The following is a 72,089-nucleotide window of genomic DNA, read 5'->3' as shown; positions in this document are numbered from 1 at the left end:
TCTATAAAATTTCAATGAACTCTAGGAGAAGATCTCATTCTGCTGCTAACATAGTCCAAATTTGCTGAGGCAAGTGCAAAAACACTTCTCAGATGAATAAAAACATTTTAGATCAATATTTAGTGACCTTTAGGGTTCAGACCCTTCCACTGCTGGTTCTCCACTTTCTTTCTGGGCCTGGTCTACGCTTCTGGGTTTATTGGGAAGGTGAGGAATTGTATGTCAGCTGTCCTCTGTCAACTGAGAGCAGCTAGTGAACCCTCCTTAGCAAGCTTGGAAGTTTCCTAGACTAAGTTGGAATCCTGGCCTAATCTGGTTAATGCAATAGAATCAAGCCCCAGAAGAAATATTTATCCATAATGACATCTATTATGGTCACTGAGGAACAGGACACCATGTAACTTCAGGAATAAAGTTCCTAGGGGCCCCTGAGTAGAGCAGTCATTAAGCATTTGCCTTCAGCTCAGGTCATGATCCCAGGTTGCTGGGATCAAGTCCCACATCAGACTCCTTGCTCAGCAGGGAGTCTGCTTCTCCCTCTCCTTCTGCCCCTCCCCTTGCCCATGATTGCTCTCTCATTCTCTCTCTCTCTCTCTTGCTCTCTCTCTGTCAAATAAATAAAAGAAATCTTAAAAAAGAAAAGAAAGAAAATGAATAGAGTTTCTAGGAATTAAATAAAAAAGCCAACTTGAAGAGAACCTGTGACAAATTTGCCATAAAGAATCACAATTAGCTAATGAAAACAACTTCCTACATGATGGTAATTCTGCCAAAATATTATAAGGAATAAACTGTGTTTTTTTATTACTTACTTCTACTCAACACAAGTTAGTGAAAAGTATCAATGAATAAACAATCTAATTTTGGATAAGATATAAATGGCTCATCATCTTAAAAAATTTTTATCCTCTAGGGATGCCTGCGCGGCTCAATCAAATGTCCCACTGGTGATTTCAGCTCAGGTCCTGATCCAGGGACATGAAGTGGAGCCCCGCATTGAGTTCTGTGCTCAGTGGGGAGTCTACTGGGGATCCTCTCCCTTCCTCTCCCTCTTCTTCTCCATCCTCTCCTAAATAATAGATACATAAATCGTTTTTAAAAAATTAATGCTCTAGATCACTGAGAAGTACTACTTAAAGAATTTTGATTTCCAGTATAGCTGCTCATTAATAAAAAATGTTAAATTGTGGAAGATGGGGGAAGAATAGAAGAAAAATATACTAAAAATATAGAAACTAAACAAACAAACAAACAAAAAACCCAAATCTAAATTAAAATGAAGCAAGAACAGGAAAAAAATCACAAAAACAGAAAATTGAGTGAAAATAATGTTAAATAAGACTATGGAAGGCATTGAAATTTCTATGAAATTGGCACATATGCCAGATATGTCTTTGCCTTTCCTGACAAGTGAACCTCAGCTAGCTCTACTGTCCCAGTATTTACAGCCTGCTCAATCTACCAAAATCAGATCTAACAAGGATCAAGGGGTCTCCCTACAGCAGTCAAGATGCAGCAATGGCACATAACTATGGGACCCACTTGTGCAATTACACATTACTCCTCCCAAGCACTACTTGCCAATAGATATAATACTTGAGCTCAGAAACCAAGGATTGGGAGTAAGAATAACCCTATTTATTACGGTCATTCTCAGTGACCCACTTAAAGAATTTGTGGTTCCCATTTCCCCAAATCTGGGTCTATAGGATTATAGGGTATTGAGTACCTAGAGGGAGGAAGCTTCCACCTGGGAACACAGCAGGAGTCCTAGTCACTTTTAAAGTATGCTGTCTTGTAGTGCTCTTTTCCATTCTGTATATTACATGGACAAATATAGCAGTCGCATCCTGGGGACAGAATGGTGGCTGAAACTCAGGTATTTCACAGATGAAAGTCTGTTTAACACAACCTCGTAGGTTTGCTATTAAATTCATCAGGTGTGCGAGCCAAGAGTGAACTGAATCTAGAATGGGTAGTAGAATAGTCCTCCGTTATACATAGTTTTCCTTTCCACGGTTTCAGTGACCTGCAATCAACAGTGTTCTAGAAGATTCTTTCTCTGATGTAGCATCAGAAGGTCAGTGGTAGCCTAACACTATGTCACAGTGCCTACATCATTCACTTCACTTCATTTCATCATATAGGCATTGTATTATTTCAAATCATTTCAGGAAGAGGGATGAGAACAGTACAATGAGATGTTTTGAGGAACAGAGACCACATTCGGAGTTTCTATTACAGTATGTCATTATAATTTTTTATTTTATTATTATTTTTGTTGTTAATCTCTTACTGTGACTAATTTGTAAATTAAACTTTATTATTAGTATGAATGTATAAGAATAAATATAATATCAATAGGGTTTTATCACCCATGTTTCAGACATCAACTTGGGGTCTTGGAATATATTCCCCTTGGATAAAGAGAGGACTACTATAGTGGAGAATATGAATTTCAGTCTCAATTATGAGTTACAGACCAGGTGCAACAGCAGGATCTGTATTTTATTCCACTACCTTTTTATAAGTTTCTTGAGAAGAAAGAATTATCAAGAACATGCTCCCACAGATCTGTGTGTGGGAACATGTTCCTGGTAATTCTTTCTTCTCAATTCAAATTCTAAATTTTAATGTAGCTGCATTTAATATGTACTATTTTTAGAGAGTATGTGAAATTATAAAGAGGTATCCAAGAACAATTAAGTGGTACAAATACATTCCAAAGATAAGTCTTTTGAGAAATGTTTCTATACTACGACGAAAGGGGAAAAAACAGTTCTTGGGAAGTAGTAAGGAGAGATGCGCTTTCAACGATTTTGATAGATGGAAAGTCGAAATTGGATCAATTGTAACTTCTTCAATTGTAGCTTCTTCTAAGAAACAGCAGGTTTCAAATGTATTAGGATTATTGTGTTCTTACAGAAATCCCCAAAGAGTCAATTCACCCATGAATTGTTACAAAAATCCCCTAAAAGTCAATTCATCCAAAAATTGTGATTTAAAGTGTGGTGAATCAAGTTAATTCTAGGATTTTTAAATCTTCCAAATTGGGGTTTATTTAAGCTGATGGTTTTCATTAGTCTAAGAAGATTTATTAGATGTCAAAACTTCTAAAGTCAATTTAATCTAGACCAGAAACTCTACCAATGTTGGGATTTTTTTTTTCCTTGTCCTCTGAGACAGCTTGAAGTTAATGTACTAAATGAGGGAAAAATATATTTAATTTGAGCTCCATATTTGGGATACTTACTACACATTTTTCCATTTCTATCCTTGTAAATTTTCATGGCAAATAGAAAATGGCCAAGACCCTTCTAAAACTTTCCTCTTGGCTTTATTAACCTAAGTGTCATCAGGTAATAGCTGGCTTCTGAAGTTACTAAATTAGTGCAGACGTTGGAGAAGCCATATGCTTCATGAAGCCAAATTGAGGAAGAGATCTTACCTCTTCCTAATTAAGTTTTAATTTTGAATATATTCTCTCATTCTTAGAAACTGTTTGAAGGAGGTGCGTGGGTGGCTCAGTGGGATAAAGCTTCTGCCTTTGGCTCAGGTCATGATCTCAGGGTCCTGAGATCAAGTCCCACATCGGGCTCTCTGCTCAACAGGGAGCCTGCTTCCTTTCCTCTCTCTCTCTGCCTGCCTCTCTGCCTGCTTGTGATCTCTGTCAAATAAATAAAAATCTTTTAAAAAAATACCTTGAAGGACCTAGAAATGGCTCAAAAAATAGTAAGTGTATAACAGGATATAATTATAATAAATTAAGAAAGTCACTAAATATGGAGAATCATAAACTAGAGTAGTCCCAAATATAATCACAAAACCTACACCAATTGAGGTCACATTAAGTAATCTAAAACTAATGTCTCAGAGTTGCAAGATGATTGTCTGCTCACTTTGTCCTTCTGGGGAAGGTGGGGTGAAAGTGAAGATGGACAGGTGGCTAATCTGAATGGAAAGATATAGAAAGGAGAAGATATTTTTTGAAGTGTCCTCACAACTTTAACCTTTAAAGACCTTTTAAATTTAACTTTGCATCCCGAAACTATTCTTTATGAATATGCTTATAGTTAAAGGAAAAAAATATATAAATCAGATATGATGAAATATACTTTAATTTTTATACAAAACATTAGTTTTTCTTTTTTTTTTTTAAAGATTTTATTTATTTATTTGACAGACACAGATTACAAGTAGGCAGAGAGTCGGGCAGAGAGACAGGAGGAAGCCGACTCCCTGCTGAGCAGAGAGCCAGATGCAGGGCTTGATCCCAGGACTCTGGGATCATGACCTGAGCCCGAAGGCAGAGGCTTTAACCCACTGAGCCACCCAGGCACCCCAAAACATTAGCTTTTCAAACACAAATGATATTTATCCTTTGGTTCCTACTTCCTGGTAAGATACCAGGAAAAAAACTATTAGTTTTTTAGTTAAAAAACTATTTCCTCTGAGAGAAGGCCATTTGTTTAAAATGACTAAACTTTAGATTCTTTCAGAGAAACACAATTTACTAAAATAAAATCAACTATGCATTTACTTCAAATTTGTACTTATTTATAAGATTTAAATCATTTTATAAAAGTTAGAACCATTTTTTTCCTTTTTGCTAACTTTATAAGTTTATGTTTCTATTTATGTATTATGTCTATTTTTTATATTTTAGGGTCTTTTGTCATATTGCCTATTTTCTATCTGATTAAACAATAAGAGAAGAAGCAAATTTCTAAGCACTTATCAGAAAATATGGGCTTTCTGGAATTTTCTTCCAGTTACTCAAATGGATGTTATTATAGTTGTTGTTTTTGGTTTTGGTTTTTTGATAAGGTAAATACTAATCAAAACATTTCAGATTGAATCATTAATTCTTCCATTTTCTTCTTCTTTCTCTAAAGGAGTCACGAAGTCTAAAAGGAAAAGAACTTGAAAGATGTAAGATTTGAAATGAAATAAAAATTAAAAAGGAAGTCAAAACCTCATTCGAATACATACTCATTTAAAACTTTTGTCTGTTTAAAAATATCCAATTTAGGGGTGCCTGAGTGGCTTAAGTGGGTTAAGCCTCTGCCTTCAGCTCAGGTCATTTTCTTAGGGTCCTGGGATCAAGCCCAGCATCACTCAGCAGGTAGCCTGCTTCCCCCCTCTCTCTCTGCCTGCCTCTCTGCCTACTTGTGATCTCTCTTTGTCAAATAAATGAATAAAATCTTTAAAAAATAATAAATAAATAAATAAATAAATAAATCAAATTTAAAATGGAAAGACACTAGAAAAACACTTGATGATATGGTAAAAAGTTAGTATTTTCCTAACAAAATATTCATACAAAATGGAAATGAAATACAAACTGCCTTTTTAAAAGTAATCAAACAATATGAATAGACAATTCATACATAGAAAAGCTAAAATGGCTAATAAATACAGTAAAAATATTCCACCATATACTTATGAAAGATCAGAGGGACTTAAATTGAAATAATAGAAACTCATCTTTTGAAGAATCTAAGTTTTAGTTCTGTTTTTTCTTTCTTTTTTTTTTTAAGATTTTATTTATTTATATGAAAGAGAGAGAGAGATCACAAGTAGGCAGAGAGAGAGAGAGAGGAGGGGAAGCAGGCTCCCCACTGAGCAGAGAACCTGATGCGGGGCTTGATTCTAGGACCCTGGGATCATGACCTGAGTCGAAGGCAGAGGCTTTAACCTACTGAGCCACCCAGGTGCCCCTTGGTTTTGTTTTTTGTTTATTCTCCATTCACTCCTTGCAAGCAATATGATATATCAATCTATATCAAAATTATTTTAAAAATTCATAATTTGAATCAATATTCTACCCTAGAAAACTATTCTCAGATGCACAAAATAATCTGACAAACAAAAATGTTTATTGCACAAATGTTGTATAGATTTTTTTAACATTTTTTCATTTTTATTTATTTATTATTTTCTTGTTATGTTCAGTTAGCCACTCTATGGTACATAATTAGTTTTTGATGTAGTGTTCAGTGATTCATTTGTTAAGTATAACACTCAGTGTTCATCATCTTTCATTTTTTTAAAACATTTTATTCATTTAAGAGAGAGAGAGATCATGAGCAGGAGTAAGGGGTAGACAGAGAAACTGACTCCTCGATGAGCAGGGAGCACAAGAGGGACTTGATCCCTTTACCCTGGCATCACGAACTGAACCACAGGCAGGTGCTTAATGAACTGAGCCACCCAAGTGCCCTGGTTTTATTTTTTAATAGTGAAAAACAAGGTATACCATTGTAAGCTCTTTCAATAAATTATGCCATCTTGGGGCGCCTGGGTGGCTCAGTGGGTTAAAGCCTCTGCCTTTGGCTCGGGTCATGATCCCAGGGTTCTGGGTTAGAGCCCTGCATTGGGCTCTCTGATCAGTGGGAAGCCTGCTTCCTCCCTCTCTCTCTGCCTGCCTCTCTGCCTATTTGTGATCTCTGTCAGATAAATAAATAAAATCTTTAAAAATAAATAAATAAATAAATAAATGAATAAATAAATTATGCCATCCAATTAATGTATATTAGGTAGCCATTACTATTCTTTTTAAAAGAACTAGTAACAAAGAAAACCCCTTCTAATGTGAGGTGGAAAATGAAATAGAAAATTGCAAATATAATTGTATTACTTTGTCCAAAGTATCCTATGTGTAGGAAACAAAAGGGCTGAAATTGACTCCCTCCTCCCTATAAATGTTAACAGGAGCTTTATTTTTAGAGAAAGCCATTGATAATATTTTCTCTTTTTCCTGTTTTTCTTAATTTGTTGTATTTTTATTCATGAATTTAAGTTGCTTTTAATTGAATATCTTTTTTTCCCTAAAATATCAGAAAAGATAAAGTTGTGTCTGACATTTGGTATTCCTTGATGTTTGTTTTCTATCAATATAGGGTTAAAAACAAACTAAATTTTCTTCTGACATCTGAATTTCATTTTTTCCTATCACCATTAAAATGGTAGTCTTCCACACTTTAATCTGAAATTCTAAACACTTAATATAGTAGTTGATTTTGCCTATCCACTTGGGTTTGTTTTGTTTGTTTGTTTTGTTTTTGTTTTAAGATTTACTTACTTTAAAGAAAGGCGGAAGGGCAGAGAGAGAAGGAGAGAGAGAATCTTTTTTTTTTTTTTGGATTAATTATATGAAGAATTTTTTTCCCTCTCATTATCTTTATTTATCCCCCCCACACACACTTTGGGGTAGGAGTTTATTGATTTTTTAAATTATTTTTAATTTTTTAATTTTAAACTCAATTAATATATAATGTACTATTAGTTTCAGTGGTAGAGGCCAGTGATTCATCAGTCTTATATAATACACAGGGCACATTATGTCACATGCCCTCCTTAATGTCCATCACACAGTTACCCCATTTCCCCACACCCATCCCTTCCAAAAACCCTCAGTTTGTTTCCTATGATTAAGAGTCTCTAATGGTTTGTCTTCCTCTCTGACTGCCTTTGCTGCATCCCAAAGGTTTCAGACAGTAGTGCTTTCATTTTTCACTTGTTTCCATGATTTTTTAAAATTCTTCTTTAATTTTTTGTCTCACTCATTTACTTTTTAGTAGGATGCTCTTTAGCCTCCATGTATTTGAGCTCTTTCCAAATTTCCTCTAGTGACTGAGTTTGAGTTGCAAAGCATTGTGGTCTGGAAGCACACATGGAATGATCTGAATCATTTGATACCAATTGAGACCTCATTTGTGACCCAGCATGTTCCATGTGCGCTTGAGAAGAATGTGAATGTGTATTTCAGTGAAATGTTCTGAATATATCTGTGATGTCCCCTGGTCCAGTGTGTGATTCAAAATTCAATGAAAGGATAGAATATAACTGTAAAAATGAAAATTAAAAATGGTCTTAAAAAAAAGAGTTGATAAAATAAGAAATTGGCTAGAAAAGGAAAGAAAAAAAATAAAGTTGAAAGGCTAAAGAATTGTGGGAAATGAACCATGAATTCTATATACTATTTTCCCCTAGCACTGGAGTTCTGCAGTTTTCATTGATTGGTAAACTTGGCCTTGGCTAGATGTTCTTGCTGATCTGGGGGAAGGGCTTTTTGCATTGATTCTCAAGTGTCTTTGCTCTAAGTGGAGTCACATTACCCTTGCCAGGGGGCACGCTAAGTAAGCTGTTCCCAATTGCTCTCTAGGTTTCGTTCCCTGAAGGATTTTCTGCACAGCTTTAGAAGATGAGAATGAAAATGGTGGTCTCCCAATCTTCAGCCCCAGAGCCAAAAGCTCAGGACCCTTCTCTTCAATGTGCCCTCAGTGAAAAAGCAGTCAATCACTCCTATCTTCTTGGTCTCTGTCCCCACTCCAGGGTTCACCCAGACTGTAACCAACCATTTCTATCTCAGGTACATGACCTTGTTTCAAGTCTGTAAACCCACCAGACCCCGGCAGTATATACCCATGCTATTCCTCCCAGGGAAGGAAGAGGGGTCTCAAGGAGGATCAGCCACTTGGTGGGTCCTTGCTTGGAAAGCAATCACCCAACTGAGCCACAGTTCATGGTTTATAGCAACCCCAAGCTGAGAGCCCACTCCTGGGCTCACTGATGGCAGTCAGCTTCCCAGCTCAGATGCCTGGAAGCTCTGCTATGCTCAGGCACCCCTGTTCTTCCTGTGATGGTGGGGATCCTGAGACCACACCATCCCAGCTAGGATTCTACCCCAGTTAGCCACCTGAGTGCCTTCCAGGAAGGGATATCCCTCACCTAAGCAGACTTCTAAAAGTTCTGATTTTGCCTTCCACCACTGTATCACTTTCTGGTAGACCACTTCCATGGAGGCTCCCCCCTCTTATGGAGGCTCCCTCCCCTTATGGTTTATCTTCCAATATATCACCTTGGATTCCTTTCTCCATACCTCTTAACTTCTAGAAAGTGGTCACTTTCCTATTTTGTGAGTTGCAGTTATTGTTTTCTTAGATCTTCTGTTGAGTTCACATGTGTTCAGAATGATTTAATAGCTATAGCTGAATTCCTGGGACCAGACAAAACTGAGGTCTCCTACTCCTCTGCCATCTTGGACTAGCTCCTGGAGAAAGAGAATCTTAAGTAGATTCCCTGCTGTGCTTTTGTTTTTGCTTTGTTTTGTTTCGTTTTTTGAGAGAAAGCATAAGTAGGCAGAGTGGCAAGCAGAGCAGCAGGATGAGGGAGAGGGAGAAATAGGCTCCCCACTGAGCAGGAAGTCCAATCCCAGGACTCCAGGATCATGGCCTGAGCCAAAGGCAGATGCTTAACTGACTGAGCCACCGAGGCTCCCCAGTAGCTAGTGAAACTTCAAAGATGTCTAATGAAAACCCAGAAACTTGTCAAGGAACTTTCAAATGTTAATCAGAAAGGAAAAATCACAGTATTATGGAAAGAATAAAAAATATGTAACATTTGATTATACCATGACTCCAGTTTTCACATTACCTTTTACCAGTTTATAGTTTTCATTGTTAAAATTATAATAGATGTTAAATGCATTTTATAAATTAGTATTTTCTCTTTTCTCAACACTTAGCCATTTTCTGCAATTTTATGAAATGTTTATAATTACTTGTAATGTTTTTAATAATATTCTATTGTGTCAATGTAGCTGCCTTTATCCCCCTTAATATGAGACCTCTGGGTTCCCCCCTGATGTTTTCTTATATTTGATTATAAATAAAGATAGACTGGATATCTCCATGAGTACAGTTTTTTGCTTTCTCTAAATAATTTTATTGGGATAAATTCCTCGTAGTTTTATTGTTGTGTGAACTTATGTAAACAGTCATGAAACTAGCTGGAGAAATTCAAGAGTAAAAGAATAAACCATTTAAGTGGACTCTCTTATTTTTTTTTAATTTCTTTTCAGTGTAACAGTATTCATTGTTTTTGCACCACACCCAGTGCTCCATGCAATCTGTGCCCTCTCTAATACCCACCACTTGGTTCCCCCAACCTCCCCACCCCTGCCCCTTCAAAACCCTCAGATTGTTTTTCAGAGTCCATAGTCTCTCATGGTTCACCTCCCCTTCCAATTTCCCTCAACTCCCTTCTCCTCTCCATCTCCCCTTGTCCTCCATGCTATTTGTTATGCTCCACAAATAAGTGAAATCTTATGATAATTGACTCTCCCTGCTTGACTTATTTCACTCAGCATAATCTCTTCCAGTCCCGTCTATGTTACTACAAAAGTTGGGTATTCATCCTTTCTGATGAAGGCATAATACTCCATAGTGTATATGGACCATATCTTCCTTTTCCATTCTTCCGTTGAAGGGTATCTTGGTTCTTTCCACAGTTTGGCGACCATGGCCATTGCTGCTATAAACATTGGGGTACAGATGGCCCTTCTTTTCACTACATCTGTATCTCTGGGGTAAATACCCAGTAGTGCAATTGCAGGGTCATAGGGAATCTCTATTTTTAATTTCTTGAGGAATCTCCACACTGTTCTCCAAAGTGGCTGCACCAACTTGCATTCCCACCAACAGTGTAAGAGGATTCCCCTTTCTCCACATCCCCTCCAACACATGTTGTTTCCTGTCTTGCTAATTCTGGCCATTCTAACTGGTGTAAGGTGATATCTCAATGTGGTTTTAATTTGAATCTCCCTGATGGCTAGTGATGATGACCATTTTTTTCATGTGTCTGATAGCCATTTGTATGTCTTCATTGGAGAAGTGTCTGTTCATTTCTTCTGCCCATTTTTTGATATGATTGTCTGTTTTGTGTGTGTTGAGTTTGAGGAGTTCTTTTTTTTTTTAAGATTTTATTTATTTACTTGACAGACAGAGAGTGATCACAGTAGGCAGAGAGGCAGGCAGAGAGAGAGAGGAGGATGCAGACTCCCCGCTGAGCAGAGAGCCCGATTCGGGGCTTGATCCCATGACCCCGGGATCATGACCTGAGCCAAAGACAGAGGCTTAACCCACTGAGCCACCCAGGTGCCCCTGAGGAGTTCTTTATAGATCTTGGATATCAACCTTTTATCTGTACTGTCATTTGCAAATATCTTCTCCTGTTCTGTGGGTTGCCTCTTTGTTTTGTTGCTTCTTCTGCTGTGCAGAAGCTTTTGATCTTGATGAAGTCCCAAAAGTTCATCTTAGCTTTTGTTTCCTTTGCCTTTGGAGACATATCTTGAAAGAAGTTGTTGTGGCTGATATCGAAGAGGCTACTGCCTATGTTCTCCTCTAGGATTCTGATGGATTCCTGTCTCATGTTGAGGTCTTTTATCCATTTTGAGTTTATCTTTGTGTACGGTGTAAGAGAATAGTCGAGTTTCATTCTTCTACATATAGCTATGGGCTCTCTTATTTATGTACAAATGAAGCAATACTTCCTATAGATAGTGGCTAACTGAAAGAAGACATCCAGCTGTTACATTACCTGTTCTAGGCTTCTCTTAATTGTGAACCCTTAAACAAAATCTTCACTGTACAAATGGTCTTGACAGAGCAGTTAATTATCTCCAACAGAAAATAATAGCAATTTTTTTTTATGTTTACTTCCTCCTTAATGACTTATTTTGAGTAAAATAGGTGCATCATTCCTTGATTAAATCCATTTACAGACAGTGGAAGGCAACATTCTGTGATTATCAAGTAATATGATCATATTATTCACATGGAGGGAGCCTAGTTGAGTGACTAAGGCATACGTTCTGGGGTATACTGCCTTGGTTTGAATGCAAGCTCCACCATTTTCATACATTGTCAATTTACATACATACATATATAAACAGTTAATAGATTTTTCTTAATCTATAATATATAGGTATGAAATCTTACTTCATATGTAAATACATACACACACAAATACACACACACAACAGGTATAATAAATTTTATGCTTTCCATCTACCTAAGGCCCTAAGAAACCTTTGGTCTGACTCCTATTGCCACAAGGAAAGCTTTTAACTCATTTATAGCTAACAACCATATTCAGCAAGGTATCTTATCCAGTTACAGAGGAGTACACTTTGCAAGCAATTTATATTAGCATGTTGTTCCAGGAAATTGCTTTGCTTAAAGCCAGACAACCTTTGGATGATTTATTCAACTTCTCTTTTCTAATGTTCATGATAAGCTTTTGGCTACACCTGCTTTTAAAATGTCCATGTTAAACTTTTTAACATACTACGTGAAGTTACCTTTTAAAATTTTATTTGAAACATTCCCCAAATTATTTTCCATAAAAATTTTTATCTTACGTAAAGAATATACCCTGGGCTCATCTCTCAGCATATATGAAGTAGGTTTCTCACCAATTAGTTCTAAATCAGTACCTCAACTTTAATGAGAGGAAGTCAGGCCTCCCATGGTGAGCTGACCCAGGGCATACATTTTCTTTCTTTAGTGGACAGACAGAATGTTTTCATGCTGTGAAATGGGTAGAGAACATAACCCCAAAACTCATAATCATATATATTTTCAGAAAGCTCATTAAGAAAAAGATATTCATAATGGATGAGCAGTCTCTTCACTTCTATGAGTCAGGAGTTCTCAATTTTTTCTGAAGCAAATAGCCTTCTGATAAAAAATACAAATCCTGTCCTCAGAAAAATGCATCCATGTTCACAAATGTCTGTTAATCTATACAATTTGCAACATTCCTGGAACTCCTCTTTCAAAGTTTATCTGTCAAACCCCTTTGAGTTATTGAAACTGGTTAACAAGGTCTGTTCAAAATTCATCAAAAATCTACACCCAGGCCTATGGAAGTGCTGTTTACCTTGAAGATACTGTGGCATTTGCCCCAGTGTGTTTATTTCCATTAATTTTCTTTTGTCATGATGACAACTGCCTGAATTAAAACACATCCTCATAAAACCCCTTGCTTTAGCTAACCTAAGGCAATTACTTCAAGTTTTGTTCATTACATAATATAGGATCCTCTTCGGGATAAACTTCAAATGAATGGTTATTAGGAGTTAAAACCAGAAATTGCTTTGCTTCGCCTGGATGACTGATTTGCCTTTATCTTAGGAGCACTCTGAATAATACATCCATACATGTTCCTTTTTAAAAATTTACAGTTTGAAAACTGAGAGTCAGCTCTGTGGCCCTTAGCTCTTTTGTGTTTGGACTGTAAGACTGTGTTTTTGAGCATTAATGTAAATACTTGATTCACTTTATTTCTTCTTAGTTTTATCATCTATTTCTTATTTTCATTTTCTTGTTTAGAAGTCCTTTAATAAGTACTAGTAACAATGCAAAGAGGGAAAACATAAAAGATAGGAAAAAGAAGAGAAAAAAAGCTTTTTAACTGTTATATTTCTGTATATTCAAGTTCTTCCAAAGCAAGCAATTAATTCACTCTGATTTATAGTTTAAAGTTGTATAAGACTTTGGAAAATTTAGAATAAAACAGAAGCAAGTAAAAATACTTTTGTTAATCCACGTGTTCCACTGGTGGTTGCTAAATCTGAATGACCAAAACTTTATTTACTTTTTTTAGCTCCAAAACATTTTCAACATCTTTGTTATTAAAGCTTCCAAACAGGGGCACTTGGGGTGGCTCAGTTGGTTAAACATTCAACATTTGGTTTCAGTTCAGGTCATGATCTCTTGGTTGTGGGATCGAGTCCGGCACCAGGCTCTGTACTGATCACAGAATCTCTCAGATTCTCCTTCCCTCTTCCTTATGCTCGCTCTCTCTCTCTCTCTCTCTCTCTCTGTCTCTCAAATAAATAAATTAATTAAATATTTTTAAAAAGAAAAAAACAAAAGCAAAAAAAAAAAAAAAAACCCAAAACTTGCAAACATACAGAGGTTGAGAAAATAGCATCATGAACATTCATATGCTTATCACCTAGATTTTAAAGTTGTTAATATTGTGCTGTATTTGCTTCTTTAAATTTTTTTCTGCTAAAGTATTTTAGAGTAAATAGCAATTAACAATATCTCACCTCTATAGATTTTAACATGTGTCTCTGAAAAGTAAGGACCTATTTCTACATAATCACATAGCATTTTCACATCTAACAGAAGTAATAATCTTCCAAAATCACCTAATACTTTGTCTAGATTCAAATTCCCCAGTTATCCTCTTCCCAAAAACACTTTTTATAACTGCCAAAACTTCTTACCCTCAGAAGGTGTGATGGAAACATACTCAAAGCTCCTCTTTCATCTGTGTTTAGCCACTTCCTTTACCTCTAAACACCAACAAGCAAATGGCAAATAAAAATGAAGTGATGGGATTGATCCCACTGGGATTCCTTTCAGTGTCAAAGATTAACTCTACTTTATTTAGGTCATTAATAAAAATTACTTTCTGGGAAAATTTCAACTTTTGATCTTACTATAAATTAAGATACCACTTAACATAAAGTATTCAAAAATTCTATTAATTAAAATCAATAGACATTGATTTTTTTCTTTTTTTTTTTTAAAGATTTTATTTATTTATTTGACAGACAGAGATCACAGGTAGGCAGAGAGGCAGACAGAGAGAGAGGAGGAAGCAGGCTCCCTGCCAAGCAGAGAGTCAGATGCTGGGCTCGATCCCAGGACCCTGGGATCACGACCCGAGCCGAAGGCAGAGGCTTCAACCCACTGAGCCACCCAGGTGCCCCCTTTTTCTTTTTTTTTAAAGATTTTATTTATTTATTTGATAGACAGAGATCACAAGTAGGCAGAGAGGCAGGCAGAGAGAGAGAAAGGAGGAAGCAGGCTCCCCGCTGAGCAGAGAGCCCAATGTGGGGCTCGATCCCAGGATTCTGGGACCATGACCTAAGCCGAAGGCAGAGGCTTTAACCCACTGAGCCACCCAGGTGCCCCTAGACATCGATTTTTAATATAGGCTCACTCTATCACAAAGCTTACTTATTTATAATATTTATAATTTTGGGGGAAAAAAATTTTCTTCCAGTTCTTTTCAGCCATACTAGACATTGTCACTCTTTTAACATTTGATTATGCTCTTGGTCTCCCTTAAAAAACAAATAAACAACAACAACAACAAAAACAAAAACAAATACCACACTGGATCCTATCCTAATAATTTACACTATTCCTTGTATATTCCACTATTGAAGGTAGTGTAATCCTGTTATGTGCTTTAGAAATAATTGATGTAAATTTCTTTTTCAAACTTTTCTTTTGGGAGTATTACCTCATCATAAACATTGCCTAATTTTATGAAGCAACTGTAGATCAGGGATCTGGCATATGTTGTTATATTTTTAAAAACAAATTTCCAGTAAATGTAGTTTTCAGTTTACACTTATGAAGTCAAAATGTCAAGATGACTCAAAACAATACATTAAATTACAAGTGAACTTTACAGATTTGATTTGGTAAAGATAGCACAAGATTTAATGAGACCGTGTGTCTCTGATATGCCTGAGTGAGCAATCAGAGATCATTCAGGAAGATAACGTCAAAGGCCAGACCCACACCACTTATGTAAATACCTTAGGGTGAAATTAATCTAATAGGATGAAACATTTTCCTCCAAAGAAAAAAATGTCAAAGCATGTGGGAAATGTTACTGAAGTGTCTCCTCTAATGAAAATTTTAGTGAGGAACAAACTGTGGAAATGAATGCACTTCAGGGTAAGGCAGAGGCAAGTCAATCAGTACCTACAGGTCCCATTGTTTATTTCTACTGCGTTTCTTCCTGGCCAGGTGAATAGAAGTGTCTAAACACAAAGACTGAAATTACCTCAAGCAATATATTTGACCTTAATATTTACCACACATGAACATCTCCTCATTCTAAGACCTTTCTAGACGGGATTGAATCAATAAATACTAAACTATCCAGAAGGCATCGATTTAATAAAGGTGGAGATTTATTCTGGAGAATTCTGGAGGACAGAAAGCCTTGGAATGTGTGGTGCAGATTTTGAAATTGAGATATGATGTGGCAGTCTTTTGGCCATCAGTAGGCATCCCACATTTTGTTCCCCTTTTCAAGAGATTCATGGTTGAAGGAAGGTATGCCATTAAAATCTATCAACTCCTTACAAAGGCTGGTTTTCATTCCCACCTGCTATTTCATTTCATAAGAAAAGCAGATCCTGGAGAAACCACTACAGTACTCTGGTGAAGGACTGGTGGCATCTGTTTCTCATTGTTAGGACCTAAGCACTTGATGCCAGTAGACTTTTATAAGAAGATGGTCTAAATACCAAGACGTTGATGAGCAGATGCCCTTCTGGAGTGCTAAGGGCCTCTGAAAATGTCCTCCTTTATAAAAACAGTAATAAATCAGACAAAAAGGATAAATACATAAAAATTTTTCAGTCCTCTGGAAATTAAGCAAAGACTTGCGACAACTCAAGGAACACTTATTCAAGATAAGCTGAATCTTGGTAAGAACCTGGGGTTCTTACCCCAGGTGGGCTGTGTGGCATTTTAACTTGCTTCTTCCCAGCTTGTTCTTTCCAGCTCCATGGCAGTCTTGGGAATCAGCAGGCTTGCAACCACAGTTTCTGTGAAAACCCAAAGCCTAACACTGAAGAAGTCAAAACAAGTTTTGTCAAAGAAAAAATAGAGTGGGACAGCAGAGTGGTAAATCCACATACTGGGCAACAGGCAGCCCGTGAGTTTGGTTTGTGAAAGAAGAAGAACAAATGGGGGAGTCCCATAATCAAATTTGGGGGGAGGACACATTCCAGAGCAGAAGGAGGGATCCCAAGCAGAGTATACTCTTGGTAGGGAGTTAAAGAGAGTTCAGAGTTCAGAGTTCGGGGTGGGGGCTGATGTAACTACCCATTGTTATAGTTATAACACAGCAGGAACCAACCAGTTTCAAACATTTCTGACTCTGAGGTGAATTAAAATCAGTAAACATTACATGTTGATAAAACCAATTTCATAAAAATTAAGAACTTGTGTTCTTCAAAATACACGCTAAGAAGTGAAAAGGCAAGCCAAATTTGGGAGAGAGCATTTTCCAATATATGCATCTGACGAATGACTTTTGTCTAGATTACATAAAGAACTCCTAAATACTTATAATAGGAAGACAACCCAACTTTTTTTAAAGTGGCAAAATATTTGAGAAGATACATCACAAAAAAAAGTAATGTGACTGGCTAATAAGCACAATGAAAATTGCTCAGAGTCTTTAACCTCAGAAAAATGTAAATTAAAACGATAATGAGATGCACTGTGTACCTACTAGAATGAACAAAATGTTAAAAATCATAGAAAATAACAAATATTGGTGAAGATATAGAATAAGAGAAAGTCTCATCCATTGATAATGGAATTTTTTTTTTTTTACATTATAAAAAGAAAAAGAGATGCATAACATGTAGAACAAAGCAAACATAAGAGAGAAAGGGAAACAGATTTGGCATGATGCAGTTCATTTCATTTGCTTGTAAAGCCTGGCTTTTTCCTGTTAGAGTTTCCTTGAGACAGTCCTGTAATCAACTCCTACAATCATATTGGAGAGCTGGCTCAAATGGATTACTGTTGAGAACTAATATAGGGAACACTCTATCCAAATCAGCTATGTGCCCAGTTACCCTGTGGTAGGATCTCATGTGTCCCTTACTCCTCTACGTGGGGCCCCTTGGCCTTTGCTGAGCACCCGAGACAGAGAAGGAAGGGGCCAGTTTGAATATTCAGTATGCCAAGTGAATAAAGCAGCAGGAGTCTGCAGTCTTGAGTTTTGACTCTTCCGTTTCTCCCTTAATTTGTGAAATTTCCATCAACAGGGACCACTTCTATCATATTGGAAGAGTCGCCTGGATTCTGAAGTAGACATACCTTGGATTTCAACTTAGTTCACTGCCTAATGCTTAGCCAGATACTTAGTGACAAGACACTCCTATTACAGGAAGATCCCTTAATTTCTGGAACTTTTGATATGTGCGCATGTGTGTATGTGTATGCTTGCATTTTTGCTGTGTTTGTTCCCCTCCTCCCAACAAAAAAAGCGATTCTACAAAATCAAGCACTACGGATAATACTGCTTATAAATTAGATAAGATTGGAGACAAATCACTCAAAAGCCTCAAAGACCTGTGGAACTTTGCACCTAGAGCACTAGCGAAAGCAATAATAATCCTTATAAAATTATTATGGCAGTTTAATCTCTAAACAGTATTTGCACCCAGGATTAAAGTCAGCCCATTATAGCCCTAAGCCTAAAGTTCATGCTTCTTCATTCAAGAGATAGTCTTGGAGGGCATTTAATTCTCTATTAAGAGACTATTTCCGTATAAACTTAAAATCTGATCCAGGTAATAGCTGTCTCCCTTAACCACTGTTTTAGTATGGAGAACTATCTTTGCTTCTCCACCTAGAATCACAGAGCTGCCAGATCCTTAACGTGGAAAACCCAGTGCTTTGTGATGCCGGTAAGTCAGCCACTACCTGCACTATGTCTAGTGTACTTGTGTCGATTTTCAGTGTCTTTCTTGTGGTTTTCAGGTGTTGCTAGAGCTCGTTTCCAAAAATTGAGAGTTTATTACTATTACGTCAAAACATGAGCATGTTGGGGAAATCCCAAATGATCTTGTAGAACTTTCTACCAATATCATTCCACCTACCGATCATGTATGAGGTAATCATGTCAAAGTAGTAGAACAAATTTTATATATATTTCTCTGAGGTTACAAAGAGTTTGTCTTTAGACTTCGAGAGTCCCTGATGGAAAGCCTGCTTAGAAAAAAAACAAAACTACAACCAAAACCAAAGCAAGTACCCTGCTGGGTAGAGTCATTACCTTGAGCTCTTTCCAATCACTCGATTGGCAGCTGTTTGGAGCAAGGTGTGGTTAATCTTGGCAGCTGTTTGGAGCAAGGTGTGGTTAATTTTTTAAAACCCCACATTCACATCTCCAGTCATTGTCTGTGTAGACTCGGAGTCACATTTCCTGTTAGAATTCTCTCCATTTAGCTGATTCTCTATAATATCACATTGTGTCCCCAAGCTGGGAAGTGTGTCTAGTTCTTGGTATTCCTTGTCAATCTCAACTGACGTTTATTGTATCTTGTTGCTATTCTTTGCAGATTCTTTTTTTTTTCTTAAGATTTTATTTATTTATTTGACAGATAGAGATCACAAATAGACAGAGAGGGAGGCACAGAAAGAGGAGGAAGCAGGCTCCCTGCGGAGCAGAGAGCCCGATATGGGGCTCGATCCCATGATCCCTGGGATCATGACGTGAGCTGAAGGCAAAGGTTTTCACCCACTGAGCCACCCAGGCGCCCCATTCTTTGCAGATTCTTAATAGGAGTTTTTAGTTTCCCTTACTAGGGATAGAGTTTTGTTTTGTTTCATTTTTAAGATTTTATTTATTCATTTTGTCAGAGGGAGAAAGAGAGAACAAGCAGGGGGAGCCGCAGGTAGAGCAGCAGAAGGAGAAGCAGGATCCCCACTGAGCAGGAAGCCCACAACAGGAATTTATCAGAGGAGCCAGGGATTTTGACCTGAGCTGAAGGCAAATATTTAACCCAATGAGCCACCCGGGTGCCTCTGGAGTTTTGTTTTCTATTCAGAATTTTTTATTTTCATTTTCATCCGTGAATGAATTTTAATTTTATCTCTCGTAAAGAGTTTTCCCATTGATCATATGGTGCTTTAAGTAAAGAGCATTAACTCATTGTTATGCATTTTGTCAATATTGTCTCTCAATTCGCTCTCTATTTTTGAACAAACATGTACCCTGGACACCTTTACTCTGGGATTCCCATCACCATTTGGTTTTTTGGCTTCTGCTGCTTACTAGCTGCCAGCCCTAGTTCCTCCTATTCTAATTGTAGCCAATAACACAATTTAAGTTTCACCCTTTCCACTGCCTGCCTTTAGCTAAGCCAGGGCATACGTATAAGCTTGACTTTTTATTAGTAAAAACCCTCTTTAATCATAGAGTCTTCGGCATTCTGAAGTTCCCACAGTTCGTAAACAGATCTATCTCTGCAGCTAGTTTTTAGTAGTCTCAAACTGAAGGCTGCGGGCAGCAGGGACTTTTGGCTTCCGTGATTCAGAGTCCTCCCTGGACTCCTCTCTCCTCCTGGTCAATCACTTTGGAATGAGGATCTATGTTTTTCCACAACATAGCTTGCAAGGGCCACCATGTATGTTAGTGAACTTAACTGGCTCCTTTCTATTTTACCTAGACCATAAGACAGTCAGAGATCCGTTTTTCCTGTCTGACTTTACCCCTTGGAATCACTCTAAAGTTACAAGACTCAAAGCCCTTTAGTAACTATAATGTCTGAACCACAAGAGTCAGAAATGGTAGCCCACGTATCACCTGAAAGCTTGAACTGTTTACTTTCCAAATCAGATTAGGCAAATGTCTTACGTCACCCTACATCATCTCAGCACAGGGATACATCTAGGGTATATGAGGCTCTGGTTAATATTTTTCGTGGGGTCCTACCCTATTTAAAAAATTGATTTGAAATGTTGGCAGGAGCTCCCCTCTACTTGCTAGATAGAATCCCACCCCATTCATGAATTGCTTAATAAATCCAATTAGAAAAATATAAAAAGTGAAATGTTTTACAAAATTCATGGCCACATGTGAGGTATAGTGATCTTCCTATAAATATTTTAAATGTGTGTAGAAATAGCACTTAAATATTAGTTTATTATCCCATCGGTGCACATAGAAATTTTTCATTCTGAGTGAGTTACCCCAAATTAGCATATTAGTACCATTCAGGTTATCCAATTTGAGATTCTACAAAAGAAACATGCCCCATTCAGCAGAAGTGATCTGGTTGCCAGGCTGCCTCCTGGAACTGGTACCCCACCGTAGGGACCCCTGAAGCCCCATAAATAAAAGCTGAGGAGCAGGGAGCATGTTTCTTTTATGTACTTATGTATTTTTATATAAATCGGTGAGGGGCTCCTGGGACATCTGGTCAACCCTACAATAAGCCAGAGAATCAAAGAACACTCCCAAAAAGAAGAAACGAGGACCAAGATCCACATGGGTTCTAATGGAGGCCCAGGGCATCTTATCCAGGATAACATTGCCAGTAGGGGCCAGTCCTAGGTGTGACTTAGAAAATTTCAAGAAGAGCAAGCCAAAGTGCGGAGTCTTATAAGACACATGGTCCAGAGTGATCTACCTGCCTGGGCCAAGGCAGAATAATCCCGGTAAAGACACGTTAAGGGTCTATTTCTCCTTGAACTGGTTTAGAGGTTAATATCTTTCAAGTTTGGGAATCATAAAAAACATATAAGTAACTTTAAGTAACAGGAGTTTATCAAAGGATGCTGCTGTGTTTTTGCCCCAGGTTTTTGCTATTCTAGTATCTCCTTCCCTTTTGAGGTGTTGCTGTTAGCAATTCTCCCACGCTCTCTCTTTATCCCAACCTTCTCAGCCCAAAGTGGGAAAGATCTAATTTGTTCAGTTACTCACCATCTGCTACAAGATGTTCTGGTTGAGACACACGTGTCCAGAATGGCAAGACTGATCTCCCGACAAGACCACTGCCATCTTTCTCAAAGGAAACTGTGTACCTAGCAGACACTATGAGACTTCATAACCTGTCCAGTGCAAGGTTTTAGATACATTTTACCAGACTGTCTTTTAAAAGAGCGTTCCCAATCTTCCTTGCCATCAGAAATGTGTGAGATCGCTTATTTCTTAGATTATCTGTCAATAGCGAGGAGATCCACTTTTATAAATGATTAGCTAAGTTGGTAGACAAAAGGCTAGAATACCATTTAAATATACAAAAGCCATTTCTTAGTAGTAATATTGGCTATTTCACCATATACTTGTTAATCAACTGTATTTTCTTGATGAATAATCTCTTTGTTCCTTAACTCCTTTATCAATTTAGAACCGAATGTTTTCCATATCCATTTGTATGAGCTAATCATAACTTAAAGATATTGACCATTTGTTTGCTATATGTAAGATGAGTCTATCTTTCTCCTCTTCTCTTTCTTATCCTTCTTCTCTTCCTCCTCCTCCTCCTCCTCTTCCTCCTTCTTGCTTTTAAATTTTGGATAAATTTATCTTTTGATGGACATAATTACAGAATTTCTCAGATAATCAAAGCTATTAATATTTTTTTTTGTAATTCATTCCATCCCTTTTGCACACAAAAGCGTTCCTTTTCTGTTTCGTGGATTTGCTTAACATTTTAAATTCCTCTTATTTTAATATTCTCTGTATTTTAAATGTTTATTTAAACTCATAGATACAGAGAGCATATTAGTGATTGCCAGAAGTGAGGGGATGGTGAAATGGGTGGTGGTCAAAAGATACAAACTTCCTGTTATAAAACAGTGAGTTCTAGGGGTGTAGTGTACTGCATGGTGACTATGGTTGATAATTTGTTAATAATTTGAAAATATACAATCTAAATTAATGTTTTCAACAAAAGCATACTCATCATCTATCTGCATTATTAATTAAAACATCTTATTCTATTTATTTATGGTGTTACTTGTTTTTAGTTACACATTTTTATATAAAATAAAATTTGTGTCTCAAGAGTAGATAAAGAATGATCTAGATTAGGTTAAAATACCAAAGTAAATATAAGATATTCAGATATTCACAGGTCACTCACATAAACTGTGAATCAATACTGACATCAGTTTAATTTTATTTCATAATCAACTAAACATTTCAAATTAAACAGATGCAAGTTAAAAATTCCCTAGTTTTTATTTTAATGACACATTTCATAAATTGCACAATATTTATAAAATATTCATTTTGACTGTTCCATAACTTGGGGAGAGGGGTGGCAACAATTCTGCCAGATGGTTAAATTCAGCAGAAGATACTCCCATTTTCCTAATTTGAGAGATAGAAAGCAACTTTTATTCCCAATATAAATTCTAGACAAAAACCATACATTTGGCTTACTTCTCATATTAAACATTAAGGATGATGATATGCAAGCAAAAGATAGCCTTGTTACTAAGTTAATGCTCTCCTGAAATCTTACATGGCTATATGACAATTGCTGAATTTGTTAAAAACCAACTTACAACAAATTGGTTATCTTGTAAACCATTCGTTCTTTCTTTCTTTCTTTCTGTTACATTAGAGAGCATCATTCTATAGGCATCATTAAGAATACTTGTCCTTAAGGAACAATGGAAAATATATGCTAAATACAAATATTAAAGAAAAGGCTATACACAATCTCTCACTACATAGAAATTATTACATTCTTGAGCCATATATAGACACAATATCTGTGAGCACTGCATTACAGAAACCAAAGTGAGAGTACATTTTTCTTCACTAGAAATCACAATATTCAGAGAAATAAACGAACAGCAAAATAAGCTCGCTAGTCACTATATCAGCTATGAACCACAGGCCTTTTGAATAATACCGCAGTGAATGTGTGTCCATAAGTGAAAAGGGGTAGCCACAGGCATTTGCCACTGAAGCCCTCCAGCACCCATATTTGGGAATGTACCTTTCTTTTTAAGGGTGGCTTTCTGAGGAAGCAGACTCGTTAAGTAACTGTCTGCACCAAGGACCATATGACATGGTCTAATCATTGTACAAAGACTGTTCATAGGATCTGAGGTTGAAATTCATGAGAAAGCACACAAGGGATGATGCCTGATGAGTCAATCCAGGAAGGAGAATTCTTCAAGGCTATAACCTGTATTTCATGACAGACTCTCTCCCTACGGACCATTATTTGTTTGCTTGTAAAGTTCTAGGAGAAAGTCCCTAGATAAAGTGCTTTCCCAATTGCTAGATTTAGATCTAAGAAATACAATTTATCCCTTAGGAAAAATGTAAGCTCAGTATTGAAGTTTGTTTTTAGGTCAATGAATTGGATTTGCTGTTGTTTTCTAACAACATAACTGCAACAGTGAAGAAAAGTTAACACCTTTCAGTAAAGCCATGGGTTTTGCCTCAGTGATATAGGTAACAATTCTTGGGAAAGGCACAAAGAGGCGGGGGGTGGGGGGGTAAGTGTCAAAACTAAAGTGTTCTGGGGGCCTGAGTGGCTCAGCCGGTTAAGCCTCTGCCTTCAGCTCAGGGCAGGATCTCAGGGTCCTGGGATCGAGTCCCCCACCAGGCTCTCTGCTCAGCAGGGAGCCTGCTTCTCCCCCTCTCTGCCTGCCTCTCTGCCTACTTGTGATCTCTCTCTCTCTCTCTGTCAAATTAAAAAACAAACAAACAAACAAACTGAAGTGTTCTGTAACAGCCACAGAGATTCCCTTTCTTCGCTTGGTCCCCACACCTCTCAAAAATGAGTCCCATGAAAGAAACTTAAAATCTCTGTTTTGTCACTTTTATGCTCATATAATCCATTAAAAATCCAGGTTTGTCAGATGATTCATGTCATTCTAAAGACAGTAAAATTAGAATTCCTTAGGATAGGTTTATTTTTAAAAAGTGACATAGTGACTTTTTTCCCTTTATAGTCACATCGGACAGTGGATGAGGATTGTAAACCACAAATATCTGAAGTTTTAATTATTTTAGTCTAATATATATATATGTGTGTATACACACACATATATTCTGTATCACAGCTGAGTCTTAGGTAAGAATCACTGTCTTGAATAACCTTCACGTTGAGCTCAAAATACATAAATAGATAACTATTTGGAAAATACCACTATTTTGTGAGTCACGAGGAAGGAAAACACGTATTCAAAGAAACTATGATTTACATTGTAATGTCCAACTTAGGAAGCGTGAACTCAGCTCGGCAACTCGTGAGCTGTTTGGGCCACGCGCTCCTAATTCCGTTTAGCCTGGTTGCAATCTTGTGTCAGTAAAAGACAAGTAAAGGAAGAAACAAACCAAAGCACGGTCCTCAGGAATCTGGGAACGCCTTTATAATCGACTCATAGGCAGGGGGCGGCGGTGTGGAAAAGCCCATGCGGAGGCTGTGACTGGACCAGTGGAAATCAGGGCGGCCCAGACTGTGCGAAGCGCTGGCGGCGGGAACCGTGCTGCGGGCCGGCAGCGTCATCAGCTGACTGTCCGTTTCCACGGGGAGTGGGGGACTCTGCAGAAAGGGGTGGAAAGTGGAAGCCCGGAAGCTTGATTTTCTTGGAAAGGAATTTGCTTGCTCCAGGGAAGCTTGTCGCTGGAAGGTGAGGCTGGCCAGGCTGAGGTTACTCCGCCGTTCGCAGCCACTGTGGCGGTAAAACCCAGTTCTGTTGAGGCCGTGGTGGTAGGAAGACCTCGATCGCCGGCTGGAGCTCCACTGCGAGATGGGGGCGCTGGCTCTTCTTCGGGACAAGCAAACAAACATAGCCCAGATAAATCCTGCGATGATGAGCACAATTGCAATGGACACTGTGAAGGACGTTAGGACATCCTCTGAAACAAACAAGCAAAAAAAAAAAAAAAAAAAAAAAATCAAATAGGTAATTTAATTTGTAAATAGGCATTCCATGAAAAACACAAGGCAAAGCACAAATAGCAACTTTGGAACGTGTGCTCTGTTGAAACATTCTGAATTAGGGAACTAAAAGACAGTGCTAGACGCATATGAATATCAGCTGATATGTTTGCATTCTTTAAAGCAAAATGATAGAAAATGACATGTTTAGCAGTAGCATTCCCGTTGCTTATGCTATTTTCTCACCTAAAGAAATAAATAATAAAAATAGTCTTTTCTTTAAAGGCTGTTCTTTAGTTCATACATTTTTATAAGGCTGCAAATACAGTCCAAATTTCCTTTTGAGTTATAGCGGTAACAAGGCGCCAGAAATTGATAAAGGATTTTGTAGTCAAATTGGACTTTGCTTTTTCCTGTCTGCTTTCATCGACCCCAGTGATGTCTTCCACCTGCGGGCTTCATGATGTCTCACTTCCTATCCTGCTTCTGAGAAGGAAGTGATGAGCTAGAACCATCTGGTTGGCTGACTGATTTATGTTTGATTTCCTGAGCTCCGGGACTGTACCCTGTATCTCTGACTCACTGACGGCATGACCTATGCAGACTCCTGTGCTCTTTCTTGGACCACCAGTTCCAGGTCATGCTGCTGTCATGCCCTCATTGTGCTAACGAAATTTTTATCTCCTGAATCCACAGAATCTCTGCTATACATCAGTATCCTTCAATTCACAGAACTTGTACTTGTCCGGATTTCCTGTTCAGGGGCAGGGGAGTTGTTTTCCCAAAATGGAAATTCTAACTTACTGTTTCTTGTGAACTGAAAGCATATTTTTGAGAAAAGCTTCATAGCAGAGCCACTGTGCTGAATGTAAAGAAACTCTGGATGTTAGAAAACCCATTCAGCCTTATAATTCACATTTCCCTACCCTCCACTCCGTGATCTAACCCACTCTCCCAAAGCCTGCCTTTTTCTCTGAAACTCTGTTCCTTTCCATCTATTTTTCTTTCTGCCTAGACACGAGTTTTAAATTTCTTTCTGAAAAACCTATTTTTCAAGATTCATTTCAAGTACTGCTTTTTGGATAAAGACTCAAGTTTCTGTCTTCTGTCTTCTACTTAATGTTAAGAGGGAAGCTGTCTTATCTAATTGCTCATCTAGGGATTCTGCATGGAGATGACCCTGGACTGGAAATTAGCTAAGCCGGGTTTTGAGAGTGGGAAAGCAAGAGAAGGGATACACGTGCTTTGAAGTTCCTCCCATCAGGAGGTAGAGTCTATTTTCTACCCCTCAAAGCTGGGCCAGCTTCACCCCTTGCTTTGGCCAGTAAGAGGGGATGGACATGAAACAGCAAAATGAAGACTAAGCTTCAAGAGGTCTTTCAGCTTCTGCCCTTGATGCTCTTGGAAGCCCTGTAACTGCCAGGCATCTGAACAAGCCCAGCCTACTGAGGACGAGAGACACATTGGACCAGTTACCACTATTGCCCTGGCCAACAGCCTGCTACCTCCAAACACATGAAGGGGTCATCCTAGATAATTCAGTTGTTAACCACACAACTGACTGTGGCCCATGAGGGAAAACCAGTAGAAAACCTATGAAGCTGATCCCAGTCCAAACTCCTGACCCACAGAATTGTGAACTAAATAAATGATATTTTTAAGCTACTATGTTTTGGGGTACTTGGTTCCACAGAAAAAGCTAACCAATTCAGAGTTCTCAAGTCAGCTTTATCACTAACATATAGTGTGATATTTAGGAAATTTGTTTGGACTCCTTAGCTTTTAAATGAGAAAGTTAGATTTTATGAATACCAAGGGTTTTTTTTTTTTTTTTCAGTTTTCTGTTGTAATCTAGGGTAATATATAGAAAATCTGTAATACAGAAATAGCAAAACCAACCAATGTTAATAAATACAGGGAGGGAAAGTGAGCCATAATTTTCCTTCATATAATTACAGTACAATGCAATTTATGAGACCAAACAATCATACATAAGAAAAATCATTGCTCCTTTATATTAGTATATATTTGGTGTTCCTACACTTTATATTGTCACATTTATCTTCTGTGTCCAGACTACGTATGTTTTGTTCTACTTTCACAAATACTTATATCAAATTCTTCTGAAACAGTTGATTATATCAAATCTAAACAATAAATTTTTTACAATAGGGAGATGACTTCCTAATTACAAGATGACTTAGAACAGCTCTGCTAAACCAATTACTGTCCTTCCAAAATGTATCTCATAAAAATAATATTGACTCGGCCTTCAAATGCAACCTCTTGCAACAGGCTTTATCTGGAAAAAGCAAATAAAGAATAAATACAGTCAGAAACTAAAATCAGACTTACTGGTTATATAGTAACATTCAAATTTAACTTGTAACTATCAGTGCTCCAAATATTTGGAAACTGAAAAGGAAGTTGTAGGAATTTTGGATTGCCAAGACAATGTCAGCCATGTGAATCAGGATTTCCCAATATTTCTTCTGAAAACAAGATGCATGAATAGAACTATACAAAACCCAGGCCTTCAGCATAATTAGACGACAAAGACCATCCAAATTTCAAGTTACCTAGAAAGTAAACTGATAAAACAGGTACCAGTACATTCTCCTCCATGCTTCTACCTCAAGTCTTCACTGAGAGGAGTGACAACTTCAGAAAAAGTGTGAATATAACAAAAACATACTCTGTTCTCTGAAGGAAACAACTATAGTAAAGTGACTAATAGATGTACGCAGGAACATGAGGAAGCAGGCTTGGAAAGTAATCCTTCCCGAGGAAGAAGAGGATAAAGTGTGCAGTCAAAAGATTACATCATGTAGGATTCCATTTACAGGAAATGTCCAGAATGAGGAAAACTAGGGCAAAAGCAGATTAGTGATTGCCTAGGGCAGGTGCGTGGGGTGGAAAGGAATGGGAGGGGTTGCTAACAGCCAGAGGTTTCTTTTTGAAGGATAGAATGTTCTCAAATTAGATGGGTGTGATGGTCACATAACTCTGTGACTATAAAAAAACATTTAATCATATCCTTTAAATGGGTGAATTATATAAGATGCGAATTATGTCTCAATAAAGGTGAATTATGTCTCAATAAAAAAATTATGTTTTTCTGTTAAAAACTGAAAAAGAAAAGGAGAGGTGCTTTTTGGAAACCACACAATGAAGAAGAGAAGAGGGGAAAATTTAGGATCTTTCAAGATAAAAAAAAAAAAAAAATTAGGAAAAAAGGACACATAATTCCTCCCCACCTCCATCCTTTAAAAATAAAAGTCCACCAATAAAAACATACCCTGCTGCACGGAGGAAAGAAGGAACCTGAATGATTCCTGGGACTTTGACATGGGCAGGTGAGCGTGGATACGAATATCATTCATCCAAACCGGGGAGAAATGTCAGGTTATGGAACAAGGAGAAGTTGGTATTGGAAGATGCTAAACTTGAATGCCCTTGAGATACTCATTTGGAATTAGGGTTACATAAATATGGAGCTTAAAGAGAAGCAGAACTGGGACTCCCCGTGCTCCAGGAGACTTGCTGCCATCCATGGAAAGCACTTTGACTAAAAGTAAGAGTGCATTTATAGAAGTGAGTTGAGAATAGACCTCCAGGAAAATCACAGTTTAACAGGTGGCAGAAGTAAAAAAGGCAACAAAGAAGGACAAATTTGGGAGGTTTGAGGACACAAAACAATATGCTAGCGCTGAATCCAAGAAGAGAATTTTAGGTCTAAGTAAGTCCTGGCTACATGCCCCAAAGACATTTATCTATTAATTTGTTTAACATATAAAGCACCCACTAGATACCAAGTAATGCTAAGTTTATAGGCAAGTCTTAGCTTTGGTGGAGTTTTCTACATTCCGTGAGACTTTCTTCAAGTCTTATGCAGACTTATATAGATTAATCTATAAGAAAAATGTCCTTGAAACCTGAAGTGAGAGTGCTGTGGGCCTCAATGCCCAGAGCAGATTGAAGTCAGATGATGGAAAGTCATGAGTGCCTCTCCAGAAACTTCAGTCTCTCTGCTCAGGCAAGACAAGCAAAACAGAGGGTTAAGCAAAGCGACCCATTAGGAAGGACAGAATATAGAGCTAGTAGCAATAAGTGAGATAGACCCAGGCCCAGAGCAGGGTGGATAGTAAAACAAGTCTGGACATGCCTGCCATGCTTCAGATATGCAATAGTAATAATGACTTAGTCTGGGAAGTGACAGTAAAAATAGGAAGGGAAAAAGTTGGTCATGAGAGACCCAAAGTCAAAAGAATCTAAAAATTATTCCAAAGTATTATACTTTCTAATGCACTAGAAATAAGACATGGTCGGGGGCAGTGGGGTTGAAAACTGAGGTACAGAGAATTCTGCTCCTAAGATCTCAACTATGATGTTATATTCTAGCAGAAACTTGATAATCAGATTAAACCATAATGTTTTAGGAAGTGTTAAGTATCTGCTCACTTTATGATACTTATATGCCTTTACTACTTTATGTAAGTTTATGACAGAATAGATTTGCTCATTTTTATTTGTTATTGTGATCATTAACATTAAATTTCCATTAAGATTTGGTCACTTGTAATGGCTACATAAATTCTATACTTCACTGAAAAATGTTTTTTTTTTTTTTTTTTAAAGATTTTATTTATTTATTTATTTGACAGAGAGAAATCACAGTAGATGGAGAGGCAGACAGAGAGAGACAGAGGGAAGCAGGCTCCCCGCTGAGCAGAGAGCCCGATGCGGGACTCGATCCCAGCACCCCGAGATCATGACCCGAGCCGAAGGCAGCGGCTTAAACCACTGAGCCACCCAGGCGCCCCACTGAAAAATGTTTTAATTGCTCTAGAAAATAAATAAAAATCATGAACTACTCAAATATTTCATAGAACTAAGTCCTTCGTCTTCTTTTCAAATGAGTCCAGGCAATTTACAAAATTTGGCACTTTGGTTTAAGAAAAGAAACTAATTTTACCTGACTTCGGTGAGTTTTTGGCAATCTTTGTTTCTGTAAGATATATTGCATATAATTTGAATAATTCCTCATTGTGTGTATGGTTTTTTGTTAAATATTTTATTTATTTATTTGACAGAGAGAGAGAGAGAGAGAGATCACAAGTAGGCAGAGAGACAGGGAGAGAGAGAGGGGGGAAGCAGGCTCCCTGCTGAGCAGTGAGCCCGATGTGGGGCTCGATCCCAGGACTCTGAGATCATGATCTGAGCCGAAGGCAGAGGCTTTAACCCACCCAGCCACCCAGGTGCCCCCTTCATTGTGTGTTTTTAAGTGATCAGTCATCCTTGGAAAAGTTTATTTATAATTTATACCCCAGAGAAACCATGAGTTAATTATGATGAGAAACACTTGAATCAAAGAGTCTGAACAAAATCACTCAGAAATATTATCTTCCTATTTAGAATAATGAGTGAATAATAAACTCCAGTTCATCCAAATATTTTACTTTTGAATAGGAAAATAACGCATTAGGTACAGACCTAGTAGGTAAACTATAAGTTCCTTCTAAATTTGGACCAAATTTAAAACCCCAGAAAGTTTGAATCAAAGCTTTAGGAAATTTTTGATATTTGGAAGAATATAATTTATATAAAAAATGAAACCCTGTTTTTATTTCATTATTTTGTAAAACACTATAGAATGTTTGGGGAACCTGGGTGGCTCAGTAGGTTAAAGCCTCTGCCTTCTGCTCAGGTCATGGTCTCGGGGTCCTGGGATGGAGCCCTGCACTGGGCTCTCTGCTCAGCAGGGAGCCTGCTTCCTCCTCTCTCTCTGCCTGCCTCTCTACCTACTTGTGATCTCTCTCTGTCAAATAAGGAAATAAATAATCTTAATAAAAAATTTAAAAACTACTATAGTATGTTTCTAATTTAATTAATTTATAGGTCGCAAGCACTACTTTTCATGCATTATATCACATAATTCCCACACAACCCCATAATGGAAATACTTTATTTCTTAAGTTCATTGTCAGAAAAAGTAATCTAAAATGAAAGTGAAGAATTTAAAATGCATAAAAAGATATCAATTTATACCAGGTTTTTTTTTAAAGATTTTATTTATTTGAGGGGAGAGAGCATGAGCAGGGGGAGGGACAGAGGGACAAGCAGGTCCCTGCTGAGAGGGGACCCCAACACAGGGCTTAATCCCAGGATCCTGAGATCGTGACCTGAGCCAGAAGTCTGATGCTTAACTGACAGAGCCACCCAGGCACCCCAATTCAATACTAGATTTGGCAACCTGTTACAAACAGAAATATATGGGGAAATTGTGCTAAAGCAGTATTATGCATTCTATACATATATTCTCCAGGATCAACAGCCTCTACTGGAGAATTTTAAATATAAACTTCAGATACAGAATTACAGATAAAGGTTTGCAGCAAAAACTAACTCTTAGAAATGTCTTTGCTCTGAATCCCAACTTTATTGATATTGAAATAGTGTCTAAAGTTTATGTGATAGAACTAAGTTAGTGTATTTTAATAACTGAATACTGACAACTAGCACTGATCAGGGGACTATTGCTTTTACTTATGTATGACGTAAAATGCGAAGACAAATACTCGTTTGCAAAGTATATGCCCCTGCTTTTATGTATAAAGCAATGTAAACACTGGAGTCTGATTGAGAATTCTAAATATTTCAGGATACAAGCAGATATAACATATGATATTAAAGAGATACATTCACTTCATTTCAACTAAATGGAGATAAAACTAGAATCTTGAAAGAGAAAATAGATTCAGTTATCCAGTAAAGAAGCATTTAAGGGTTCCAGGAGTTTCTATGCAAGGCTTCAGTGTTTATACCCTTTGAGGTTCTCTATCACTGTCTCTCCTAACAAATAAACTGTTCCTAATGGTTTCTCTTTACTGAAAAATAGCATAAGATTCTATTTCAAGAAAAAAAAATTAGAAACTTTTAAAATGTAGATTCAAAGTAAAATAATGTCTTCTCTATTAAATTGAGAAAATTAGCAAAGGCAACCAAAAGACATGGAGTAAGAAATAGATTTCCGTGCCAGGTCACTGTTTGATTTCCAAAATACATTATTCTGACATAAGAAAACAAGAGTAACATTTAAACTCCAGTAGACCAGTGGTTAAAGAGTATGTTCAACCATCAAAATCTTCTTAAGTGAAAAATTTCAGTTTTGTGGGTAAAAGGATTATTTTGGTGACACTAGAACTAGAACAGTATTTCTAGGAGAGCAATCTGACAAGAAATCTATTTTAAATGATGATTATGGCTACATAATATTTATATATAGTATTATAATATTTATGATATTATAATGCTAAATATAATATTTAAGATGGTAGAGCTATCATCTGTGCCATCATATAAAGTACCACTAAATATATTTAATAAAATATTAAATATAGTATTTAACATGGTAGAGCTATATTATCTATAACATTTAAGATACTATAATATTAAATATAAGAAAACAATCTAGGGACACCTGGGTGGCTCAGTTGGTTAAGCAGCTGCCTTCAGCTCAGATCATGATCCCAGCGTCCTGGGATCGAGTCCCACATCGGGCTCCTTGCTTGGCAGGGAGCCTGCTTCTCCCTCTGCCTCTGCCTGCCATTCTGTCTGCCTCTGCTCGCTCTCTCCTCTCTCTCTCTGATAAATAAATAAAAATCTTTTAAAAAAATCAATCAATCAATCAATAAAAAATTTTTAAAAAATTAAAAAAAAAGAAAACAATCTAAATTTGGAGAAATGGTAGGCAGGATAGGTAATAATGACTCAAAATACCATATTACTATTGTAAGTAGACTATCTAGGGTTATATAGATACCTGAAAAAGATTAAATAATAAACTTTAAATATACATGACAATCATGAGAACACTATATATACATTAATAATAAATGAGTTACATTTTCAATGAATATAAAATAAGATGGAGCTTACAAAACTTATAAAAATAACATTTAAAAACCATACTCCTTTTGATATGGATTTGCTTAATTTTCATTGTTCAGTTGGTGCATGTACCATGAAAATGGCTTCCTAAACCATAAAGTCAGTCAGATCTCTGTTTAGAAATTATCGTACTAATTCTTATGCCATTGCTCTATGTGCAGAATTTTTTAATAGTTACAAATGTTAGTAATGACATGAGTCTCTAAAACTTGCTGAACTACTGGTAAAAAGCTTGTCTTGTTAAGCTCCTTTAAATAACAAAACTGCAAAAACAAGTGGGAAAAGCAATCAGAAAGAAATGCCAAGTCATGTGTTTTTTAAATTTTTTATTAACTTTAATTAACATACAGTGTTATGTTAGTTTCAGGTGTACAGTGTAATGATTGAACAATTCTATACATTTCTCAGTCTTCATCAAGGTAAATGTCTTCTTAATACCCTTTATCTGTTCGAACCATAATTTTTAGTATAGCCTGTTTCAGAATGGTCTTTCATAGGGATTTTTTAAAAATTTAACTGGAGTTAATAATTTTTCTGAATCGAACTAGAATCAAGAAAATATATAATGAAAACAGAATCTATTGGCTTTACAGCTTTAAATTTTTCATATATATAATTCCATTCTGGCAGATTTTGGTAATAAATTTTGGAAACCTTTTTTTCTTTTTTTTTTTTTAAGATTTTATTTATTTATCTGACAGACAGAGATCACAAGCAGGCAGAAAGGCAGGCAGAGAGAGAAAGGGAAGCAGGCTCCCTGCTGAGCAGAAAGCCCAATGTGGGGCTCGATCCCAGGACCCTGAGATCATGATCTGAGCCGAAGGCAGAGGCTTTAACCCACTGAGTCACCCAGGTGCCCCCGGAAGCCTTTTTTCTAAAGGTACTATTAAAAAAATGTACCTGAAAAATACAATGGCTCAGATATTTTTCTTAAAGCACATTTTGCCTTCTTATTTATCAATAATCTTAGGGGAGGAAAAGTTAGCCATAATTTTATGGTTGGTTTTCCTTTTCATATAATTATAATATAATGCAATTTATGAGACCAAAACAATTATGCTTAAAAATTCAGGCCTAAAAATTCAGGTCTTCCTTTGAAAACAAAAGGAGCAAATTTTAACATCAGTAAGGTAAATCATATAAATTAGATATCCTTATCCTGATTTGTAACGTGTGTCTATACAAATAACAAAGGGCTGGTACCTAAATCCTCAATGAATAATAACTCTTTCTACTAATAGTTGTATAACGTACTCAAGTCATTTGACCCTTCCTGACCTAATAATAATGGCCACTATAGTGTCTTTCAATTCCAAGATTCTAATATTGCATCTGGCTTTCAGGACATCAAATCAATGCTTCAGAGGCTGTTCATAGCATTAAAATTTAGTAGAGGTCACCATCTAGTGGTCTTTTATTGAACTGAAAGTGATTTTATCAGCGTCAACAGAATGGAACACTGATCAATTCAGGAAACCTTTTGCAATTGTAAGAATTAGAAGCTCTGTTAATATTAAAGCAAGTTCTCCTGTTCTTGGTACTGTAGAGTAATAGGAGGATGGTTCATGCAATAATAAGAATTTTACAAAAATATTCTTAAAATAACAATTTGACAATAATATTTTAGAGAATAACATAATAGAAAACTCAATTAATTATAATAAAGTAAACAAAGACTAAGTATTTTCTATGTGTAGCTTATCTACCAGTAAATCCCATTTGGTTTTTTCCTACAATACATGCAATATTCAACTTTTCTTATCTAACTCTGTTATCTCCCTAGTTAAGTGCCCACCACAGCTGAACTGAAATATTCAGAGGGTCTATCTGGTTTTCTTGCTTTTATCATCGCCTTCAGCCCCCAGCAACACTCTATTCTTAATACAGTAGCCAGACTAAACCTTTGAAAATATAAGTCAAATCACATCCGTTTTTTTCTCCACTTCTCCCAGGGCAAAAGCAAACTTCTAAAAATGTTCTTTAAGTTCCAATTGGACTTTTTCTCAATTATCTGTGCTCATTTTTTACTCTTCCTCTGTCTTCGCTCCATCCACACCATTCCTTAAACACACTGGATGTGCTCCTGACCTAAGGCTTTGACTGGTAATAATCTATTCCTGAAATTCCCTGGCTATCACCAGGGCTAACTTCAAGTTTTCACTCAGAAGTTGCTTTCTTATTTAGGCCTACCCTGATCACCCTATTTAAAATTTCATCTTGTCCCACCTCTGATGCCTAATATGCACTCTTGGTTTTCCTTTTCCTTCAAGATTGATAGAAACTAGGCTCAGATACTATATTTTAGAAGTAAATTAGATAGGTAAGCATCATGGGCTATAAAAATGTCATTACAAATGAAAGATAACATAACTTACATCGAGAATTGTTAGAAAAAGCTTGATGAAAGAAATGAGATTTGAGTTGTTTTCTGTGAATGACTGTGGGTCAAATAAACAAAAGCCCGGAAGAATTGTAAGTGGTTTGACTAAAGGCATAGAGTATAAGCCATATTTGAAATATGATTAGTCAACACTATTACTAGAGTACAAAGTGAATTCAAAAGGAAGACTGTAGCACACCTTTTTTATATACATGATTAATTAACCTATAGAAAAACACTGAGAATAATTCAAAGATAAATTTTAAAAATATATTTTTTTAAATCTGTTTGAAGCTATCAAAGACCTGCCAAAACTGCTAACTCATAAGAACAGATTCCAGGAGAAAAAAAAAAAACTCATGTTACAATAATTTATAAAGAGAGGCAAAAAATCTGAGTAGAATTCTATGCAATTTAAGTAGATTTGGAAAACAAAAATTGGAGTTAAGAACTGCCAAGGAAGATGGACTCTGGGAACATTCCAGACACTGAATAGGGCCCCTGCAAAGCTACTCTCTAACAGTGATAGCAATTAAGAGAAAGAGCAGACCTCACCAAGGTCGAAATGCATATCAGATCCAAATACATATCAGATCAGATAAGAATAAAATGAAATGACCGCAACTAACTCCAGAAGAAAGATTAATTCCTTCTAGAAAAAGATAGTCTTATTCAGGGCCTTAAATTGTTTCTACAATGCCCAAAACAATACTGAGCATAAATAACAAATTACAAGCATTCCAAGAGACCAGATCAAAGGAGCAGAAACTAAGAGAACAAGTATACTATAGAAAAATAACTATAAATTATCAAGATATTACAGTTATCAGACACAAATATTAAGATAACTGAGTTAATATGTTAAAGAAAATACATAACAAGTTGAAAATTTTCAACAAATAATGGAAACCTATAAAAGTAATGAAATAAAAATATCTGATGAAAGTCAGAAGATATTTTAACTGAATTATATTAAAAATATGAAATATTTTTCATATTTGGTGAAATACACCAAAAGCTGTGTGTAGAGGAAAACGTGTAGCTTTAGAGGCATACACGTAAAAAGAAGAAAGGCTGAAAAATCAATGATATAAGCTTCTATACCAAGAAGCTAATAAAAACAGCTAAATCAAACACAAGTAAAATGGAACACAGTAAATAATTAAAAGAAAGCAGAACGTAATGACATAGAACAAAGAAAAAAAGAAAGAGACAAAGAGGCGGAGTTATCAAAACCAAATGTGGTTTCCATGAAAAAGAAAACCTAATTAAAAATTGATTAACGTGACTCTTAATCTCACAAAACAAACTGAGGGTTGCTGGGGGGAGGGGGTTTGGGAGAGGGGGGTGGGATTATGGACATTGGGGAGGGTATGTGCTTTGGTGAGTGCTGTGAAGTGTGTAAACCTGGTGATTCACAGACCTGTACCCCTGGGGATAAAAATATATGTTTATAAAAAATAAAAAATTATATTAAAAAAATTGATTAACTACTGGTAGGAATGATCAAGATAGGACACGGGGAGAAGGAAGGGGAGTGAATTACCAATGTCAGAAATTAAGAAAATGGAATTAGAACAGATTATGTAGGCAGTGAAAACACATGAAGAGAGGATTCCAAGTTAGCTTTTATGGACTGATTTTCCAGGTACAAGAACTAAGCACTGAAAACAACAATGCTTTCCTCCCCCTCAAAAAATCTTACCTAAAGGCAATAAATAAATGATCAAATGTAAGCAGCTCATAGAGAGAAGTTGATGCTTGGAAGACAAGAATACCAAGCAGTAGGCGAATTTCCCAGTTTTCAAGACTTCTAACTAAGGACAGTTTCCAGTCCTAATTATGTCAGCAGGTAAAATACCAATTGAAAACCTACAGTGTTTCCAGGTTGGAGAAACAGTAGACAGAGATTGTGGCAACCAGAGCTGCTTAAATATGAGAGAGAAAGATCTTAGAAAAGAGAATGCCAGCAGAGGATCTCAAAAGTTTATTGATAAGCATTTCCCATATTTACAGCTGACTCCAGAGCCACATCGCATGTTTCAAATAGCACAGCTAGAGAACATCAAAATATTAACTGTCCTAAACTGATACCTGAGTGGCCTTCTAAAAGACAGGCTTTATAGGTTTTTGTAGTTTGAGTTCTCAACAAAGTTATTTGCCTGTGAGAACAAATTGGGGGGTAAAAAAAACTCTTCAAGGTAATACAGCAGAATCCAAAGGCTCATTCAAAATGTCCGTGATACAGTATAAAAGTACTTAACATATGGGGAAACAAGAAAATGTGACCCATTCTTGGGAGAGAAAGTAGTCAACAAAGACATAGCCTAAAATGACCAGATGTTGGAGTTCACAGATAAAAATTTTAAACTTGTATATTTAGGATCAATGATATGAAGGAAAGCATTCATAATGAATGAAAAGTGGGAAATATTAGCAGAAAATACAAGCTCTATAAAAGAACCAATTGGAGGTATTTGGGTGGCTCGGTTGGTTAGGTGTCTGCCTTTGGCTTGGGTCATGATCCCAGGGTTCTGGTATGGAGACCCACATCAGGCTCCCTCCTCAATGGGGAGCCTGTTTCTCCCTCTCCATCTGCCTGCTGCTCTCCCTGCTTGCACTCTCTCTCTCTCTCTCTCTCCCTCTTTCTCTGAAATAAATAATAAAATCTTTAAAAAAGAAAAGAACCAAATGGAACTAAGAATATCAAAAATAAAAAAATTCACTCAATGAATCTAACATTGAATTTAAATGACAGTGAGAAGAGGAGCACTGTGTGGCTCAGTCAATCAAACATCCAACTCTTGATTTCAGTTTGGGTCATGTTCTCGGGGTCATGATATAGAGCCCCAAGTTGGGCTCTGTGCTCAGCAGGGAATCTGCTTGAGATCCTCAGTCCCTCTCCTTCTGTCCCTCCCTCAATCATGTGTGCATGCGTGTGTACGCCCACTCTCTCTCTCAAAATAAATAAATAAAATCTTTTAAAAAAGATAACAGTGAAATGAGTCAGTAAACTTAAAGATAAAATAATAGAAATGATACGATTTGAAAAATAGAGAAAAAAAACATTGGTGGAGGGAACAGAGTCTCTAAGAATTATGAAACAATATAAAAATATTTAATATATGTGTAATTATAGTACCAAAAGCAAAGAAAAGAGAGAATGAAGGTAAAAACTATTCAAAGAAATAAGGCTGAAGTTTTTCAAAGTTAGTGAAAGAAATTAATTTACAGATTCAAGAGTCTCAGAAATACCAAGCAAAAAAAATATATATATATTTGTATATAGAACCATACATACTCAAGTCATAATCAAACAGCTGAAGATCAAAGATAAACTGAAAGCACCCAAATTAAAAATAACAATGTAACAATGAAATATCACTTTCATAAAAACTAATTATTGGACTAACTACTAATCTCTAGTAAGATACAATCATAATTCAAAATAATTAAAAACTAATCAACCCAGAATTGTATATTATGGAAATTATCCTTTAAGAATACTGGTGAAATAAAGAATCTTTCAGGTGTAGGAGAAAAATTCATCCTTAGCAGCTCTAAATTAAAAGTTTTGTTCAAGGAAATCTTTAGCTTGAAGGGAAATAATATCAGATTAAAGACTTAGATCTTCAAGAAGAAATAAAGAACATCAGAAACAGTATCAGTGTAAATAGAAAAGACTATTTTCTTTTATTTTCTTTAAAATAAACACACACACACACACACACACACACTCAGTAGATAAGTGATACCTAGGTAGATAGATTGGACTTGAAAAATTTTAAATCTGCTCAGCAAAAGACATGTAAGAAAATAAATAAGCAAGCCACAGACAGGTAGAAAACATTTACAAGTATATATATGACAACAGACTCATAACCAGAATATGTGAAGGACTTTCACAGTCAGTAATAAAAAGACCACAAAACAAAACAAAAACAAAGAAAAGGTAAAGAAAGTAAAAATGGGTCAAAGAAATGAACAGACACTTCTTCAAAATAGATACTGAAAGACGAATAAGCACAATGGAAGATGTTAAATGTCAAGAATCAACATTTTTTTTTCTGTGAAGACCCTGGTAGCAAATATTTTAGGCTTTAAAATTTATAAAATCAGACAATACATCATATTTGCCTGTAAGTCATACCTTGCCAACCCCTGCTCATCATCATTAGCCATCAGGGAAATACAAACTGAAACCACAGTAAGGTAAACACTGACCAGAAAAGCTATAACCTAAAGGGTTAAGAATAAAGAAGAGCTATTGGAAAAGATACGAAAAACTGGAATCTTCATTCATTGTTGTAGAAAGTAAATTGCATAACCACTTTGGAAAAAAGGCTTGACAATTTCTTGTAAAATCAAACATACAGCAACGCAATGACCAGCATTTTTACTTCTAGGAAGTTATCAAGAATAATGAAAACATATATTAACAAGCAACTTTTACAGGAATATCTCTATTACAGCTTTATTCTTAGTAGCCAAAAGAGTAAATACTGTATGATTTCATTTATATGAAGTTCTACCACAGGCAAAACTAATCTGTTCTTAAAAAAAATCAAAATAATGGTTTCTTCTGGGGATGGTGTAGACAGGACTTGACCAGGATGTGAAATTAGGGAACTTTTGGGGTTGGTGATAATATTTACTATGATTGGGGTTTGAGTTACTCAGGTGTGTACATGTTTGTCAAAATTCAGCAAATGTTCATTTATGATCTGTGCACTTCATTATTATTTATTTTACACATTTCATTGTAGGTAAATTTGACCTTAAAGAGAAAAAAAAATAAAAGTATTGAATTCTGATTAATGATATACATACTGATGTAATTAAGAGAAAATATATGGACATCTCCAGTCTGTTTTGACATATAAACTAATATATTGGTGAACTAAAAAAGCATTGTAAAAATGCCAGTGATGGAACCTAAGTGGTAGACTTATGGGTATTCACTGTAAAAATCCCTTATGTATTTCTATATATTTTAACATTTTCATAAGGAAATATTGGAAAAACATATGAGAGAATATCCTGAACAACTTTAAGGCAACATAATTGGAAATTTAAGTGGGAAAATGTTTAGAAAATACAAATTTCCATACCAAATAGAAGAATCAATAGAAAATCTAAGTGATCCACTATTGTTAAAGACGGTGACTCCATCATTTAAAAGTTTCCTATTAAAAATGCTATGCATAGCCCGATGCGGGGCTTGATCCCAGGACCCTGAGATTATGACCTGAGCCGAAAGCAGAGGCTTTAAACCACTGAGCCACCCAGGCGCCCCTGGAGAAACATTCTTAATGGCAGAGTTTGAGCCCCAATATCTAGTAGTACCAGAAGTAAAGCTATCCCTGGGTTTTTCCATTTACATGAATCAATAAATCACTTTTGTTTGTAAACAATTTGAATTGGAGTGATGCAACTTATAATGAATAAAGTCTATATTAACACAGTAAAAAAAAATGCTATGCATAATTATAATGGAGACTTTTCTAAAGCATTTAAACAAAAAATAATGCCAATCTTGCACAACCTATTCCGGAAAATAGAAATATAGGAAACATTTCCTAACTTGTTTTTTGAGACCTGCATAACATTAATACCAAAATGTAACAAAGCTACCACAAGAAAAGACAATTACAGACAAATTTCTCTTATGAATGTAGATGCAGGAACTCCAAGGTCAGTGTCCTGTTACAGGCTTCTAGGCTCATCCTTACTGAATCATTATCTCTGAGCATGAAGCCCAGTGAGAGATGCATTTTCAAATTTTTCTACATAACTCAGATGCACCAGTTTTATAGAGAAGCATCTATAAACACTTATTTTTCAAGCTTTCTAGGTAACTGTGTTAAGGGAAATAATTGGTAGGCTGTTTTAATATGCAATGATGCATACAGGTCCAAGAGTTTTAAAAACAAATTAAAGACATACATATGAAATATAATAGTAAATAATAGTACTTGGAATACAGAGGACATCATTGGGGTGTATATGTCCAGTTTGTAAGCTCACTCTGTCCCCAGTTTCTCTGGAAACATCCTGCTCCCATCTGCTGGGAGTAGACTTTTAAAAGCCAGCTTTTTATCGGCTAAGGAATAGAGTTTTCAGTTTCAGCTACTAGCCAAGGTTTTCTCCCCTTGACACTTGATTCCCCAAGAAATCAATCCACAACCTTTCATCTCTTTGATTACCTTGGAGAGGATCAGTACTGTTAGCAAGCATACATAGAAAAAGAGAAAAACTAACGCTTAAAATTTCTACCTGGATTATTAAATATATAAAACAGAGGAAAGCAAATAAGTAAAAACCTCAAAAACCAGTTGTTTTCCTGTAATTCACTAGACATTTTGAAAGAGATAAGAGTGTTTTGTTTTGTTTGTTGGTTGGAGTTTGAAAATGCTGAGTCTAAAGGACTCAAAAATTTATCTTTTTACCATAAAGTACAGTATTGGGAAAAATGAACCACAGTCTGAGTCCTATCCTTGTCAGTATGGCAGCCTATATAAAATACCATAGTCTACATAGCTCAAGCAATAGACACTTGTTTCTCATAGTCCTGGGGACTTGGAAGTCCAAGATCAAGGTGCCAGCATGGTGTGGGGGCTGGTGAGAACTTCCTAGCTTGTAGGTGACCTCACTTACCTCTTCCTCAGTGCATACTCCCAGAGACTGGGAGAGAGAGCAATCTCTCTTCCTTTTTCTCCCTCAGGCCACTAAACATATCAGGCAGCCCCCATGCTCATGACCTAATCTAAACCTAATTACCTCCCCATCTCCAAATACCATCTGTTGCACTGTCAGGGCTTCAACATATGGATTTGAAGGGGAATGACACAAACATTCAGTGCATAACAAGTCAATTACCAGAAGCAGTGCAAAAAACTTCTGGAGAGACAAGGAGAAGGGCTAGAAAGTATGTGAGTAGTAAGGGTTTTGGAGAAGCCCTCATCACTCTGTCTCTGTCCATGATGAATTACAGATTGATTTAGAGAATCCCAGAGAAGCTCGTATCCATTCTTAGCTTTCTGTGGTCCAAATGGGGAAGGTGCCAGGCTCCTCTGAGAAACCCTGGGTATCTGATGCACAAAGTAGAAGTGGGGATGGTCGACATCGGAACATCTGAGTCTAGGGTACCTAGAGAAACAGCCCAACCTCAAGAGGCTTTTACAACTTGAGGATTATGGGAGAGCATCCAATATTGTTCTGTACCATTGAGACAGATGGACAATTATCTGAATGAAAGGCAGTAGACCAGAGGGGACATAAAGAAAGGAAAAACCATTCCATTAACAAATGTTGCATGGACCACGGGAGCCAGAGTTTTATGGTAAGAGCCCTCAGCAGTGGAGACAAGGAAGGGAAGGGGAATGTCCTAAAGACAGATGCGAACTAGGCATCAGCAGATGTCGTCAAAGACCAGAACTGGATCAAGAATCAGAGGCCCTCTTCTAACAATACCCTTCTTAATATATAACCCCCATCCCCACCCTATGCCCTTTCCAACCTTACAGAAAAGTCCTAAGGAAAAGGAAAACAGGGAGATCTGAAGTCATCAAATTCAAAATTATTTTGCCAAATCAGGTTAAACTTTTACACTGACATTCAAAACTTTATACAAATCCGCCTCAAGTCATCACCACCAGGAACATAGTGTGTTTTTGCTTCTGCATATTGGCTGATAATATTTCTTCCAAAATCCCTGAAATTGTCCAACTATGCCTTACTTGTATCACTAACACCTAACCCACTGACTAATATATAGTGGAGGGTCAGTCAATGCTTCAGAGTAAACCAATGAACTGGATTCGGAGATAAGTGAATGAGTTAGTAAATTAATGTAGGGAACATGAGTGACTAAAATGCCCTTCCAAGGATTATCTCTCTCTTTCAACCTTATTTGACTTATAGGAACAGGTAAAGCCTCATTTTTTTCTTCTAAGAAAGATTTTGGGGTCATCTCAGCCATTTTTAAAACACTCATAACAATTGTTGCCATTTTTGCATATATTGTCTTGTGTTGCTCCATAATAAAATAGTCATATATTTATATACATAAGGAGATAGAATCTCTAAGAGTGTGATATTCTTGAAGACAGACATAATACTCGTAAGAATTATTATGAATTAAATGAGATGAATGAAGGCAAGCCCCTGAACCAATAATTCCCCCAATTTTTCACAGTGCAAGCCAAGAGAAAAAAAATGCATGGTGAGACAGGAAGTTCAACCAAAACTATGTTTTCTTTAGGACTCTAAGTATCAAAAAGATAACCAAGGTTAAGGATACATGTGTATCCTTATTATCTTGTTTCATAAAGGCAAGATGCAGCAAACTTCTATAGGTTTTGGTTCTTGCTGCTTCGGTGGTCAATGTTTATAGAGAAGGGAAATGCATTACAGAAAGCAAAAGTGGGAAACACGGTGGTCTTCCGCTGGGTTGTCAGTCTCAAACCAATTTTTTTGCTCCCTCTTGCACTGATTACTCTAATGCTTACACACCATTAAGTAAGTTTTAGTGGGTGATTACCATGAAAATGCAAGCTATTATTATTGGTATTAACCTGGTATCATTATCTTATTTATTAAAGTAAACAAAAAAAAAATCTTATCTGGAAAACTTTTTATATATCCTAAGTGTGTTAAGTTTGAGAAATTTATATGGTTCAATGCACAAGTCTTACTTTTCTCAACTATTCTTTTTTCTCTAAATTTGAAATGTCAATCAGACAATTGGGGTGCAATAGACAGCACATTGTACTCTATAAGGTTTTCAAAATAATGTATTTGTGGAGTCAGTGATCACAACAGATAACCATTTAGGTACAAAAAATAAAAATATAAAAAGTCAGCATTTATAGCTTAGGAAATTTTTACATGTGGTATATTTACATTCAGATTTTTACATTTTACGCTTAATATTTTTTATCCCAGAAGAAATAATTAAATCTTTCATATTTTTCCCTAAATCATCCCCACTATATCTGTTCAACATATTTGTATTGGTTTTGTTAATGCTTATCAATGTAACACTCCCCTTCCTGGTTTTCAGTATTTCCAACTATTTTCCATTGTATTCACATACTAAGACAAAGAAACAGTAGCAACTGTCTTTGGAACAATGAGTTTTAATTCCTTCTCCAGCACAAATTTTTATATTTAAAAAGAATTCGTTTTTTAGGATTGGCAAATAGACTTCAATTAAGCATTCTCTTATTAATTCAGGTTCATTTTGTAATCATTGTGCGTGTTTCAGTCTATGGCTAATAATTCCTTTTACTCAAGTAAACTTGAAACTTAACTTCAAATGGTCTGGGAAAAAAACATATCTGGCTTTACCAGGTTAATTTTTACAGAAAGAACTACTTTACTTCTGACCGATTTATACAGTAAAATTTGTAATGATGAATATAGTGTAAACAGACTCTAGCTATGTTCAGTGTGTCTGATACATTCACTTTCTCTATAAATGAAGATGTGTATTGTATATCATATATATAAGGAAGACATACGTGTGTGTGTATATATATATATGTATATATATATATAAAACAAATATATAAGGAAGACTTCCATAATTCTAAGACGTATTGTGTGTTGGTGTCTATCTGGAATTACTTATCACCAAAGCTATTCTTTACAATATGCAAACATAACTTACTTTCTTCCTATTTTTTTTAATAATTAGATTAGGATATTCACTAATATCCCTCCTTTCCAGACCTGAAGCAAACACAAAGAGTTGATGGTTAAAAAAAAAAAAAAAAGAATTCATTCCCTTCATGCACATTCGTATGATGGCGGACAGCTAGGTGAGGTTGTTAGGGATGGTCAACACTGCTGTTCACTTTCACTGATAGTTTCCAAAGCATCCTCACAAATCACAAAAGAAAGTATGAAATAGTTCCCTGAGGGAACTTAAAACTTGCTCTGGACTAATAAATAAGACTATTGATCTTTTCAGAAACTCCATTGTCTCCTTTAAAAAAAATTTTTTTCTGAATTTAACTGAAATTTCTCCCATTATTTTTAAAATTTCCCTGAATCCAAGAATAGTTACCTATTTTACATCTTAGCCCTTCTTCCCTAGGCCTTCCCTTCTTTAGCCTTGAAAAACTAGTTATTTCAACCTCAGCTTTACCTTGCTGTTGATGCCTAACTAACTAGTAGCTGTGTCTGAACTCAGCCAAAAAATACTTTTATATTGCTTCTTTTTACCCCTGTGATAGTTTTCCTTTTAATATTATATGTGATGTTGTTTCCAGTGAACTTTTTGTACTAAACTTTTTCTTCGTCTAATTTTATAAGATTCCTTATTTTATCTGTGTCATCACACTCCTGAAGTATAGATTTCGCTATTTTGACTCACTTTGGAAATTAAAGAGTATATCATTGACAGAGTAAGCTAAAGGAACCTCTATTCTTGATTTCATTAATATAATACATATAATTTATAACCTTAAGACAAATAAAACTTAATTTTCCAACAAAACCCACATTATCATATTCTAAACAATTATTTCCACCTTTTATTTTTCTCATTTTTATTCTCAGTATTTCCTAATTATATTTTTAACACCACCCAAAATCTGTACATGTTGCCCAGATTCTTCTTGAGTGTCCTCATAACCCACTTTAAAGATATTTTACATGAATATACTTATTATAATAAACCTATGAAAAATTAAATAATCAGTTTATGGTAAACAAAATGTCTCAGAGATTTTCAATGTTTTAATAAATGATGCAGTATATTTTCTGCATCCTAATTTTAAATTAAAAACAGTTAAAGAAAATATCTTACCCCAAAAGTTTTCTGGCCATGGACTCCCTAAACTTGTTGTGTTATTAGCCATAATATCCACAAGAAATAGAAGAGACAGAAGAAAAAAAGAAAGAAAGAAAAGCCAGTATGTCCAAAAGAAGCACTTTGATTCTATGTCTTTGTGGTTCAGCAAGAGAAAAATAATTTTCACACAACCCCTCATATACTTGTGTTTGCATAAAAGGAAACAAGTGTATCATGTTTCCTGCTTTTATACTCAAATTAGCAACTGTTTTTCTTATCTTGGAATTCCACATGGTTCCTGAGACACGATACAATTTCCTTCTCGTCATTTCCTCAACTAAATTACTAAGGTTCTTCCTCTGGGCCACCTCCAAACTGCTTTTGGGATAAGAGGCTCCTTTTCTTGTTCCTTTTCTAACTCCTACTGACTTACGTAGGAAGATTCCAAACTCTTAGCTGCAGCACTCTGGGCTAAATTTATGTAGGATAGAGAAAGAGTCCACTTCCAACACTTGACAAGTAGATTTGTACAGTAAGTTGAGAAGGGTGGGGTGGAAAGTTCTGGAAATCCATATTCTATTCAAGTACAATTAATTAATTTTACCTAACACCCATTTTTATAAATCTGTTATCTATTAAAATTCTTAACATGGTTCTTTTTTCCATTTGGCATGTTAATTTTGAAAAGTTATTCATGTCGTTTCTTAAATCTCTATCTAAAATGCAATTTAGGTTTAATTTTTTTTGTTGTTTTTTTATGTTCATTTTTAATAAAAATTAAATATGACAAAATACTCTTTCGTTGGTATGTAAGTGTGAGAAGGATGATTTCCACACAGAAAGAGCCTGTTTAAAACCAAGCAAGGGAAACATGAATACCAGCATTGATTGCAACAGAATGTGCAGTGCTGTAGGGGGAAGTGCAATGATCACAGTAGTGGTTTTCATGGAGGTGTCTGAGAAAAGTGAGGACTTTGGTCCTCCATGGAAAATATTGAAAATAATTTTACCAAGGGGAGAGAAAAAAAAGGTAGGACAGTCAATACGAATGAACATTGAATCAATAAGTCAATGTGACTTATTGCAATTCACACAGGGAATATTGTGGGCGTGACTCTAGGAACGAACAACCCGAGACTTTTCAGGAGATGCAGATAAGTTACAATTTCATGAGTCTTTCTTAGTTTTAGCTTTCTTAGTTTACACCAGATCCTCTGAGCACTGGGAATCCTTTGGAAGTGCACGCAGCAATGCCAGGCTATGCTTAACTGCACTAACCTACATTCAGACCTGATTTACTTTTCAACATGTGTTGAAAAATTTATAAAAAATAGAAAATTAAAAGACCATCGTATGTCAAAAAATATGATCTCATGAAATTATATTGAAATACTTCTAAAATCTTACAAAAACAGAGTGGGATCCTTCAATTATTAGCTCTATTTTTCAGTACACAATTTATGTTAATATAGGCTGTCAGACTCAATAAATACTAATTTTAAAAAGGCATGCACATTTATAAAGAGTTCTATAGAGCACATTTGCCCTAAAACAATAAGCCCTGTGAGTGGAACAGAGGAGTCTGGGTTTGTCGAAACTGCCTTGTGTGCAAGAAGCAGAGCTCACTCCATTTCAGGGCCAGGAGACAGGCTGAGACTTCCTTTCATTGTTTTGTGCTTAATCACCTAGATTTTCTTCTAGAAGTTTTCACTTTTGCAGATGGTCAGTAGCCGGTCAAAACCCTGAAGAAAATTTGATCTCTAGCAATTTATGACCTAGGCATATTTTTCTTCTCTGTTAACAGCTTGTCGGGAGCATGAGTTTTTAATCTGTGTGTCTAACATGCTTGGTAAGGATTTGTACCTTGGCAGAGGTCCATATAAATGAGTGTTTACGTCTACAGGATTTTTGAGTCCCGTGACTTTTAATGCCAAAACAGGAAGTTGATTTTTTATCTCTATAAAAATGTGAGGTCTGCTTTTCTACTGTTCATTATTTAACAAGTTGAGTCTTTAGTTCTGGATTCTCCAGTAGTCCTAAAATACATTGGAGGTTTGCTCCTGGGTCAAATGATCGCAGGACTTCTCTCCCCCTTCAGGTGTCTGCTCAGGTCACCTCTTCACAGGCATTCGTTAGTCACCTTGCTTTAAACGTCCCTACTCCAATCACTTCCCCTGAGCCTGCACTATCATTTCCTTCAGAACACTTATCTCTCCCTGATATTACACTATACCTTCTTTAGCTTTTCTTTTCTTTTCTGTCATCAGAAGTTGAATCCCATGGGATATTGATTTGCTCCCATCTGTTTCTCCTGTGGCTAATAGATTTCTTAATAACATTTATGAACAATAAATAACATTATTAATAAACAATAAAATAACACAACAGGCTCTTCATAACAGGCTCTTAATAAATATTTATTAAATAAAGCAAAGAAATAATTCCAAGGGATCTAAAGATGAAAGTATTCTGGACATTCCAAGTCTGGTTAATAAAAAATGTCACCTACACTTAAAAGCAAAAGTTTAAAAACCTCTATTAATAGGCATTTCAATAGTTTAAAAACTTGATAAATAACTTGAGACAGTCAATTGACACAAAAGAACATTGTCACACGTAAGGGAAGATGCGTATTTAACTTTAAACCTCCTTTTTTAGCTTTCTCTTTTAAAATTGTCATGGGTTTTGTCTTCCCCATGTGAAATTAATCCAAACAATTTAGTTAAACTGAGAAGATTCTCAGACCAGGTAAGATCTACCCACAAAATAAATAAATAAATAAATATATATATTTGAAAAAAAAATCAAGTTTTTAAAAAGTCACATGGAGGATAAATTTAAGTGTAAACATATTATCTTAACATATTTATGCCCCTTTTTTTCTTGTTTACATGGCATAAAAGTTGGTCTTCTTTTTCCTTTCTCCTTAAACGCATTCTTGGGGCACCTGGGTGGCTCAGTGGGTTAAGCCTCTGCCTTTGGCTCAGATCATGCAGGGTCCTGGGATTGAGCCCCACATCAGGCTCTCTGGTCAGCAGGAAGCCTGCTTCCTCATCTCTCTCTGCCTGCCTCTCTGCCTACTTGTGATCTCTGTCAAATAAATAAATAAAATCTTAAGAAAAAAAAAAAACGCATTCCCTTTGGGAGAGGGATGACAATACAGCAAAAGACAAAAGTAGAGGTTAGGTTATGTGTCTGCAAATCTCACTGCTGGGGTTAGGGTTTTACAAATTACAGTGTAAATAAAGATAATTTTCTGGGACTTGGGTAGGTGGGTATTTTTTCCTACATAAATATGTCTTCCTGAATGTCTGAGTGAAGTTACAGTAAGTGATGGTCAGAGAGAGGGAGGAGCTGATCCAGATGAACAGTGAGAAGCGGAGCTAGAGCCACAGGGTGGGACCCGGAGTTGATGTCCAGCTTGAGGAAGCGGTCAGCCCTGCTGGTCAATGTAATGCAATCAGAGAAGAAAAAAGAATTGTCCTGTAAAAAGATGCCCTTACCTTGCCTGACTCAGAGAAATGGGAGGAGATAATAAGGCTTCTCTGAAAATTCCTAATGAAAATCCTGTGCTTATAAGTATTAAGGCCTGAATTCATAGTATGAGAAGACATCACATTGGAAATTTAAATTGTTTAGCTTTATTAGCAGTAACCTGCATGCTTTGAGAAGCACATTTTCTAAAGAAACACAGTTTAAATCAAAGTCTCAAAGGATGCCCAGAGATAAAGTTGTAAGAAGCAAGGGCTTATCATTTAAAAAAATATACATCAATAAATCCATCTGGAAGACAGAACCCCCTTTCCTCCAAGACATCCATACCCCAACCCTGGTATGAGTGTCATATCACATGGCAAAAGGACTTTGCCCATGTAAGTAAGGGAGATTATCCTGGATTAATTTAGTGGGCCCAGTGTAATCACATAAGATCTTAAAAAAAAAAAAAAACTTTCTCTGCTTGGAGTCAGAGAGATGTAATAGAAGAGACACAAGAAGGACACAGCTAAGAAATCAGAGAGACCCCAGTTGAAGCAGAATTAGCATGCTTTTGCTGGCTCTGAGATATGGGGTCCATCTTCAAGGAGCAGTGGAAGGCTTCCAGAAGCCAAGGACAGCCCTCAGCTGGTTAATAGTCAGTGATGAAATGGGGATTCAGTCCTACAATTGCAAAGAACTGAATTTAGTCAACAACTTGAACAAACTTGAAGCAGATTCTCCCTTACAGCCTCAAGCATTAGGGATCCTGTTCTGCTAATGTCTTGATTCCAGTTTTAGAAGACCTGGAGCAGAGAAATCAGCTAAACTGCACTGTGGCCAGACTGCTGGCCCACAGAAATAGATTATTTCCAAAGGAACTGAATTCCTCTAAACGATGACTTGTAATGGTAACAATGGGAACCAGGAGAAAATGGAATAGTATCTTCAAAGTGCTGAGAAAAAAAAAATCGCCTAGGTAACTGAGTATTCAGTGAATTCTACTTTTTAAAGATAAAAGTGAAATACACATTTGGGAAAACAAAAATTGAGTGAGTTTGTTATCCTAAGTTAATTACTAAAGAATTTCGTTAAAGAAAGAAGGAAAATTACTCTAGAGAGAAAATGCAGTGTAAAAAAACCCAATAAAACCCTGATAAATATGGAAATAAATCCAAATGTTTATATTATGAAAATGGTAACAATAAATTCTAAATTGTTAGAATTAAAAAAAAAAATCAAAACACAGCCAAAAGCCTATAGGAGAATATGGATTATTAAGTAAAAGGCACAAAAGACCTAAGGCATTCAGGGGCCTTCATTCTTTGGTGAGACAATAAAGATGCTGATGTTTAAGTATAATCTGAAGAAAAGAATGGAACTTGCTTAACCTGAAATATATTATGCATTAAAAACACTCAACAAGGGCCACCTGGGTGGCTCAGTGAGTTAAAGCCTCCGCCTTCAGCTCAGGTCATATCCCAGGGTCCTGGGATTGAACCCCATATAGGGCTCTCTGCTTGGCAGGGAGCCTGCTTCCTCCTCTTTCTCTCTGCCTGCCTCTCTGCCTACTTGTGATTTCTGTCAAATAAATAAATAAAATCTTTTTTAAAAATACTCAACAAATGTCATAATCACCAAAGAAATACTAAAATATTCCCTTGAAAGTTATTTTCAATTATTTCTTTTAGAAACAAGACAAATATGACCATTATCACTATTTCTACTCAACATCAGACCAAACTATCTTGCTAGTACAATAAGAAAAATAAATAAATACATAATGTAAAAGGATAGAAATAAAATAATTTGTTGTGTATTACATGATTATCTCCATTACTACAAAACCAAAAGTATAAAAGAAATAAATCATTAATAGTAACAAATAAACAAACAAGAAAAATGCAATAAAAATTTGTAAGATTTATATGGGAAATGATTATATGTTATTGAAGGCCATGAAAGGAAACTTTTATTTTATTTTTTTAAAAGATTGTATTTATTTATTTGACACAGAGAGAGAGAGAAAGAGATCACAAATAGGCAGAGAGGCAGGCAGAGAGGGGGGGGGGAAGCAGACTCCCTGCTGAGCAGAGAGTCTGATGCAGGGCTCTACCCCAGGACCCTGAGACCATGACCTGAGCCAACCGCAGAGGCTTAACCCACTGAGCCACCCAGGCACCCTGAAAGGAAACTTTTAAACTGTAATGGTGTAATATGTTCACAGATGGGAACATTTGGTACAAAAAAGATATCAATACTCAACATACAAATTTCCTTTAATTCCTAAAAAAAAAAAAAAAAAATCCTACAAGCTTTCTTCAAGAAATTTGGCAAGCTGATTCTAAAATATATATGGAGGATTAAAGGGCCAAAAATAGCCAAGACACTTAAGAAAGAAAACTAAAGGGACTTAAAATATCATGACTTATTATACAGCTATAGTATTCAGTACAGTGTTGTCGCCCTCGGCCCGCAAGGACAATGAGCCTGGTATGGTGTTAATACTTCATTTCCCTTTATTTAATCAACTTCCTTAGCTTATATACAGCAGGGTGACCAATAAGGGGCCAAGCAATGGGGAGAGCCAATGAGAGTCCTGTTACTATGCTGATTAAATTTGATACAGCCAATAACTATGTCCTCCTTTAGGCGGGCTTCACCAGAAAGTTCATTGTATACTTGCAGCGTATTTTGCAAGCAGTGAGCCAAGCGCCTTCTTGTAATGGCGGGGACTTTCCCGGCCGGAGGCAGTCCCCGACACAGTGTAGTTTTAATTCAGGGGTAGATAAGCAGATCAGTGATGCAGAACAAAGAATCCAGAAATGGATCCAGAATAAATGGAACCTTGATATACAACAGAGTAACAGGCTAATCTACATAGAAAGATGATCTGTTCAGAAAACCACGTTGTTGAACAGCTTATTATCCAAATGGGACAAAAATGGGTCCCTAATTTGTACCATACAAAAATAAGAGTTCCAGATAGATGCTTTTAGAAACCAAAGTCGGGAAGGACCTGATAAACAAACACACCAAAAACACAGACCTAAAAGAAAAGACTGATTAAAGTAAATATATTAGAATAAAGAACTGATATTCCTTAAGAAACTTCAGAAAGAAAGTTAAAATACAAGCTGCAAACTGGTATAGAAATTTAATTGGCTTTGTATATTTATTTTACCTGCAGCAAACTTTTGTAAGGCCCTTATTTCTAATAATTAGCCAATAGATTCTTTGGAATTTGCATGTAGATAATTATTCCATCTGCAAATAACTATAGTTTCTTTTTAGATTTCCAAAGACATTGTAGTATACAATGAAATGTCATAGGTCAGGCACAAAAATGCAGTAACTCTTCCTTTACCTTGGAAGTCATAGGTCACTATGTATGAAAATTAATGAAATTCCTGCTATGTACAACTATGGAATTACACATTACAATCCTCAAGGGGACCTGGACTCTGCTTTATTTGATAGACTCTGGGACTAAGACTAGGTCAAGTGTGTAAACCAGAGGAGGGATAATGATTTTTCAGTGGTAGATATCATCCAAGAGGTTTTAATGTTAAACCCTAGAAACAATAAGAGTGTTTGGTAACTTCACAAATAAAACACCAAAATCCTAAAAATCAGCAGTTTTCTTATATATCATAAATAACAAATAAAAAATGTAATAGAACATAGTCATCTTAATAAAAAATATAAAAGAATACACTCGGATATACTAACAAGAATTCTACAATATCTTATGGAAATTCTAAAATTGAAGTTATTGATTAAAGAAAGAACAAATATCAGAAAGAAACATCACACTCCTAGAATAGGAAGACCATATAATATTAAAGATATCAGTTTCTCTTGATATATTCTATGTACTGTCAAAGATCAATGTATAATATCTATTTTAAAAGATCTTTAACAAGATTTATTTTATTGGAGTTGATCAGCTGGTTGTAGAATTTTCAAGGAAGAACAAGTGTGCAAAAATGTATAAAGGAGTATATATTTAGACACATAAGCTTCTCCCCGAGGATTCATTTCATAGAAATATATCCATATTTCACTGCAGCATAGGTCATGATCACAAAATACAGTATTTTTGTGGAAAAACTGCTTGAATTAGCAAAAAAGTTGGGAACAGCCTAAATATCCTTAATAAGATCAATTAAAATGTTCATGCATTGACTTATTAGATTTGGATAAATGTATGTGAAATGAAATAAAACAATGTCTAAGAGAGGTAGCTGGATGAAAAAATCAAACTGCAAAAAAGGGTGATAATTTTCAGTTTGGTTAACAAAAGAGGGCTAGATATAAATATGCGTAGTATATATTAAATTTACCTGATAAGGCATAGGAGAAAGAATCAAATGTTGGCAGTGATTAAGTTCGTGGAGGGAAAGGGATATAGAGAAGAATGTTAAGGACTTTTACTTTGCTCTATACTCAAGATTTTTATAAATAGATTTTAATGTGTGGGTTGTATAATTATCTTCAAAGGGAAAATGTAATGCACTAGTTAGAATTGCTTGCTGTCTCTCCAGTAAATATTCTCTTTTTCCTCAGAAAATGAATTTTTAACTCTCACATAGTGACCTAGCTAAATCCTAAAAGCCCCAGTATCCTACTAACCGGTGTCCACAGACAATCAAGTCCTGACCAATTAGATGTGAACAGAAGCAGAAGTGCCACTTCCTGAGCTTGCCTTAGACTTAGGTCAAAGTGTCCTCTCCTCATTTCCCTGTCTTCTCGATGGCAAGCAGACAATGTGGAAGTTGCTAGAGCAGCCACCTAGGATCAGGAGGTAAAAGCTACAGTGGTAGAACCTAAAAGGAATGAAATCTCGCCATTTGCAACATGCATGCACCTTGAGGGCATTATGCTAAGTGAATAAGTCAGTCAGAGGAAGACATGATCTCACTTGTATGTGGAAATAAATAAATGAAACAAAGATTATAAGTACAAAGAACAGATTGGCCATTGAACGGGGAGTAGGTGAAATGAGCGGAGGTTAAAATGTATAAACTTCCAGTTCTAAAATAAGTCATGAGGATGTAATTGGTGAGTATAGTTAGTAATACTGTATTGCTTATTTGAAGGTTGCTAAGAGAGAAGATTTTAAAAGTTATTATCATACACACAAAATTGTGTTACTATTTATGGTGATGGATGTTAGTTAGCTATCATCTTGAAATGCATACAAATATTGAATCATTATGTTGTACACTTGATACTTGAAGTTATGTGTCAGGTATATCTCAATTTAAATGGTAGGACCCCAAAAAGGGGCTTGAGTCCCTGATGATTGTAGCTACCATAAAGCTTGGATTGCCCCCAGCATTTTCACATAAGCAACACATTAATTCTATTTATGCCTTCACATTCAGAACCAACCCAAAGGGGTCTAAATGATTCAGTCAGTACTCCTGAGACGTTGGTGAAGTTTCACTGATTTTATGTCACCCATGAGAATAATTCACTGAGGTTGATATAACTTTTGTTTATAGTAAATGTCCTAAGGCCTCAGCATTTTAATAAGAAAATTAATTTAACACGGCATGACTGTTATTGTTGCAATCATCCAGGATCCTAACATGATCACTGTTCAGCACCTGTCCCCCAGCCCCGAACCCCCACGCATCAAGTCATTCATTCAAAAGCTCATTCTAAAATCTTTTAGGGTTTTTTTTTTGCAAATATTTATAGTACATTTTAGGAACCAGTTTTGTTCCTTTTAAAGATAAAAACCTTTCCAATTCTCTATGGTTCTCTAAACTTACGTTTGATAAATTGATACCCAAACTCTCACTACACCAGAATCCAAATTGCCCAGACCAGGAGATTTATTCTTTTAGAACTACATATTAATATATTAATATACAATCTCTTTCATGACCTGTGCCTTCAGCTCTCTCTTTTCTTTTGTTAATTTTTAAAAATTTTAAAATGATTTTATTTATTTGACAGAGAGAGAGAGACAGTGAGAAAGGGAACACAAGCAAAGGGAGTAGGAGAGGGAGAAGCAGTCTTCCTGCGGAGCAGGGAGCCCGATGTGGGGCTGGATCCCAGGACCCTGGGATCATGACCTGAGCCGAAGGCAGACGCTTAATGACTGAGACCCCAGGTGCCCCCAGCTTTTTCTTTTCAATCTTTGGTTCCTCCTTTCAGCCTAAAGATCTTTATCCCTAACTAGAAAGAAAGCAGTGGAAGAAGAGTCAAGAGTTCTATTTCTTCACCATGTCATTGACCATTATTTCATTTCATCATCTGGTTCTAATCATAATTTTAAAACCCCTCTATGTTGTTAATGGTAATAAATTTGCAAATCTCATTTTGTGTTTTTTATATTACTACGAATGTGTATTCTATTCCCATATATTCTTTTTGTTTTGCACATTTCTCTTAAAATATACATCCCTGATCCACCTATAATACAAATGATTTTTCCTACCACTTTTCCACATATTTCCTTTTTCATGACTTAGTTTTAGTTCCATAAACCCATTTCTCATCTATTTCTGAGTTCTACTGCAATTTTTGTCAAGTGTTAAATTCTGTAATTGATTATTCCCTAAATGCCTTCTGATAGGGAGGTTTTTTTCCTATCACGATGCATGGTGTTCCTTCATTTTTTAAAACCTTATGCTATCTCTTTGGGTGTATTATAGTTACTTAATAACTGTTATATTTTCACAGAGTGTTCAATGGTCAATATGATGTATGACTTATTAACTATTTTAATATTAGATATTAGTTAACCTAATAAAATCCAGTTTCTATTTTTAAATAACCGTAGTATTCTTCTATTATGAATTATCATAAATGTAACAAAATATTTCATGCATATTTCATAATGCATGATAAATGATGATTCTTAGGTATATTGATTTTATCTTTATTGATCATTTGAAGGCTTTTGAGTGAGATATTAGGGCAAACTTTGAAAATGTCTTGAACTTATAAACAAAAAATTTGTTAAAAATCATTTTATTTCACAATTTACTATATATATATATATGTATATATATATATATATACTCCATACTTCCATAAATGGAATCCATCAGCTAAGATTTGTTTCTCTAGGTAATCGCACACCTATCAGGGAGTGAGAACCAATAAAATAGTGGGTTGGTCTGATCATTCCAGGGATGCTGTTGTATTTTATTGCTTGGTGGGAAGGGTAGGGCTTAGGGGCAAAGGACTGTGTTGGCCATAGTCATCCACTCATGATACTCCTTCATCATTGGTCTCTTCTGCGTAACTTCACGTTGTGTTACCCAGCCATTGTTTATTTGGATGGATCACAGTAAAATATATCTTGTTTAAATATAAACATTTTTAATAAGAAGCGTTGTGGTCTAGACCTCATTCTGTTTCTTATATTTTCATATGTAACACTTTTTTTTTAAGTCCTATCCATCCTGCTGTGTGGACATCTGGTCTGTTGTAAGTAGTCTGTGCATTTTCATGCTCTGTGGGGAGCACCGTTTTATACTTATTCATAAGAAACACATTTCAAAAATCTCCTTCATAGACACCCACTAGGTCATGTTTACAGTCATTTGTTCTTTCATTACTTAATATTTTGAATTGAATTGTATTAAGTCCAAGTTCTTAGGATGCAAATGTGTTTTTTTTCTTGTCTTAACTGGGGAGCAGTCATAGCTGTTTGCTCACATATATGTTAATGTTTTTTATTGTGAGTTTAAATTTATCAGAAGATAATCTATGGGAATCTTAAGAGGTGAGATTAAGTCTGTTTTCTTCCAGAATGTATTTGGGATTTTTGTTTTTTGCGGTGTTCTGTTTGTTGCTGGTCACTGGAGGTACGTCTAACCTAGGACTACATAAATTATTGCTGTATGTGTTTCCCTTCAGGTACTGTAAATTTTAAGCCCATACATACAGGAAGGTAGTCCGTGATTACAAATTCTCAGAAGAAACAATTCTCTCTTTAAATTGTGGGAGCTTTGGCAAGGCAGACATTTTTCCTTCTTAATTCTCTTTGCCCATAGGCAGATTTCTTTTTTAACTAATGCTTTCATTAAAATGCAGTCCTTTTTTAGAGGCAGTTTTATGCAAAGGTTTCAAGTTTATCTCCTCCTGTTCAATGGGCCCTAGGCTTAGTTTTCTTTTCTCTCCTTAGATCCCAGATTGGGAATTTCTGTTCAACCCTAACTTTATAGTTTTGTCTTCCTTTCCCACTCACAATTCCATGGCACTTATTTATTATGTTTGTGATTGCTACTTGTTTTTGTTTTTGCCTCTAGACATGTCTCTTACTTTCCAGTGAGATCAGAAATTCATTTAAAAGTATTGATCTTTTTTTATTTGAAGAGAAACGTCTGTTGATTTGGAGAAGTAAGGGAGTGAAAACAGTATGTGTGAGGAGAGAGGAAAATAATTTCAGAAGAAAGAAAACCAGAAGGATATACTGTTATAAAAGCTAAGGAGAAAGTGTGTTTTCAAAAGAAATGGAAACTCAATATAGTAAGAATGTCATTTTTCTTTAAAGTGAGCTATCACGTTTCATAAAATTCTTATCAAAATCCCACAAGTTTTTTGATAAACATAGACAAGCTTATTTTACACATTTAGAAAGTCAGACTATAGAAGAGCTCAAACAATCTTGGAAAAGAGTAGAGTGGAAGGAAAGAATCTACTCATTTTTAAGATTTACTGTACAGCTGTAGGAATCAAGCTAATGTGTTATCAGTGAGGGATAGACACATAGATCAATAGAACAGAAGTGAAAACCCAGAAATAGAAGCACAGGAATAAGCCCAACTAATTTTTCACAAAGATGAAAAAGCAGTTCAGAAATACAGCTTTTTGAATAAAAGATACAGGAGCAATTCAAGACTATAAACAAAATGAAACAAAAGAAGAAAGGAACTCAAATGAAATCTCACACTTTATATGAAAAGAAACTGAAACTTAATTACAGACTTTAATGTAAGTTATAAAAATGTAAAATTTATTGCTATAAAATGTAAAGTTTTTGGAAAAAAACATAGGAATAAACCTTGGGAATCTAGATGAGATGAGGAATTCTTAGATTAGACAACAAAAGCACAATACATAAAAGGAAAAGTTTGGGGGTGCTTTGGTGGCCCAATCAGTTAAGTGTCTGCCTTTGGCTCAGGTCATGATCTCAGGGTCCTGGGATCGAGTCCCTGACAATCAGGGAGCCTGTTTCTCCCTCTGTCACTGCCCCTTCTCACACACTGCTCAAATAAATAAATGGGTGAGCCTGGTGGTGAGTATTAAGGAGGGCATGTATTGCATGGAGCATGGGTGTGGTGCATAAACAGTGAATCTTAGAACACTGAAAAATAAAATAAAATAATATATTAAAAAAATGAAAAATAGTGACAGCACCAAGTGAATGTGGAAAAAAAAAAACTGGATTGCTGATATATGGCTAGAAGAGATGTTTAAAGGTACAGCTCTCTGGAACACAATTGGCAATTTCTTACAAACTAAACATGTACTACTGAAAGACCCGCGGATCCCCTTACCCAAGAATCCAACACTGCCACTGGATGCAATCAGCAAGAGGTTCTTTATTGTTACGCAGGCGCCTGCGGGTGGTCAGCGCGCGCCTGCGGGTGGTCAGCAGCTCCTGGTAGCTGAGCACACCCGGCTGGGGTGGTGCCGGGTTTTTATAGACAGGTACAAACAAGTTTTGGGTGGGGCGCAACTGATTGGTTGACAGTTAGAATTTTTGAAAAAGGCATACGTGGAGTTTGCTGATTGGCTCTAAGGACCCACGCGCGGGAAGAGAGAGGCGGGAAGGGGGAACAAGCTGATTGGTTCTGAGGGCCCGCGCACGGGAGGAGAGAGGCGGGAAAGGGGAACAAGAAGGGGGAAGGTAGGAATGCCATCATGGCGTCTCTATTATTTCTATAAGCCAAGCGGTTACAGAAGGGCAAAAGAGCGATTAATAAGCAATTAATAACCTAATTAATAACCTGGTCTATACCTAAAAGCCAGCGGTTTACAGAAAAGCAAACAAGCGGTTAGTTATCCTATCTATCTTCTAGGGGAGGAGTCTTTCACTACTATATAACCCACTCTTGTGTCTTTATCCCAGGTTATAAAAACTTATGTCCACACAAAAAAACCTTATATTAGAGTGTTTATAGTAGCTTTATCTATAATAGCCCCAAATGGAAACAACTCAAATGTTCTTCAACAGATAAATGATCAAACTGCGGTATCTCTATACTGTGGAATAGTATCCAGGAAAAAAAAAAAAGAAGAACAACAACAACAACAAATCATTGTTACATGCAAAAACTTAGATGAATCTCAAGGGAATTACGGTGAGTGAAAAAGCCAATCCTAAAAGGTTGCATATGCATACTGTATGATTCCATTTGTAAAACCATTTTGAGATGACAAAATTCTAAATAGAACAGATTAGTGGTTGTCATGGGGTTGATGGGGTTGGGAGTAGTTGGAAGTAGGTGTGTCTCTTTAAGTATGATAGAAGGTCTTTTTGTGGTGATGGAATTGTTCTGTTTCTTGACTGGTAGTAGATGAATGAATCTACATTTGTGATAAAATTGCAAAGAAATAAGCACACACATACACACACACCCAAATTCATTAAAAGTGGAGCAACCAAAATAAAACCAATAGGTATACCAGTGTCATTATCCTGGGTGTGATATCGTATTATACTTTGGCAAGATGTTATAAAGGGAGATACCTGATAAAGCATACAAGAGATTCCTCTAAGGGAATGAGCAGGAAAAAAAGACATAGGAGGCGGTCTCTAGGAACTGAATTTTTCTGCCTTGACAAACTTCAGAGAATGTCTAGTTTGAGTGAAAGCCTAGTTTGAACATGAAAATGCCTTGTTTGAGTAAAAGCACAAGAGATGTGGGAATGAAAATACAGAAATTAATGGAAAGTGTGTACATCATGCTGTTCACTGCCCAACTCCCCCACAAGTCTCCAACCCAAGAATATCTGACGGCTAGATAACCAGGCATTCCCCACACTACCTCCCACTCCCTATCTTCCATTACCACTCCTCACTCCTCCCTCCTGCAAATGGTGGTTTCCTTTTTGCAGAGGTGCATGAAATTCCTGGGGAAATGTAGGGCACTCTGTCTGGGGTCCTCGTTCCAAAACAAAGCTCCTGGACAGGATTTCACAGAGCAAGATCCATCACCTCAACTACTTCTCGTCAAGCAAAAGCCTTATCTGAAAACTGGGAGCTCTAATATCTGGCATGTAGGGTTGTAAACATAACTTTACAATATGTGATAGTCCGTGCAAGGTTTGGCTAATAAATATCCAACAACAGTAATAGTGAGAAATCTGTTGAATTAATTAAACGAAGAGGCCTTTGGACTGCAGTGACTTTAATGTCATGGTAACCCAAGCAAGCATACCAAAGTCTAAGCTCGAAATTCTTAAGGTTAAGAAATCAAAACCCAAGGACAACCAGTCACAGAAAGCTAACAAACATTTCCAAACAAGGCAAATCTTAAAATATTTGGTATAACCCATCGAATAATTTCCTTGCTTTGCTTCCAACCTTTTCCGTAGAAAGAAGCTTTCCCTAGCTCCTGTAGGTGGGGCAGAGCTCTCTAACCATTTCCTGTTTGGTGCTGCCCCCATTGAAATTGGTTTTTGCTCAAATAAACTCCTAAGGTTTTCAATAGGAATGTGTGCGTGTTGGGGGGGGGGGGGGGTTTTTGCAAATCTAAGGAGGAAAGAACAAACGGGGTTTAGGGTTAAGGGTGGTGGGTGGGCAGGGCAGTGTCATGGCATAGTGATGAAGGCGCTGCATACTGGACACTTCTCTTCTCAGCAAAGCACCCTGTGTTCTGTCTGCCCTTCTGCCCCAGTGCAGGTTTTCACTTGGCCTCACGGCACACCATAGTCTCCCTTTCCACTGGGACTCACAGTCAGAGCATCGCTTTCTCAAGTTCTTTTGGTTCTCTGCCAAAACAGCAAGGCAATTGTTAAAATTTGAACCAAGAAGCTCATTCCTGCTCTCAAATAATTGGGGCATTGAAAATGACTCTAGGAGAGTCAGGAGGAAAGCATTCTCTTTGCTTTTCCCCTTCCAAAATCTCCTCCTTTCAGACTTTTCTTGTCAACATTCAGGCACTAAAAACGTCTCTTTGTGACCTTGGGCAAATCATGTAGCCACAACGATTTTTTTTCCTCACCTGCATCATGAAGTTCAACAACTTAACCTAGAGCCGGTATGCCTAAACTCTCTTTGCCTTAAAACTTATTTTACATGATGATCAGGTGACCAATGCCAAAAAGGTCCTACACAATGACACGCCTCTGGAAAACACGAGAGCTTCATTTTTATCTTTCAAATCATTTCTAATTTGATAGATTAGAAACTGTATTTCCTCATAAATACCACAATTTGGTTATTAACTACAAGTTTGCGTTCTTTCATTAATATGTTTTCCAGTAGCCTGTAACTGTTTATTAATTTCCTGTTTGTATTCCTGTCGCACTCACTGAGTGAGTTCCTTCCTGTGTTAGGACCTGGCATGTGCCTTGCTCATCATTTCTTGTAGGTATTTACCTTGTTGGCTGTTTGCCAATTGGTTTCCTTCTTCCATTCCTTCCACTCCGTCCTGTCTTTCTCTCTCTGAACTTAAACTTCTTCATGTGCTGGGGTGATAATAATATTCACCCCACCTAGCTGAGAAGTGATTGAATGGAAGGACTCCTGTAAAGCATTTAGACCCTAAGGTCAATATATAGTAACCATAATTATTCCCCACCTCTAGAAAGCCCTCTTAGTAATGTCTTATGAAATGACTTGGATTAGGAAATCTCTAAGAGTTGTTCTACCTATTATTTTAATCTAATTTTATGGTGATTATTTCCTAATTATAACAAGTTCTTACATTATAATGCATTCTTATTTTTTTAACGTCAGGTTATTAATCTGAGGCAATAATGAAATCAACTTAAAATGAAACAGTGGTAGTGGGCTTCAAAAAGCAAGTGCTTTTATTAAGAACCCAAACACAAATTTTAGTAGAAATTATATTAATATAAAATAACTTCAAAATTAAATGACTAAGAGAAACAGAAAAGAGAAACAGCAAAACAAAGGTAGAAAATATTATTCAGTGAATATTAAATCTTGAACATAAGGCTATTTCTTACACTGTGACAGTGGCATGCTTTTATAATTTTGAATAATTTAAAATAAATTTTACCTTGAAGAAATGTACTTAACCAACAAAAGGAGAAAGATAGTTTGTATTTTCCTATAGGTGGAAAAAAATCTCTATCACATCTACCTGTGTTGAGGCCATTCATGACTCATGGAAGCTTATGGCTAAGCAGTTCAAATAAACTGTCCAGAGAGAAAATATGCTTAGTTCTCTACCAAATGTACTTGTTGGTCACAAATAAGTTGTCTCTAAGATTTTAAATGCTGTTATTATACTAAGGGAAATAATAATACTCTAAGTAATTTTTTTTCTAAAACTTTTTCTTCCATTAACCTCTTACCCTGTCTCTTAAAGGTCGTTAGAATTTTGAAAACAAAAAGCAAGCTAATGCTGGAGTGGTTGTTTTTAAGTATTATTAAAGACTCATTTCCTCTTACTTGGTTCACACCCTAAGAGAAGAATTCCATGGGAGGAGACAGTAGAGAAATGTCCTTGAAAATCTATGTATAATCAGTAGAATTGTACTCCCTTGGGAGTGATTTTTTTTTTTTATCATCACAGTTTACTTTAGTGAATAACAAAAGTCCATCCACCCAAAACTCAATGTCCAAATGTTTCATCTTGTAACTAAGATTGTGTTATAAACTCTAAAGTACAAACTTTTGCTTGAAACAACTCTTTTGTTATTATTGTAACCTGAATTTGCTCTTATCAAAAAAAAATTATATTTATCATCATTAGTCAATAGATGTATTTCTTAAAAGATAATTATAATATCTTTTTAATAAAACATTTGTGTTCATTATTTAAAGGAACCTTTAAGGGGTGCCTTGGTGGCTCAGTACGTTAAGCCTTTGCCTTTGGCTCAGGTCATGATCCCAGGGTCCTGGGATTGAGCCCCGGCACCGGGCTCTCTGCTTCTCTCCTCTCTCTCTCTGCCTGCCTCTCTGCCTACTTGTGATCTCTGTCTGTCAAATAAATTAAAAAATATTTTAAAAATTTTAAAAATTAAAAAAATAAAGGGAACCTCTAAGGTATTATTTTTGGTAAAGTAGTGATTCACTTTCTACTATAAAAATCAAGTAAGTATATTTTAAAAACAAGATAGACATTATTATATGGGTTCATATTATATCTTTACAAAATTTTAAGACTTTAGTTACTTTAAACAGATTTTATTGTATGTGTTAGCTTGTTAAACATACTTTATGAAGAACATCTTTTTATTATTTTTTAATGCTTTATTTTTTAAAATTTTTACATTTTTTTTTACTTTTGTTTTTTACTTTAATTCCAGTATAACTTACCTACAGTGAGTGATATATTATTTGCAGGGGTACAGTATAATGATTCATCACTTGCGTACATCACCTAGTCCTCATCACAACAAGGGCAGGCCCTAATCTCCATCACCTATTTCACCCATTCCCTCACCTTCCTCTCTTCTGGTAACCACCAGTTTGTTCTCTACAGTTAGAGTCTGTTTTTTGGTAAGTTTCTCTCTTTTTTTTCCTTTGCTTGTCTGTTGTTTCTTAAACTCCACATATGAGTGAAATCATATGGTATTTGTCTTTCTCTGACATTTTGCTTAGCGTAATACTCTAGCTCCACGCAACACATCATTGCAAATGGTTTGGCTATTGTTGATAATGCTGCTATAAACACTGAGATGCATGGACCCTTTCCTCACTATATTTTTGTATCCTTTGGGTAAATACCTAGTAGTACAAAGGCTGGGTCATAAGGTAGTTGCATTTTTAACTTTTTGAGGAACATCCATACTCTTTTCCAGAGTGGTTGCCCCAGTCTGTATTCTTACCAATAGTGCATCATGGTTCCCCTTTCTCTATCCTCCCCAACATCTGTTGTTTGCTGTGTTGTTAATTTTAGCCATTCTGACTGGTGTGAGGTGGTATCACATTGTGGTTTTAGTTTCTATTTCCCTGATTATAAGTGATGTCGAGCATCTTTCCATGTGTCTGGTTGCCATCTGTATGTATTCTTTGAAAAAATGTCTATTCCTGTCTTTTGCCCATTTCTTAACTGGATTATTTGTTTTGGGGGTATTGAGTTTGACAAGTTCTTTATAGATTTTGGATGCTAACCATTTATCAGACACGTCAGTTGCAAATATCTTCTCCCATCTGTAAGCTGCCCTTCATTTTTGTTGATTGTTTCCTTCACTGTGCAGAAGCTTTTATCTTGATGAAGTCCCAATAGTTCATTTTTTATTTTGTTTCTCTTGCCCCTCATGACGTGTATAGTGAGAAGTTGCTACAGCCAAGGTCATAGAGGTTATCGCCTGTTTTCTTTTCTAGGGTTTTGATTGTTTCCTGTCTCACATTTAAGTCTTTCATCCATTTTGAATTTATTTTTGTATATGGTGTAAGAAAGTGTGCCAGCTCCACTCCTTAGCATGTCACTGTCCAGTTTTCCCAACACCATTTGTTGGAGAAACTGTCTTTTTTCTACTGGATGGTCTTTCCTGCTTTGTTGCAGATTAGTTGACCACAGAGTTGAGGGTCCATTTCTGGGTTCTCTTTATAAACACCTCTTTAAAAATGTATATGAATAACAGCTTATCCTGAATTCATTTTGAGCGGTTATTTTTTATGTTTTGGTACATAAAGTGTATATGACATAGAGTGTAGAAGATATAACCTCAGCCTTTTTGCACCATGAACACTAAATGCATGAGTACAGAGTATGAGGATAAAGTGCAAGAAATGAAGCCATGCAGCACAGAAAAGAAGCTGTGAATTAGCAGTGTTAAGGGAAAACATTTACATTACACCTTAAAGATAATTAAATCCTAATTAAGGACAAAACTGTTAAGTTTTTAACATTCATTGAAAAGAAGCTAAGCAAGAGTGAAGATATAATGTGATGCCATAATTATTTTTTTTAGAATTTAATATTTAAGAGTAATTTTCATGAATACCCATTACCAAAATTATAGTCGAGGACTCAGATTATTTATTTTGCTCTTCTCACAGTGATTTCCAAGGGACCAAATAGTACAGAGGATTTAAAGGTGGGGGAAGGGGTGCTGTAGTGCTGGTACAATAGTCAACAATTGCAAGAAAGCTTTTATATTCTATAGCTACTCTATCCAGTATTGTAGCCTGATTGGGCTACTTCTTGGTGGCTCAGTGGGTTGAGCCTCTGCCTTCAGCCCAGGTCATGGTCCCGGGGTCCTGGGATCCAGCCCCGCGTCAGGCTCTCTGCTCATTGGGGAGCCTGCTTCCCTTCCTCTCTCTCCGCCTGCCTCTCTGCCTACTTGTGATTTCTGTCTGTGGAATAAATAAATAAAATCTTAAAAAAAAATTAAGATTAAATTAAATTAGAAGTTCAGTTTATCAGTCACACCAGACACATTTTATGTGCTCAGTAACTACGTGTGACTAATGGCTGCCATATTGGGGTCATAGGTGCCATTTCCATCACCATAGGAAACTTTATTAGACAGTACTGTCCTATAATTGCCAGATTTGGAAAAGCATCCATGAAAATATGGATTATTTTCACATGCCTTTGGAGTTATTCCAATTTTATAAATCAGTGATGAGATAGTAGAGACATGCTTCTACAGTATTAAAAGGCTGTATAGTCTTAAGATAAGAACACAAAATTTGGCATCAGATAATTCTGGATTCAAATCTTACCTCTGTGAAGTGATGTTGGATCTGGTACTTTTAGTTTCTGAGTGGTTGTCCCTTTATTTGCAAAATAGGGTAACATGATGCTTGCCTTGTAAGTTTATAAGTATTAGAAATTATGTGGGGAAGTGCTTCTTATAGCAGAAGACACATAGTTATGGTAGTTATTGTTTTTATTAACAAATGGAAAACAAGCAACGTTATTGATCATACACAAAAGCCATACTTTAGAACAAAGAGGGTCTATTTGCTAGGAAAAGTATCTTATAAGGCCACAGTTTCTTTCAGAAGACTTACACCAAAAATGTTTGTGACTGTGGTAATTACAGGAGAGGGAGGAACTAGCCAAGCCAGGACAAGACAATATACAACCTCAAAAACAAACAAATAAACAAACAAAAAACAGTGAATAAACTGGTATGAAAAGGAGAAGTGGGAGATGATTAAAAAAAAAAAAAAAAAAAAAAGAAGTAGGCATAATCCAAGGGTAGAAAGCAGACAAGCTAATCTCAGATGAAATTTCTCCTAGAAACATACCAGAAAAAAAGTATGAAGCATAATCACATAATCAAAGAGGGAAGGAAAAATCATTTCTCACTACAGACTATGAGGATCCAGTTTTCTTTTTTTTTTCCTATTATTTTTTTTTCTCAACATACCACATGCCCTCCCCAATGTCCATGACCCAGCTACTCATGGTTCTTACCCTCCTCCTCTCCAGCAACCCTCAGTTTGTTCCCTGAGCTTAAGAGTCTCTTATGGGGGCACCTGGGTGGCTCAGTCATTAAGTGTCTGCCTTCAGCTCAGGTCATGATCCTGGGGTCATGGGATCAAGCCCCACATCAGGCTCCCTGCTCAGTGAGAAGTCTGCTTCTGCCTCTCCCCAACCCCTCCACCCCCGATTGTGTTGCCTGTCTCCGTGTCTTTCTCTCTCTGTCAAATAAATAAATAAAATCTTAAAAAGAAAAAAAAAAAAAAAAAGAGCCTCTTGTAGTTTGTCTTCCTTTCTGGTTTCTTCTTGTTTCATTTTTCTCTCCCTTCCCCTATGACCTTCTGTCTTGTTTCCCAAATTCCTCATATCAGTGAGATCATAGGATAATTATCTTTCTCTGATTGACTCATTTCGCTCAGCATAATATCCTCTAATTCCATCCATCATTGTAAATGGCAAGATTTCATTTCGTTTGATGGCTGCATAGTATTCCATTGTGTATATATACCACATCTTCTTTATCTGTTCATCTGCTGATGGACATCTAGGTTCTTTCCATAGTTTGGCTATTGTGGACATTACTGCCATAAACATTCAGGTGCACGTGCCCCTTCAGATCACTACATTTGTATCTTTAGGATAAATATCCAGTAGTACAATTGCTGGGTCATAGGGCAGCTCTATTATCAACTTTTTGAGGTACCTCCACGCTGTTTTCCAGAGCAGCTGCACCAGCTTGCATTCCCACCAACCGGTAGGAGGAAGAACAAGTTTTCTATAAAACTATTTTTCTGGTGCTATAGAAGAAAATATATCTAAAAGATCCAAGAGAAAAAATATGGCAAGACTGTTAAAAACATCTACCTGTGGCGTGCATTATAACTTTAAGCAAGTCACTCTAAATTGATGTGCCACTGTTTGTGATACACAAAATGCATGGGTTGAACCAGATGATGTTTAATCTCTCCAGATTCAGAAGTAAAACTTACAATAAGTCATTTGTATCTGAAATTAAAATTTGCATTTTCTGAGATCATTCATCAGAAAGAGGCATCCCAGGAAAGGCATTTGGCCCAGTTTCTAGAGGAACATACGTAAAGGATAACACAAGACACCTATCACTATGGCCAAATCTTCCATAATTGAGAAGAAAGTAGTCAAAGACAAAATTTCAGAGCTAGGGAGGGATCTCAGGTGTTGTCTATATATTCCATGGAGAAAGTATCAGATGCCTGAAATTAACCTGGACACTGGAAAAGACAGGATGTTTGGAAGAAGAAGAAACTCACTTCTTTAGCAGGAGACTGGGGCTCTTTTACACCCAAAAGTAGCAGAAATGTGTGGAATGAAACAAGAAACAAGGTGAAGAACTTAGAAAACTGCTGGGAGAGCCCAGAGGCCTCAGACTCAGGAATCAATTTCCATTTAATTCTGAAAAATAAAGTCATGACTATATAAAGACAGTAATAAAACCTATTATTTCTCTCTCCCTCTCTCTGTCTCTCTGTCTCTCTGTCTCTCTCTCTCTCTCTCTCTCTCTATATATATATATATATATACATTCAATATCTATATATTTATGTGCCATAAATAGTGCTAGGTACTAGGGAGGCAGGGATGAAAAACAATCACAATCCCAAACCTTTGAAACTTAAAAACCATCCGTGTCTGAAATCAAGTCACAATTTATATTGTTAGTTTAATAAACACAGACATTTGTACTGATAAAAACATTAGTTTGGAAAACTTGGCCGTGTTAAGGGTCGGTTATTAAATCTCATCCCCTTCTTAAGGGGCGTTAAGGGTCTGTTATTAAAGCTCATCCCCTTCCCCACCCCATGAGGCACTGAGGGGACCCTGATGAAACTGACCAGAAGATGGCGCTATGCAACTCCTTACTTCCTGCTGTCCAGGTTGCTGCAGCCAAAAAGTGACATTGTATGTAGCCTGCAGCGCAATACCTCCATTACAAGTGTGCATCATGCTTTCCGTTGTTGTCCTTTGCAATAGGCATGCTGTGTATATTAATTACTGGGCAATATAGGCATTGCCAGATTTATAGGTTTTATTATTGATGATCACGTAGTTTAAAAGTGCAATGTTATAAAAATCTCAGATCTCCAGACCCATAGGAAGACATCCTTGGCATCTACTCAATTCGTCATCCTTTTCCTATTTTCAACAATGTGCATAGCAAGTTTTAGGAACATGAAGTAGAATTCTCCTAAATCAGTTGCTTTTATTAATTAGGATTGTTAGCCTTAAAATAGATGTGTTTATTTATTGTATTATTAAAATTCTCAATTATATTTTATTTTTCCTGGAAAAAAAATTCATGTTTTAACCATCATTAGTTATGCAAAATACTTCTCTATTGAAATTCAAGATAAAAATATTTCAAAATTGTTTGTTCTACTTTATTTTTTTAAATAGATACAGCTAAACATTCAACTGCTCACATTCAAATCAGTTGGGTTTACTTGACAAAGATATAGCACAGGTAACTTAAAATTATGAGTTGGTCAGTCACCTTCATAAAAATGTGGGAGAAACTTGTTATCTATTTAAGCAGAATAAGTACTACTTACTACTCGAATATTCTAAAAACTATTGAAAAATAAAGATTTATGGTTTTTTTTAAAGATTTTTTTAAAGATTTCATTTTTTTATTTGAGAGAGAGAGCAGGAGCAGGGGCAAGGGGCAGAGGGAGAGAGAGAAACGGGCTCCCCACTGAGCAGGGACCCTGATGTGGGACTCAATCCCAGGATTCTGGGATCATGACCTGAGCCAAAGGCAGATGCTTAACTGACTGAGTCACCCAGGCACCCCATGATTTATGTTTAATTCCAGTTGGTGCTGTGGTTGCTTAGAGTTAAAACTCCGGTAAAAAGAAAGACATAATAAAACTGTGGGTGTTTGCTCTTTGTAGAAGTGAAAAACACATTATAGCTCCCAGGAGTAATAGGTCAAACATGGTGTTTGTCAAAGATAATGCATTAATAATGTTCAGGTTTAAGAACTGAGAAAGGGCCAGATAGTTAAGCAGAATCTGTTGTATTTTTTCTAAACTTATCACTAAAAAATATCAAAAGACTAAAAAAAGATAAAATTGTGGAACTGAAATTTAAGCAATTTCCAAAATCTAGAAGGAATTTCACTAACTATAAAGGTGCTGGAACTGGATAAGAAATGGAATCAGTGGTAAACCTTGTTCTGCCACCCTAAGTAAAAATAGAAAAAAACTTGTTCTCCCTCCTCTGCTGGCTCTCTCTCCCTTTGTGGAGAATCCAGAAATCCAGTCATGCATTGATAATGGGAGTAGTAATAATAATGGGAAGAGAATTTTACAGCTTTGAAAAAAACTGGTAGATCTAAAGTGTGTATTTTTACAATTGTAGCCCAGATGTCCTGATTTTTAATAATTTTGTATATATCGTTGGTTCCTTAAGACTAGGATTCTATATCTTGAAGGTCTGCCAACACCACCTCTAATCAGCAAAAATCCCCCCCCCTTTTTTTTAAGATTTATTTATTTGCAGGGGGAGAGGCAGAGGGAGAAAAGAGGCAGACTTTTTGCTAAGCAAGGAGCCAGTGGCAGGGCTCAGTCTCAGGACCCTGAGATCATGACCTGAGCCATCCTGAGATCACGACCTGAGCAGAAGGCAGATGCTTAACCAAATGAGCCACCCAGGTCCCCCTCCCTGACTCTTCCATGGTTTTCCCCACCACAAATATTTCTAGGAATTCTTTAAAACATTTTCAGTTATAATCTGAATTCATAAATCTTGGTGACTTTGATAAGCAGTCTCTATCAGCCTTTAAATAAGAGCTAATTATTCAAGAAATATGTTAATTAAATACTTATGTATAAGCACTAAGAAAAAAATACAGTTAAATAATGTTGATTTTAGTAGGAAAAGTAGGGCAAGGAAGAAAGAGGAAGTATAGGATATATTAATTGCTCATATTTAAATGTCAATAAATACCATAAATATATAGGAGATGTGGAGACACTGAATTGAGTTAGAAATAGATATTGGTACGAAGGCAACCACTGAAATAAAAATACAAAACTGCCAAATTAGCAATTAATCACACATACATAAAAAATAAAAGAAAACCAAGCTGTATAATGAAATATATTAAAACACACACACACACACACACACACACACACACACACACACACAGAAAACAAGGAGCATAAGAAACTATGATGACAGAACTAACACTAAACATATCTATCATATTGAGAAACACAAATGGCCTAAGCTTACCCATTAAGAAAAAAACACTTTCTGATTGTACCTCAAAGCTAACTGAAATCTCTGCTATGTACAAGAAATACATCTACAGTACCAATGGCTCTGAAAGTTTGAAATATTTTAAAATAGGATCTAAAAGTACCAAGCAAATAGCAAAAACCACAAAAATAATAGGTCTTAGTCTCAATACCAGATAAAAGCAAAAGAAGTCAAAAGCAAAAAAAGAGAAAGCATTTGAAAAGCATTAAACCATTTAAAAATTATAGAGAATAAAATGCACAATGACACTTTAAGAACTTGATACTTATCAATGCTCTTAACATAAAAATTCATTTACCAAAATGTAAATGAAAGGACATTCACTCTAATTTGCTTCAAAAGTCAAGGCTAATGATACCC

At 36.2% G+C, this 72,089-nt stretch overlaps 1 protein-coding gene across 1 annotated transcript; it reads right to left on the bottom strand.

Moving 5' to 3' along the window:
• Positions 1-22,504: 22,504 nt before the first annotated feature.
• Positions 22,505-46,577, bottom strand: MYCT1 (MYC target 1). Its single transcript, XM_059399285.1, has 2 exons — positions 46,414-46,577; positions 22,505-25,245 (listed from the first exon to the last, which is right to left on the bottom strand). The coding sequence occupies exons 1-2, from the start codon at positions 46,463-46,465 to the stop codon at positions 24,734-24,736; spliced, it is 564 nt and encodes a 187-aa protein (XP_059255268.1). The 5' UTR covers positions 46,466-46,577; the 3' UTR covers positions 22,505-24,733.
• Positions 46,578-72,089: the final 25,512 nt, after the last annotated feature.

This window comes from Mustela nigripes, chromosome 5 (genome assembly GCF_022355385.1).
Source record: "Mustela nigripes isolate SB6536 chromosome 5, MUSNIG.SB6536, whole genome shotgun sequence".
Taxonomy (NCBI): Eukaryota; Metazoa; Chordata; class Mammalia; order Carnivora; family Mustelidae; genus Mustela; species Mustela nigripes.
Note: the sequence above shows the minus strand (reverse complement) of the source record. Positions and strands in the feature narration are given on the sequence as shown.

What these genes read in the sequence shown, in the direction of transcription:
- MYCT1 (XM_059399285.1), bottom strand. Translation starts at nt 46,465, where the DNA reads ATGGCTAATAACACAACAAGTTTAGGGAGTCCATGGCCAGAAAACTTT. An exon ending in ATGGCCAGAAAACTTTTGGG is followed by an intron (nt 25,246 to 46,413) that starts GTAAGATATTTT and finishes TGTTTGTTTCAG; the next exon opens with AGGATGTCCTAACGTCCTTC.